At 35.5% G+C, this 72,089-nt stretch overlaps 6 protein-coding genes and 1 long non-coding RNA gene across 10 annotated transcripts in view; 5 read left to right on the forward strand and 2 right to left on the reverse strand.

Annotated features, from left to right (window-relative positions):
- Positions 1-377: 377 nt before the first annotated feature.
- Positions 378-9,464, forward strand: LOC122535226 (transmembrane protease serine 9-like). The gene is given in 13 exon segments (XM_043666582.1): positions 378-409; positions 411-758; positions 833-1,674; positions 1,756-1,909; positions 2,008-2,285; positions 2,393-2,604; positions 2,686-2,798; positions 6,120-6,449; positions 7,157-7,462; positions 7,550-7,818; positions 7,906-8,069; positions 8,204-8,511; positions 8,604-9,464. Coding segments are annotated over 12 exon segments (3,243 nt in total). The 5' UTR covers positions 378-392; the 3' UTR covers positions 8,414-8,511; positions 8,604-9,464.
- LOC122535223 lies at positions 3,044-4,258 on the forward strand. Of its 2 annotated transcripts, none has more exons than XM_043666579.1 (3): positions 3,044-3,245; positions 3,701-3,795; positions 3,880-4,258. In XM_043666579.1, the coding sequence occupies exons 1-3, from the start codon at positions 3,175-3,177 to the stop codon at positions 3,903-3,905; spliced, it is 192 nt and encodes a 63-aa protein (XP_043522514.1). In that variant the 5' UTR covers positions 3,044-3,174; the 3' UTR covers positions 3,906-4,258. The 2 variants fall into 2 exon arrangements, with proteins under 2 accessions (XP_043522514.1, XP_043522513.1); XM_043666578.1 differs by having other exon boundaries at positions 3,059-3,245; positions 3,961-4,258.
- A 1,452-nt stretch (positions 9,465-10,916) lies between the features above and the next one.
- On the forward strand, positions 10,917-14,983 carry LOC122535227 (protein PFF0380w-like). Its single transcript, XM_043666584.1, has 9 exons — positions 10,917-11,516; positions 11,606-11,912; positions 12,009-12,735; positions 12,889-13,116; positions 13,467-13,694; positions 13,816-13,998; positions 14,066-14,283; positions 14,387-14,542; positions 14,615-14,983. The coding sequence occupies exons 1-9, from the start codon at positions 10,936-10,938 to the stop codon at positions 14,813-14,815; spliced, it is 2,829 nt and encodes a 942-aa protein (XP_043522519.1). The 5' UTR covers positions 10,917-10,935; the 3' UTR covers positions 14,816-14,983.
- A 188-nt stretch (positions 14,984-15,171) lies between these two features.
- On the reverse strand, positions 15,172-17,395 carry LOC122535229 (transmembrane protein 230). 3 transcript variants are annotated; one of them, XM_043666587.1, is made up of 5 exons: positions 17,021-17,395; positions 16,686-16,808; positions 16,023-16,135; positions 15,765-15,887; positions 15,172-15,587 (listed from the first exon to the last, which is right to left on the reverse strand). In XM_043666587.1, the coding sequence occupies exons 2-5, from the start codon at positions 16,708-16,710 to the stop codon at positions 15,450-15,452; spliced, it is 399 nt and encodes a 132-aa protein (XP_043522522.1). In that variant the 5' UTR covers positions 16,711-16,808; positions 17,021-17,395; the 3' UTR covers positions 15,172-15,449. The 3 variants fall into 3 exon arrangements, with proteins under 3 accessions (XP_043522522.1, XP_043522521.1, XP_043522523.1); XM_043666586.1 differs by having other exon boundaries at positions 16,686-17,395; XM_043666588.1 differs by lacking the exons at positions 16,686-16,808; positions 17,021-17,395 and adding an exon at positions 16,450-16,566.
- Positions 17,396-18,746: 1,351 nt separating this feature from the next.
- On the reverse strand, positions 18,747-26,893 carry LOC122535230. The gene is made up of 7 exons (XR_006308117.1): positions 26,662-26,893; positions 24,259-25,620; positions 23,951-24,177; positions 23,291-23,827; positions 21,844-22,046; positions 20,874-21,076; positions 18,747-20,161 (listed from the first exon to the last, which is right to left on the reverse strand). It is a non-coding gene; the product is annotated as an uncharacterized LOC122535230 (long non-coding RNA).
- On the forward strand, positions 20,902-31,671 carry LOC122535228. Its single transcript, XM_043666585.1, has 4 exons — positions 20,902-21,013; positions 27,353-27,469; positions 28,654-29,150; positions 29,423-31,671. The coding sequence occupies exons 1-4, from the start codon at positions 20,903-20,905 to the stop codon at positions 29,877-29,879; spliced, it is 1,182 nt and encodes a 393-aa protein (XP_043522520.1). The 5' UTR covers position 20,902; the 3' UTR covers positions 29,880-31,671.
- Positions 31,672-34,577: 2,906 nt separating this feature from the next.
- LOC122535224 (AT-rich interactive domain-containing protein 5B-like) overlaps positions 34,578-72,089 on the forward strand; it is a 63,599-nt gene continuing 26,087 nt past the window's right edge. Inside the window, exon 1 of the mRNA XM_043666580.1 lies at positions 34,578-35,392. Within this exon, the coding sequence (XP_043522515.1) occupies positions 35,378-35,392 (15 nt within the window). The 5' untranslated portion in view covers positions 34,578-35,377. The remainder of the gene's footprint in view (positions 35,393-72,089) is intronic.

The raw sequence follows: 72,089 nt of genomic DNA on the forward strand, positions 1-72,089 counted from the left end.
TTCTTTTTTCTTTTTTTTTTTTTTTTTTTTTTTTTTTGGTCGATGGTTTACCAGGTAAGTGGGTCATTCATTGTACTCGTTACGACGAGTTGCTCTAATATAAATGGACATTGTCGGTGAATTTGTCATAAAGAAGCCTAGCGTAACAAAAGAGCTCTTGATTTAAATATAAAACAAGCCACACCAAAAAGCATGTTAGGAAAACTTGAAAACAGTTTGTTACGATAGCCGACGATGTGTGCAGGAATATTAACGTTTATCTGATTTCATCTTCGAGCTAGTGGATAAACCATGACGTAGCTCTTCATTGTTCAGAAAACTGAGAACTTGATCTATAACAAAACCACCCATTAACCTTGTGCTTTGGATATTCCCGGTATGCCAGGAAACCAATGCATCCTGTATACATAAACGACGCGTCGCGTTAAAAGTTGTTCAATAGAGAACGTGCCGGCAAATAGAAAGCAAGTCATGCTGCGGTTCCTTGCGCTGGTATACTCCATCGCAATCTTCCTGATGATTTCGAAAGTGATATCTTCAGACGAATCGGACGAACAAGTAAGAAGAGTGGATAGATCGTTTCACCGAGTCTCGTCACCTCTGTTCTTCTTTCATCTTCTGAAACTGAAAAAGAAGATCCAAAAGATAGAAAATGTGCCAACCACGCCACCGACTGCTGATTGTATTTGCGTCCCTTATTATTTATGTGACGCTAATCGCACTATAATTACGGATGGTATTGGGGTGATCGATATTCGGTGAGTTTTTCCACAACACTTGGAGGAATATTAGTTCGTTCAGTGTTGACCGTTGGTTTCATATTTCAAAACAGATATCGAAGATGCACTGGAGATTTAGAAGTCTGCTGTCGTCCACGGAACACAACGACGACCACTATGAAACCTACTACTACTACTACTACTACTACGACCATGAAGACAACTACTACTACGAAGGCAACTACTACGAAGGCAACTACTACTACGACCACCTCGACCACGGTTCCACCAGTGATCTTTCCAACTACGGAACCTCAGCCTATCCCAATTTGTATCTGTGTATTGGCCACTCAATGCGATCCAAACGGAATCATCGGCAATTCCGGGGAAGGTGTGATAAATCCTCGTACGCAATATATACAGTGTCCAAGCAACATGGTATGTTGCAGACCAACCAGCGTGATTCAGTATCCTGTTGTAACTAATCCTCCAGTTGTCGTTTCTCCGCAAATTTGTGTATTATGCGGAAATGCGATCCAGTGCAATAACGGGGTTGTAATTCCCGTGAATGTTGGTATCATAAATCCTGTGGTAACTTACAGTCAACAGACGTGTCCTGTACCTACCTCCTGCTGTCAAGCAATAAACCCAGGCTATGGAAACGGAATTCCAGTGGTGATCGGACCTGTCAGGAATCCCGGGACCCCTCAGGCTTGTTATTGTATGAAAAGTTGGTTATGCATACCAGGAAATTCTGTCAGCACGAATGGATTTGGTGCCATCGATCCAAGATTTTCTGTGTGTGGAAGCGCGGATGAAGTTTGCTGCCGAGCGTCTCCTACGATCAATGTAGCAAGAAACGACGATTTAGACAAATCAGACGAGAACGTAGTGAATGGAGAAGTGTCGTTCTTGCAACCTGGATGTGGTATTCAGAATAAAACTTATGCGACGGGTAAGTAGATGATTGTAAATGATTGATAAGTGACTGTTGTATTAATGGAACTGGAGATGTTTTATTTTTTTATTTTTACAGCCCAACCTGTGGACACTGGGAAAACGTATTTTGCAGAATTTCCATGGATGGTGGCTTTGTTAACGGCACAACCAGATGGTAAATATCTATTCCAGTGCGGGGGATCCATGATTACCAACAAGGCTGTTCTCACGGCTGCGCATTGTGTTACCAAGTAAGATTATGCAGATTCTATAATTGAAAATTGGATTATTAAAAACACAGCCTATAATTAAAATTTAGAAGAAAAGTATGAGGAAAAAAGACTGTTAGTTTAGGAAACAACAGACCGATAGCGCGTTTTGGACAATGGGATCTGAAATATCAACCTGGCGACCAACCACTTCCTTTTCTAGATGCGAGCATAAAAGCCATAGTGGCCCATCCTCAGTTTTATAATGCCGGTCTGTTCAACGATATAGCAGTGATCATTTTAAACGAACCAGTGAAATTGAATGTGAACATTGCCCCTATTTGTATACCACAGCAGGGACTACTTTTCCCTGCTGGTACTAAGTGTATTGGCACAGGTTGGGGAAAGAATTCATTCGGTATGATTGTTATACTATTTGTCTTATCTTTTTTTTTTTTTTATATGTCCTCGCAAATATCATTTTACTTATAAAAACTTTTAATTAAATATTTTTGATACATGTAGATGGAACGTATCAAACTGAATTAAGGAAAGTAGAACTGCCTTTAGTGGACAGGTCTGATTGTCAAAATCGACTTCGAACGACAAGATTAGGAGCGTATTTTCAGTTGCACAGCTCTTTTGTTTGTGCAGGGGGAGAGGTAAACAAGGACACATGCCGTGGAGACGGTGGTGGTCCTCTTGTGTGCCCCACAGCTACAGGACAATACTTTCAGGTATCACGTTACTTCAAGCATTGCATTCTACAGATACCAATAAATAAGAAAAAGAAGAAATGACATATTCCTTTTTTCTAGGCTGGTATAGTATCTTGGGGAATCGGTTGCGGATCGTCGAATGTTCCTGCCGTTTACACAAATGTAGCGCAATACACGGAATGGATTAGTCAACAATTGGCAACTTACGGGGCGTACTAAAAAATAATGTATCTTAAAGATTTATTATCTAGTCTTTTTTTATCAAGTTATATTAAAAAATAAATAATGCCAGAAGATAACCGTGTTTGTAAATCCAACGAATGTAACAATTTTAAATTATTTCCTGTAACAATAAGTATTTATACATACACATACATCGTAGTATTTTTATCTTATATCAATTTTTTTTCAATGATATTTGTTCCATATTTTATGCTCGATTAAAAAAATACATACCGATTTTTACTCGAACCGATAAAAAAAACATAACCTACAAATTGCAGTCATTTCCTTTGAATATCGCACAAAAGTATGCCATTGCATAAGTTAGAAAAATATTGATTGCAGTCTTGAGTCACGAGGAGGTGAATGATGGACAGCGTTGTAATATTCTTCCATACTATATTTTCCCATCGATTATCTACGATGTGCATCGTTGGGTACGTATGTGAATATTATATCAGTTATCGCAAAATCTCACGAGTCGGTAATAACAATTAAGCGAGCATTGTTGCGACCTATTTTTCCTAAAGCGCGTCTAAATGATTATGTCGATATCGTCTATCTGTCGTGTCATTGTCGTGACATCTGGTGCAAAGTAAATGAATTAACATGGCCGATCTTTTTCACGATTAGAAAATTCGAAATAACAACAACAATGAAAAAATATTTGCCTCCGAATTTTAAAGTACGATTCAATAATCAAGAGACATATTTTTTCTTGGCATAAGAAAACAATGATAATTCCAAAGATAAATTAAATTCTCAACACGTTTGGAAGCAATAGCCGTGTTGAAATTAAACGGGGATAAGTTTATATCTTACAAGAGAGGTTATTACTTCACGGAACATATACAAAGTAAGTGACCTATTACGACTTCATTTTTATTTTTAGAAATTCCTCTGTCGAAATCATCGTTTCAATTCACGAAGAATGTTTTGACGAAAAACACAAGAGCAAGAGAATTTTTCAGAAAAATTTCAAAGGAGGTGAGAAATCTTGGTTTTTACAAATTCACTTCTTATTGTAAATTTCTTGGAAAAAAAGTATCAATCAGTACATATGTATTTTAGCAAGTAGACGTAAAATTTATGAATAAACACGCGAAGCTAAGGATATCGTTAAAAAAGGGATTCCTACCTGTTCTGGAAAAGGTTCCGGGAAATCTTGCTTCAGTTCTATAGTTGCGCATGGGGAATACCACCTGACTCGAATGAGTAAGATCGCTTCGATATCCAATGGGTTAAGGTTAATAGACAACACATACACGTACGCTGGGATGGAGAATCATGAAATCAAGGATTGGTGGGGATTAGCCTCATAAATACTTGAAGCTTGGCTGCTGTATATGTAATTGTAAACGAAGTCGCGGGTCCGACATTTGACGCACCGCAATCGTTCGTTACTCTTTCAAGAGGAAACTCATCGATTCAGATCAAAGATCAATTTATAGTAAGTGTTCTATTGTTTCACATTAAATGATGTGTGACTGAATGGTGCATTAAAGTGATAGTAATACATAACATACATTTTCGTGTTGTTCAATGAACATAAACATAAATTTTAGGATTATTTTTCTAAAGAAATCAACTATGAATCAGTTGCAAAAAAAAAAAGAAATCTTATGGAACTGTAGTGAAGCTATAATTTGTGTTAGACTGTTTATAAGAAAAGATAAAGATGTTGGCTGAGAGTGAGAAGCTTTCCTGGAAGTCCTTGACAGGCAATACTAACATTTTTTTCTTAACGTGTAATAAATGTCTATTGCAATTCAACATCATTTTTGATGGCTAATTTTATTATTGATTTTCAATTGACGTTCAATTAATATTTATGTTCGATTTATTTTTAGATTCGTTTAACAAATCTGATGTAAAAGAATGAGAGAATATTTAACGTATTGACATACCATAATTGTACTAACCAGACTCTGAAAAAGATCAATGTCAAGAATAGCACACACAGGGATGAATGCTTATATAATTTATGTGCTTCGGAATTTTAGATAGTCTCTGGTATTATCACTTTGTCCATTTTTTTACAATTTGTTTTGATAATCTTTCATTATATTTTTTTTTAAACAATTGTGATAAACCTTGGGAATTCCAAGTTGGAAAATTTTGCTTATTAATCATTCATGAACGTCGCGCAATTATTCGTATAATTAGTAATCTTGGTCAGCCACCCATGACGAGGTTCAGAGATTTATTGTTGATTTACGCTTCAAAATGCAATATTTATTATGTTCTTTCTGGAAATCTCGAAACATTTGCTGCAGTCATGGTTACATCGTGAAATCAATGAATTATTTATTTGTGAACTTTTTCAGACTTTGACATTCTCTTGAAATATTCATTCAACGTTAGATATTAAATACACATTATAAGTTTATATAATGTTTATCAATGTAATTCATCAATGTGTATCATCTTTCTTGTTGATTGATTCAAGTAAGACAACTTATCCTGTTTACAATAACGTTAACTGAACGATGACCGTAGCTATATCTCTTGAAAGCATTAGACGAAATTAGTATGAAAGGAATAAGCAATGGATCACGTTAGCGAATCGAACGCCTCCAGCTCACTTGTAAATTTTTACGAAACGTCCCTCGTATTCCGCTTACTGAACGAAGGGAGGGAGTGGACTCACTGCTTCTCGCCTCGTTGTACCGGTTCCATCTTCGAAAACATGAAGTCATACTTATTTATATGCAAAAAAGGAAAAAGAAAAATAACACTAGCCGGTTGATAATCTCTTACGATATCTTCGTAGATTGCAACGTCCATCTTTTAACATTACTTTTTTGCAATCGTTCATCTTCTTTCTTTGACTAGATTATCTAGTTTTATTTATAAAAATGTTCTATTGCCTTAACAATAAGTTTATAATATCGACAGTAAAATCTATATTGAAATCTATTTGTTCAACAATATTTTCTTGGAGTTTCGTTTAACAGTTGAATTAATCTATTAATATATTAAACATTCTATTAAAACTCGAGTATATTCGTTTATACAAAGCATATTTTTAAACGTATTTCTTTATACTCGTATAAATAATGCAAATGATTAGATTAGATTGACAGTTTCAAATTAATGTAACCAAAACTGTCTCTTACAATTTTTCATTCCAAAAATATTTATTGATCGGTCAAAGTACTTAAGATTTCAAGGCCAGAGGTCTCCATTTCGAAACTTAAAAAAACATCTGACTGACACCATTTGGCCGATGGTTTCCATTTATACAAGAGCTCTTGCACCTCGACCTCTTGAGATTCGTGTAAAGATTCTAACGAATGAATTTATTTCAGGACCTCCAACATGGCAACGTGGTGCATACTGTTGGCATTGACGGTGATCAACTTCCCTTGGGTTGCACCAGCTCCCCAATCTGACGGTGGATTGGATGCTTTGATAGCGAGCGCGTTTAAAACAAGTTCGCAAACTTCGTCCCCCGTTACCAGCTCTTTAGACGATTTAATTTCGGATGTATTTAATAAAAAACAAACCACTACTACACCCACTACTATTTTGGGAACGAATAATACGAAACCACCACCGGGAGACTGCGAATGCGTGCCGTATTATCAATGTCGAAACGGTACCATTTCGGAAAATGGAGAGACACTGATCGATATCAGGTCTGGTTGATATAAATGACACTATAAATATGGAACAGTGAGAGTGAATTCTAAAGATTGGTCTCAAAATGGCAAACATTTAGCACTGTGTTACGGAGACGGTGCACGATTATGAGGTAATGTTGAATTAATCCTATCGATACCAAATACGTATCAGTAATATTCGTCCATGTATTCTCGAATAAGCACAGAATAAAATTCATTCTGTATGGGAGAATGGCAACGATCTAACAAATATGTGGATATCAGGTTTAATTATAGTTTGTTAAATGTGCACGCCGCATGAGACTATCTTTGGATTTACTCCAGATAGATTTTTCACTTTGTATTCTAAGTACGATAATTATATTCCAAAGTAACTTGAACTAACGTCGATCAGGAATACAACTGTGGCGTATATATGTGTGAATATATGTGAACTGCGGATTTTTTATGTAAAATCATATTTTTGAGAAAATAATAAAAGGATAGGATATTGTTGTAGTAAGCATTATGTTGCGGATGCTATATATATATGTATATTCTTTCATACTATTTGCAATTTTTTTGAGCTTTAATATTTTTTACAAATGTATAGAAATTCGCACTCTGGTTTATATAATTACATAATATTAGTTAACATTTTTCAAGCTAGCGCATTTGGAATATAAAGTGAGAAATACTGTTTTAAGGAAATATTATTTATACGATAAATAATTATGATACAGAGCTTTATCAGGTCCGTGCGAGAATTACCTGGCCGTCTGTTGCAAAATACCAGACAGGAAGAATCCTGAAGAAATACGTCCGCCACTCGAGAGAAAAGGCTGTGGACAAAGGCACCCGAATGGTGTTGGTTTCAGAATTACTGGCAACAGTAACAGCGAAGCAGAATTTGGCGAATTCCCGTGGATGGTGGCTATATTGAAGGAAGAACCAATCGGCGAAAACAATCAGAAATTGAACGTTTATCAATGCGGTGGTTCCTTGATTCACAAGTTCGCTGTTTTAACTGCTGCTCATTGCGTGCAAGGGTAAATAGTCTAATATGCTTCTGAATATCATCGATATTATTGACTTGTGCAACAATTTCTAATTAAATACACGTGCTTTTCGCACAGAAAGCAACCATCCGAATTGAGAATTCGCGCTGGAGAATGGGACACGCAAACTAATAATGAGATTTATCCTCATCAAGATCGCACCGTACAGAAAGTGATCGTTCATGAAAAATATTATGCCGGCGCTCTTTTTAACGACTTCGCCATTTTAATCTTGTCCGAGCCGGTGAATTTGACAGACAACGTTGATCTCGTTTGCCTGCCAGAACGAAACGATATATTTGATAACAGTCGATGTTTTGCTAGTGGCTGGGGAAAGGATATCTTTGGTAAGAATCTTTACTATTGATTTGAATCTATTTAGATTGTGACAATTCCTCTCGAGTTCCTATTTGAAACGGTAACTTAACTTATAGGTAAGGAGGGACACTACCAGGTAATCTTGAAGAAGGTAGAATTGCCAATAGTGCCACGTAATACATGTCAAGAACAGCTTCGAAAGACTAGACTAGGAAAATATTTCGTTCTTCACGAAAGTTTTATATGCGCTGGTGGAGAAGTTGGCAAAGACACTTGCAAGGTGAATTAATCATCTATAATCTATTAAATTAATCGTAGGCTTTTAAATCATATAGCATACGTTTATATTCAGATTCTGTGAAAATATTTAAATATCCATTGTGTATACCGAAATGAATGATTTAATTTTTCTAGGGTGACGGAGGAAGTCCTCTTGTATGCCCACTTAAAAATAATCCTAGCACGTACTTGCAAGCGGGTATTGTAGCGTGGGGAATCGGTTGCGCAGAAGGTGGTACTCCAGGTGTTTATGCTAATGTTGCCTTAGCACGTGATTGGATCGACGAACAAATGGCTTTTAATAATTTGGACAATACCGTTTACAAACCTCTATCACAGAATTGATTTTAGCAAATCGTTTCATAAGTTTATGCGTATAAAAATCGATGGCGTTTTTCTGTGGAAAGACTGTATTCATCGTATATTATTTTTGTAATAATAACGTACGTGAGAGGCATTATTGAGTTTTCTTTTTCTTTTTCATAAAAAATATTCCTTTGATATTTGATAATTTTTTTTTTTAAATATTTTTCAGTAGATCTGCCACTGGTTTTTCGTCTACTTCTTCCCTTTTCTTTTGTGCTTTAAAATTATACACGAACATAACACGAAGGTAAACACAGATGCGGCGGATAAAAATCTGTTGCTAAACAATCAAAGTCAACGGTTGAAATTAACTTTTTATGTTAAATAAATGCTGGTCATAAAATTATATTTCGTCGCAGATCGTCTGTGAAACATATTTCACACGTGTTTCGCAAATGAATTTTTTTACGACCACAGCACTCCATTGATTCTTTCCAGACGCGCTATTGAAACGGTTCAATGCATTGTGTTTCGAAACTCCTAACTCTTATTTTAAAGAGGTGTCCTTGCTTTTTAGGAAAAGCAGGAAAAATATCTCTTATTGAGATTGGTCGCACGTGTTAGACACGTCTGCGTTTGCTTTTTTAGTGGAATGCAACTTTCTAATCGGTGATATAATGTTTTGTTTACGCGATTTTGTTAGAATTTTATTTGAAAATTTTATGTATAGATATATATGAAATGTCGTATAAATTTTAAAAATTTCATTATGTATAAGTATGAAATATGCGTTATTCTTTTAAATTTTGGAAATACTATTGCTAAAAGCAACATATATTTTTATATAATTAAAAAACTTCTTTTTAAAAATTTTCTTTTTGATTTAATGTGCCTTATATTTTGTATAAATTATCTTCAACTTATTTATGTTGTTAATTTTTTGTAATGAGTATTTTCTGTTTAATAACAAATATGCTCTATACTTGTACTTCGAGTTTTCAATTCATAAAAAAAGATAAAGGAGGTCTCTTAAAATCCATGTATCAATTATTTGCAGTATAACTTTTAATATAAATAGCTCTTGTTGAAACTAATAGTTTGAATATTTCTTTATTCCTTTATTTCCAATTGAATTCATGATAACACGTATTTTTCATCGATGTGAGGATAATAAATGAATAAATTTATTCCTTCGCATGTTATTGCTTTCTAACTTCGATTTAGATATTTGTCTAGACAAACTTGTCGAGCGAAGGAATAATAATTTTTTACAGAAAATTCCAAAAGAAGTAAACGAAAGCCACAAAAAGAAATTCATTTTTTGAAATTCATTCTTTGCCTGTGTTGAAATTTTAAAATTTGGCGGGAAATCGATATTATCGATAAATCGAACGCTTCTTGTGATTCTCGTTGTTTAGTCATCGCGTTTGAATTGTGATAATAAAGACAAGTGAAGTTTCAAGAATGCACACGTGCAAGTGGATTTAATTGCAGTGGAAGCTCCAGTGGATCACAAAGATGAATCGAGTTTAGCCTATTGTTTTCTTCAACAAAAAAGAATAATAATAGTAAGTAAATATTATACACACTTATACTACAATATTTTTTCGATATTTCGTAAACATGTGCAACATTTCATAGATACGTGCTTACGTTGCTGAAATATTTCTCATGTCATTTTTTAATTTGGAGTTTGAGCTATTGTTTATTTTGATATAGGCGCAATAAGTTAAGTAAATTTATAACGCAGAGCAAAGTAAGAGAAAAAATGGATGTTTTTTATCCAAAAAGAAGCACCAGAGAAAGATCTTATACAAAAGTTAACAAAAGTGTTTCTAAGAATAATATAAATACATTGAAGAAAATGAATAAGGAAAATAAATATAAAGAATTCGTAGATTTAAAGGAAGCATGTGTTGTTCTGCAAGATTGTTTAAGACTTAAAAATATATTGAATGATGTATCAATGGTGCATAATATTCCATTGCAATTTAGACTGGTAAATAAAAAATTGAAAAACACAAGTAATAAGAAGGATATGAAGGTGAAAAAACCAAAATATGTTACAAGAAGCCAAAGTAAATTATTCAACAAAAAATTTCAAATGTCTATAGTAAATGAAAATGATATACAAAAGATGAATAAAAATTTGGAAGTATCAGAAAATTTAAAAGAAAATACAAATAATAGCTTTCTTGAAAAGAAAAGTGTCACGAAAATTGCAGATGAGAATATTTCTTGGGAAAAAGAGCGTAGTAAGTATTATAATTGCTTTTTATGTTACATTTCTTTTTTTATTCATTTTTTAAAAATTTTATTTATATTTCATATAAATCATGTCAGTAGATACAATAATTAAAGCAGGGCAGAATGATAAAAGATTCAAAATTTGTTTAGAAAAGGTCAGTGATAAAAGTTCAAATCAAATTCTTCTGGCCAACGAGAAACAAAATTTTGTATTAGAACAATCAATACAAAATAATATATCTAACAGTTATGATTTTATAAATAATCTGTCAAATTCACAGAAAAAGAATTTGAATTCTGAGAGTTTATTAAAAATGGATTTGCAAAAAAAAGTTAAAAATTCTAATAAAGATATTAATTATGACAGAATAATAGAAGTAGTTGATTTAGAAACTATACAGAATCTAAGCAAAGATAATCTATTTCTCAATGAATGTAGTGAAAATAAAAACATTGTGTTTTTACATACTATTACTTCACCAAAGATCATAGAAGAAAAAGATGATATAACACATACTGCAAAGAAAAATTCATATAAAAATACGGATTTAACAAATAAAAAATGTATAGTTACTGATCAGAATGATGATAATAATAATAACGTAAAAAAAAGAAAATTAAATAGAAATTTTGGAAGTATATCATACAATGAAAATGTGGAAAACACTTCAAAATATCTAAAAGAAGAAAAACATGAAATTAAAACTTGTAGAATCATTAATGAAAAAGTTTGTGATTCTCTCCAGAATGTACAATTATGTGAATCAACTGTGTCAGAAATGAATGGATCATTAATGAAAAATCAATTTCTTGTAGATAAAGAAAATTTGAATAAAGAAGAAGCAGAAGATAGTGATTGTTTATCTTTGTTTGCAGATTCAACTCTCATGCAAGAGTAATGACTTTTGAAATAATAATAATTAATTTGAAAAATATCATTTATGTTATTAATTATTTTATTTTTTAACATGATCTTTTTTCTAGGTACAATACGTATCTAGATGATAATAGTGAAAAATCATTTCAAATGACTGATAATGTAATTGAAAATTATTACAAAAATACTACATCTGATTTTAATAAATTTTATAACAATAATGACGATAATAACAATGAAAATAATGTTACTTCAGATCAAAAATATAATACTGTACTCCAAAAATCTTTACAAAATCCACAAATTGCCACATCGCGCAATATCAATGCATTTAAATCTATTTTTCATGGCTTTTGTTATTACACAATAATGTATAACAAATGTCTTAGAAACGATTGTCGTTTTAGACATGACGTATGTATATAGTTACAATCCTTTAGTTTTTTTATACTTTCTTTCTAATTGTAAGTGTCAGTGTATTTGTATATTTTACTTATTTTCATTTTGCAGTTTATACCAACTATGATTAATTGGTATAGTCATAAAGAAGAATATTTTTTTAAAATACTAGACGAATTAGTATTTAATAATTTTACAGAGTTTGTACGAAACTTCTATTTACAAGCGCTACCTGTTTATTCTCAATATGACATCCAGTGTATATTAAAAATATTGAAAAAATTATATAAGTTAAAAGCTGTTAATGGTGATACAGTTTTCTATACTATTGATTATTTGAAACAAAGATATTCTATCAAAGTAATTACTCATGAAATATCAATCATTGTAAACAATAGCGATTTTGAATTCGTAAATTGTGTTTTAAAACAGTTGTGTTCAAAAGAGTATATTATGTATGGTGAATATTGGAATACATTGAAAAATTTGTTGCTTCGAATAGAAAATTTGGATCCAAAAATTGTAGAAACTATTTTACAAGAATGTATAATTACCCGTACACATATTGAAGAAGTAAATTTCAATATTATGCGTAAATTAACCCATCAAGTTCGTTGTAAAATAAATAACGATGTACTGTTATCCTTTAAAAACTTGATTAAAGAAAAAACTCAAAAGGTAGATAAAAATAAGCAAGTGAAAGATAATGGTATTTCTTCACCAGATTCATGTTGTATGATAAATGAATTAGAGATGGATGAACGTATGAATATACTTAATACGACAGAAACAGTTGAGAGAATAAATGAAAATTCATCTTTTAAACTGCATTTAATAGGTAAATAAAAAATAACATTTCTGTTTACGAAATCACTATTATCGCTATTATAAAATAACATTTCTGTTTACGAAATCGCTATTATCGCTATCAATATAAAATTAGTATAATTTTTTTGGTAGCATATATGTTTATATCCCATGTAATATTTAGATAACTTAGCAAAACCGCAATCTGCCAGAATAAGATTTTGGAAATTCTATATAGATGTTCACAAGCTTCATGAGGGACTTAAACGTAATGATTATGATTATGTTATGAATATTCTTAATTCAGTGAAGGAAGAACAACAAACTTTCTTTACTCGGGCCACTTACCAAATTTTATGCAATGAAATAAGATATTCCCATTATCATTTCAAGAAGCTCATTTTACATTCAGGTATTATTTTATATTTCAACCAGCATAATATGTTTGGCATAATAGAATTATAACGAACATATAAACATTATATTTTATGTAAATGTTTTATATTATTTTAAGTGAATAATTATGTATTATCCATTATTTAAATAAACTAAAAATCATTATATGTGATTTTTTTATCTTTACTATAGATCATTATAATAATTAATTAATTGTTTTTAAGTTATAATATAATAAATATTACTTTAGAAAACTATTTGTATACAAATATTTAAATAAATAAAACGAAGTACGATCAAATGTTAATATTTACTTAGTATTAAAAAATACTTCTAAATGTATTTTATCTTTTTTAAATATTATAGTCAGAACTGGAGTGACTGCTACGTGTTATCAAATATTATTTGATACTGTCAAATATGCTTTGGTTACTTTAGCTGAGAAAAATTTGTGGGTATTAGCAAATATATTACTGGAAGATATTAATATCACACAAATGTATTTCCATAAGATTGATGCTGCAACTATTATGCTCATTGCTGAGATATACTTAGCAAATCATCTAGCTATAAAAGCTTTTTTCTTACTTAAACGTAAGTTAAAAATTAAATTTTATCAATGTATTTTCTAATATGTACAACATAATATATAAACAAATAATTATAAATATATACAAATAATTATGATTATTTTCATGTAACTTATTCTTTTCAGAAACTAATATCATTTACACTGATCCTCATAAGTGGAAGGTACATTATACTGCAAAAGATATATCTATTAGAGTACAAATAATAACCATTTTATTAAATGCACTCTGTGAAACATTTTTAGAATATGCTTTTTACCTTTTTCAATTTTTAGTTGTAGATCAATATAGCAATTTTTACCCAATAGGTAAGATGAACATTAATCATAACTAAGAAACAAATAAAATCTTTTAAATTTATACTATCCTTTTTAGACATTACGAATTTTGTAAATAAAGCAGTGCCAATGCTTCTGTCCGAAAAAAATTATTTTTTAATTATACACATTGCAAAATTAATTATTAATTATAATTTTATACCAAATACTATTACATATCGTGCATTGATTGCTACACTAATTCATATTGATATGGCTTTAACAAAACGCTTATACCAAACTGGAATTGGATTAGGAATATATTCTAGAATACAGGTACCAACAAATAGAGGCATTTTTATATTAAAAAAAATAAAATTATAATTCTTTATTCATAATATTTGTATCAATACATATATTTATCATTCTTTGAGATCAGTTGTGCCCAACAATACATCTCATTATAAATACCGATTGGACAAAAGAAGAAATGTATCTTGCAGTACTCGATTCAATAGAACAACTTTCATTACATATTGGATATGGAATTGATCATATTAAGCAAAACGATTTTTCTATTTATCTTAATTTTGAGGTAAGTTATACTTAATACAAAGTTCATTATGTTAAATCAGTAATTTTATAAATGAACTTCAATTCTTTATAGAATGTTCCTTTACATAAGAAATATACTCATAATAAGAGAATGTATCAACATAAGATTGCCAAAAGTAAAATTTTAATGAAAAATGTATTAAAAAAACAATTTAATCCACCAATTTTAATGGCAAAAAGAAAGACAGATAAAATATGTAAGTTAAATACTTTAAGTGTCTTAAATTACTTGAAGCATAAGGCTAAACAGTGACACTAAACACTAAACATAATTTGATTCTATATTTTTGTTTATATGAAACGCTTTATCAAACGGATATTTAATTTAATCAAAAACAATAAAAACAATATGTTGGATAATTTTAGATTAATATTTTTTAGATTTTTTTCTAAGCTGATTCGATATAGAGGTTAATTATTTTATATATGTTATGTATTTCTAATTTTCATGACAATTGTTTCATGAATAATTTATTACAAATTTTAAAATAGCTTTAGTATTTTTAAGTTGACTACATTTTGAAAGATTATATGATAAATCCACATTAGATCATTAGTAATTATGCAAAAATAAAATATGTACAGATGCAAATTTATGTTTTCCTTTTTGATAATACAAAAATAACATATATTGTAGTTATAATGTTATCAATTTTGATATTTTCAATAGTAGTTATGTGCTTTGCACAATATTAAATCCAATACTTGCATAAAATTAACATATAAGTACAATGCCAAATTATACTGTCATATGAATTATAAATACTTACATGCTTAAAGAAAAAGATATGTACAATTTATATAAAACAGATTCATATAAATTAAATACCTAATATATCAATAATAATGTAGAATCTTCAACTATTTAGTAAAAAAGTTTTGTTTCATTAATCAAACTCTGGTATATCATCAAATGAATAGCCTGGCACCTTTTGATAGGCTAAAATAGCTACTCTCATATGATAAGCACCTGGTATAAACATTAGAATTCCTAAAACAATAACTGGCCACATACGATCTGAATACTGTAAAAGATGAAGTAATTGTTAAATTCATAGTATGTTAAATTATTATGAAATTATTATTATAAATAATGCATTTAGAAAGTAAAATAGAAATAATCTTTTTCTTAATTATTAAATACCTGATAAGATGTAAATATAATAATAATCTAATAAAAAGATGTTTTTAAAATATCTTACCTTTGAATCGATATGTCCACTCACAATTAAACTACCTGTGATGAGCATAATAGTACCTCCAACAAAAAGAAGAGCAGCTAATGTAATTGCTTTCCATGGTATTTTTACAGGTGGATTCACGAACTGTTAAAAATAAATATATTTTATTATCAATATTTGTCTATTTTCAACTTAATTGCATAACATTTTGATTTGACTTTAACAAAATACATTCATGCTGCTATGAAGTGTTGTATGTAAAGCGTAGTAATATCTAACCTGAGAATCAACAAAGCCATTGTCAGTTTCTGTAAGCTGTGTATAATCCACGTTGTTGAATTGTCTGTCACCACCAGGTTTCCTTCTGGACATACTCACTTTGTGAATGTAATCTGTAAAAATGGATAAAATGCATTACATTTTAGGTATAAACTTTCTTTTAATTACACAGTTTCATAATATCCTAATTTTCATTTTTTATGTAAATAAAATGAAATTAATTTCAAAAAATAGGTTTATATCTTGATTATTAGTGTATATTAGTAACCGTACTAAATTAATAAATAAATAACAAATAATTATACTATTATAGTAACCACACTAAATACTCATATACTAGTCAAATGCATCAATTTAACATGGAGTAGTAAATATTTTATTCTCTTTTATAATTTGCACAATTTATCAATAATTTGCGATACTTAACTTTTAATTGACTGATTTCATCAAAAATAATGTAGGAAATAATTTAATTTTCGTTCGTTATATTCGTTAAAGAAAGACTTAGGTTAATATTTGATAACGCGCGTCATGTTTAAGACGCATGCGCGTTTGTTAAAAGAAGGGAATAACCAGATTCCGAGGGAATATTTAAATACCCGATTTAACTATCTCTAGTATTAAAAAACTAAAGAGATATTGTTATCAGAAAATGGGAAGTACCTGCGCCAAACCAGCTTGTCCACATATCAATCAACAATTACACACTTATATTCGCGTTGAAAATATCCAATTCTTTTCCCTTCATCCGCTTTGCTATCGATAAAGACAAGGTTGTACGATCCTCTGGACAAAAATATCATGTTTCAAGTTCACTTTAATGGATCTTTTCAACGACATATTCCTCGACATAAAATGAAACGAACTAATTTCCCCAAAATTCGTGTTACACTTTCTACTGATACAAAATTCAAGAGGTTCTACAGTCTCTTAAAATGCTTGGATAACTATCTAAGATCTAATAATTATGCAAACGAGTAGATGAAGTTGTATACGACCATTATTGCCTGATCTTTGGTCTCACATGTTACAGAGGCTAGATTCTTGCGAAAGAATTTACTGTCTCCTAGTAGGAAATACACACTCGATGAAGAATTTGTCGCACGAAGAACTGAAATATGTTCACGTTCAGATTTCTTTCTAATATTTCACACGCATCACCAGCGTAGGTAACTTTAACCTCGAGATTTTCGATTACGCTTGTCAGTGGGTTGGATCGATCTGCGAAAATGAAGAGGCGGTGGAAGCTGTGCTTTTCTGCGCCACGACGTTCGACGCAGTACCGTACGACAACAAAGGTTCGAATGAGCGCAATAATGTTGTGACATTTTATTAAATGAATGTTGCCTCGTAATTTTTTCATTTACATTCGTTCATTCATCTACATTTGTCATCGCATGTAAATCATATTGTAAACAAGGGCGAGTTTCATGTGTGAGTTTCAAAAATAAATATATGCATATGTTTTTGTTATAAAAATTAATTAACTGTAAATAAAGGAGTAAACACGAATATAATTGACCTTAAATAATTGTTTGTTTCATGAACGGTTTCCTAATTCACAACATCGTGTAACATAGAGCGATTACGTGCCTAAAGAGCATTATCAGAGCGGTAAGCACATTGCATCAGTAACCTCGACTAAAACACAGCGTTCGAAGGGTTACGAGCTTTGTGTAAAAGAGATGAGTCCAACAAAAAAAAAAAAAAAAAAAGATACATTTCTCTAACGACAAGAAATAACTTAACAAACATAGAAATACAATTGCAGAAACATCGATTTCCACGTGTTTCAAATTGCGCCTCACGCGTAGCTCACGTTTTTTTCTTTTTCTTTCAATTGTTCACTCCAAGCATTGCGATAATTATACTAGCAAACAATATTCAATCTGAATAATAACAGCTACCATCTAGTGTTCAATAAATAATTCCATCCTCGTCATCCAATACGAAATACTTCTTTTGTATCTACTGTTGTAATCGTGATTATTAGGTAAATTTTTTTCAAATTAGACTATTTTACACAGATTTAATCAAGGATTCTTCAACTGGACTGAATCAAAGATTACGCAGCGCGGGGGTACTAGAGGGGAACGATACGTCATTGAGCGAAAAGGGCGCCTGCGCAGGCAGCAGCATGACGACGTTCGGTGCAAGGAGGGTAACGGTGACCCAGGGGCGGCAGTGCGGGTTCAGGGGGCGGCGAGGGCGGGTGCCTCCGTTGGAACTACCCCTTGACAACAGCCCGCAGCCATTCTCACCTCCGGCCGATCTTACGTCGCGTAATTTTCCCATTCTATTCGACAATCGAACGTCCGTCGATCGCGGTGATTCTTCCACGGTATCCTGGAACAAGGATCACGCGGCTTATTCAGGTAAATCGTGCACGTAACGTAATAATAAGTGCTTCATTACACAGCCGATACACGATAAACCGGCGTTATTACCAATGACGAATCATCTAGAAACGATCTTTTGGCGGTAGCGTGATCTTTGGCAGCTTATTTGTTGCACCGAATTGTTCGACGATTCCGATCGTACAGTGCTTTCTGTTGTGACATCGCCGTGACACTGGTGAGATTATACCGCAGGAAATACCTATAAGTAGTAGGTATGCAGTTAGTTACTTGTCAATAAAGTAAAAATTCCTCAACGCAGCCTGGAACGTGCCATGTCTCAGAGATACCCTCGTTTTTAATCAAAGGTTAATCAAATTTCCGTGACTGACATGAGAGAACGATACTACTGAGCGAATTGGCGTTCGAACGATACGTGTTTAATTTCACTAGAAAAACAATTGGTGGCTGATTGCATAGGCATGCGGCGAAGAGTATAGAGTTAAATACGGTGATAAATTAGCAAGAGTAAAGATATTCTCTTTTCGATGGAGATAAGAAATAAAGTACGAAGAGCTCAAAATTAGCAAGAGTTTTACTCATCCGGGATTTTATGGGTTACGAGAGACAATCCTATTTGGATTTCGTTGGATTTTTCTTTGCCTACACTTTATTTGACTCTCATCGGCGAGATCATCTTTCAAAACGTTTCATTATCAGTAGTACGGTTTAATTGCGTGATAAATATTATTATATTACTTTCTTCAACGAGAGCGTGTTTTTCAAACATTTCATGAGAGTCGTTAAATTTCACGCTATGAAAAATACAAATTGACACAACGTCGCGGAATTTGACGTTCATAAAATTCTATCGATTTATGAAGGGACAAGAGATCGAGTAAATTGAATTTTACGCCGAGGAAAAAATTGATCGATAACAACGAGTTTGTTTGTATAAGATATAAAGCTCGATAAAAATTCAACGTTTTCGTTCGATTTTCCGATATAGTGCCTTATGTTTATACATGTGGCTAATCGATATTGTCCATATGTGTTTCCGGTTCATCGATTACAGCAATTAATCTTCACCACGATAAAGGCTCGGCCACGCGGTTGGCAATTTTAATAGTTCGTTTTTCATAAATTCAATATACCTTCACATTCCGTGTGAAGTACTTTCACGGTACGATGAATTTATCAGCACTCGTTGACAGAAGTTAAAAAATCGAACGTTCATTCGTTTAACGGTAAAATTTAATGAGTTCGGTAATTTTTCATCGATAAAATAAATCGCTCGCTGAAATTTAAGGAGACAGATAACTTATCTTAATTTCAAACATCGTCATTTTCTTGTTATGTTATTTATCGCAATACCATCCGCTGTGATGTATCACGCTAAGTCGAAGGTCGCTATTCTCGGTTAATAAAAAAAAAAAAAAATGAAAAATATAGAGATTATATTTACGTCGACTTTGTTGGCAAAGCAGGCATAAGCAAAGGTGTACACTGTCGACACTTGAAAAGATAATAAGATTTAGTCTAATCCAATCACTGTAGATATAGACAAAGATTTAAATTACCATATGTTCTATATTCTGTGTGATTCATTATCTGTATATTCTGTATAATTTCAAGGCCTTGAGTGTTGAATATTTTAAACTTTAGCCTGCCCAGCTGGAGAAATATTAAATTCTTTTTGAATTCTTTCTTTAGAAGTTAAATTAAATTCTCCTTAAGTATCTCATGAGAAATTTGTTTGTCCTTGAATTCTTCTGAAATTCTCCTCTCACAAGAATTTGTTTTCTGAAACCCAATGTTCAGAATGTTTGAATAAATCTAAATATTCATTAAACTTGAAAGTTTCTACTATTTTTAAACTTCGGCAAATTCTGTGCTCACCGATAAGGCTTAATTAATGTTCCTATATAATTTTGTAATGAATACGAAGGATTATAAGAATTAATACGAATGATGATAAGCATCTAGATACACTTTGTTTGTCACGGTAAATTAAAAATTAAAAGACATTGATTATGCACTCATGTTGGTTTTAAAATTCAAAAGTAGTTACATAATCGCGTAAAAGGATCTATCGATAAACATATGTAAATGAACATAGAAACGAGAGTCAACCTCTTTAATGCTAATTATAGAACCATTTATCTCTTATTCGTTTGTACGATGTATCAATTATTATTCGTGGAAAACTACAATGTTTGCTCAATTATAAAATTGCGTATAATTGTGTTAGTTAATTCGTGTAATTCATTAGGAATAGATCTTCAACTGATAATGTTTAACTTCCGTTTTTTTTGCTGTTATGACTCGTTTTGCATTAAAGACAATGTCGCAAAATCTCGCGATTTTTTAAACAAATCATTCAATATAAATTAGCTCGAAAGTCACTCGAGGTTATGCGAATATTATCGTTGATCATGTTATGAGTGGGCACATAGAGCCTGACGTTTTATGGGCGGTGAAGACCGACTAGGGTTCGAAAGTTCGTGCCACTTACACAATCATCTCTTGGTAATTAGTTTCAGCATGGAGTGCCCTGAAGCGACGGAACGAGGCCGGAACTTTCGTCTGCTCGCTGAGAAAGAGCTGTTTCAACTCTTGGACTTCCTTACTGGCTACTTGCCCGAATCCTTAAAGGTGCGTGCCATTTCCTTTTAAATTTGCTCGGCTTGTGTTTACACAAAAAAACTTCAGGAAATCCTGGAAAACCACAGGAGTGTAATTTGTTTTGAGCTTGTATTATAAGTTACTGAAATTATAGATTTTTCTATTTTCGTGGTATTTTTTCTTTTTCTTTCGTTAATTTAAAACAGTTAAAAACTACATATATAATTAATTAAATTTCGTCGCAATTAACGATATACTTTTTGCGCAAAATTCAACGAATGAGAAATGACGCCGCATCACGCGGGAAAAATTTCATTTGTTACGTTACATGAGCAAATTAGTTTTCCCCCAGTTTGCAAAATATTCCCCCGTTTCCCTCCAATGCCAATGTTTTCGACTAATAATAATTCCAGCGATCAGTATCGAGCGCGGTTTACGTTTCGAGAAACAAAATAACCGGTTTCGAATAATTTATTCCGGCGTTCGCATAATTACGACGGTTCTCTGCAAATTACCGCATCTTTTGCAGCTTTAATGCGAATACGTGAAAAGGTGGTTAATTTACGATGCTCGCAGGGTGATTTTTACGAACGAAAAATTTAATTAAGTGGGTTCGCGATGTCTTCCGCTCGAAAAACGCGGTTCTAAATCACGCGGTGAGATCAGGCGAGACCTTGGACTTGGTTTGAAATGCAGGTTAGGTGAACACGTAAATCCACGCTGCAGTAAGAAAAGCGACACGTAAATTTACGCGCGGAGAATGCACGCCACGATTAATATCGCAAGGTTAAGGTCCTTGGAATTCACTGCGACGCGATAAAACAACCCAAAAGGAACTTGGTGTGAACGAAGGCCAGTACCTGCACGCATTTGCCATCTTTAAATTATCGTTTGGCAACCTAAAGGCCTTGGAAAATGTCCACGTTAGCTTTCTAAGCTTCCTAAGCTTGGGACACGATCAGTTCGAAGAATGAACGTTGATTTAATTCTTCGTGAGTACACGTATGTATCTTCCATGGACGAGCTGGGTTTCTTTATACACGTACGAAACGTCTTTAGGTTCCTGAAAAGTTCGTAAAAAATTATAAAATATTTGTCTTTGCTGTGTTATAGAAGCAACTGAAATATTTAACATTTTCTCAGGCTCTCGAGTGAAATAATTTGAATTCTCAAGTATCTATTGTGCGACAGATATTGAGATTTCTAAGAGCCAGGTAGTTCTTTACGAAAAATAAAAATTTGCTTAAAAAAAAAAAGGAAAAGAAACTTAGACAATAAAAGAAAATAAAAATATTGAATATTGAAAGAAGGAGCCATATACATATACATAGGAAAAGAGGAAATTTGACGAACGATAGGGGGAGGATATCCGCAGGATTCCTGAGGGAAGAGGCGGCGCGGATCGACAGGATAAGATTACTGGCGTAAAGGAAGAGATCCTTGCATAGTATTTCCGCCGTAACCTGGCATAAATGCTCGGCCGTTGTGCTAGGTTAGTGTCAAGGTCGTAACTGGTACAGGTCGTTTTGTGCAGCGGCGATATTCTCGCTGGGATATTTGCATGCGGCGTCGTAAAACGGCGCGAACAAGGCGATGTGATTTTGTATCTAAACGGTGCATAGAAAGTTTTAGGCACGTATTAATATAATATAATAAGGATCGAGGCTACAATCTCTCATTGTCGACACGTTTCGATAGACCAACCCCGTGTACACTGATTACGGAATTGTAAAATGTGTCATCGTGTTCCTTACTATATATGTATGTATGTATGCATGTATGTACATATATACTCATCGTGTTTAGTCATCTATAAAACTGATATTTCTTATCGCTTCTATTGTCACTCCATCATCGAAAGATCTACTACAGTTTGTTTTTATGCTGTTTCAAGAAATTTCAAGAGACAAAACTTGCAAATGCTGTAAATTATGAATTTCGAATTATAGTCGTCGATTCAATAAAATCGTTAGTATATTAACAGTATAACATAGAAAAAAGAAATATTATTTCTGCAATTTTTCTAAGATTTTTGAACAGATGGTGTAGATAACAACAATCGTTACATGCCAATAACATGATATTTTGTATCGTTGGTTGATATTAACCGATATTCATAATAATCGATCATTATTTATTTAACGTAAAGTATTATCAAAGCACCTTCATGAAATAGACTGTTTTAACATATCAGCATTTCGTGAATAATCTCTTACAAGTCAAAGAGTTTAATTCAATACCTATGTTGTCGATAATTAAAAGAATAAATAGTATAAATATTATTTTTTACAGTACAATATTAATTACCGTTATAAGTTATTTACGATACTATCTCCGCTTGTAAATTGCTTCCTGCGCACGTTGTCGCGGCATTGTAGCGACCTACGAAATCGGCAAGTTATGCGCCGAGGCCTCAGGGCATCGGAAGTCTTGAAGCCGATCTCTACCGAATTCATTCGGCTGACGTCGGTGTGACGTCACAGTAGCGATCGATATACACGACGAATCGGAGAGACCAGCTTCAGTGATATCAGTATCATCTGTATTATCAGTCTTATCAAGTGTAATCGGCATCTCAGCTAATCTTCCTGATTTTGACGTTTCCTTTTCGTTCATTCTTGTTGCATTCCACATTTTGTTCCTTATTGTCAGTATTACTATATATAGTTCGCTTTCATTGTGCCTGATCATATTTTTTCATTTCCCTCTTTCATTTTGGTGTGTTCACATTAAATGCTTCGTTTCAAGTGCTGACTACTATTCCTCGAGGGAACCTAGTTTAATCACTCTCCTTTTCTATTCACGGTACCCTTCAACGCTGGATCACGTGGATTTTTATTATTTCTCTTTGACATACGTATATGAAAATAATTAACGAAAAATATACATGATACTTAGAGTGTGACAATTGATAGAAATAATTTCATTGTGATTTCATTTAAATGTAATAAAATTTTAATTACATACCTTTTATCCATCAATATCATTTTGATGTACAACAAATAATTCTTTCTCTTCTTCCTTTTTTGCAATGTTCCCATTTCGAACTTTTTTCTAAAAGATAATACATAAATCGCGATTTCTCGTTACTGGAGCTTCACATAGATGATATAATTGTATAATAAATATATCCATATGTATTTACGTTGCGGTTTCAGTACTTTCTTCACACACACATTCAAAACACTGGATACCTATGGCAGAAGTAAATGACGATTTTTTATCTGAACATTTGAGTACTAGATCAATAGGAAAAGTAATCAAGTCGGAATTACATGTTACACGTGTGCCCTTTTCGTCGACAGACAATCTCCAAATATTTGAAGGTGAGCAGAAAATGGTGAATTGCAAAGGAACTCTGTCGGCGTTGCGTCGATTCATCTCTTTCTCTTTCGCCTTTCACTCTCGAGCCAGCGAGTTATCGATCTAAAAAGAGCTTTGTTTGTTGCTCGTCGACGGCTGGCGAGACTGCCGGTGTTACGACTACTGGCCACGCCACCTCAATTCCGGTACCGATGTGCAAGGTGCAGCGGAGTCAAGGCCAAGGTTGAGTTCCCATGATCAACGCACGGTGTCGATCTTGCAATCTTATCGCGATATCGACAAAGAGATTCGTTCTTGCGACATTCCGTTGGAATTTCGATGTCGTAAGCGTTCAACGTTATCGGGAGGATCGTCGATTTCTTATCTGCGATCGCGAAGACTCTCTCGTCTGACATAACGTTTGTGAATTCGCAATGTGCGTCGCGTACTCGTCGCTGTACTCGCGCACTCGTTTATCCCAAACAAGGAGATTGAAAGGCAATTTTTATAACATTCTTTCCAACGGATGGATTAACTAATTGGGAACTGTAATTTACAATTAAATTACGTAGATTTAAAATCAATCGCAGAGAATGTATAAAATATAAAATAAGATCAAACGTCTTAAATTTGTGATCTAACATAAATTACTACAGTCATCAACGACCCAACGATACTATTTGATGGTCAAGTTTTATAATAAAAATTTGATCATACCCAGCCTGCTGTTCTAATCTATTATTAGCTCCTTTAATCATTAAAGTTTAGTTTAAAGTTCTCAAAGAATAGTTCTTCGAAATTATCATCCCGTCATCGCATTAACAATTTGCGCAATTCGGAAGTTGCGCGCTATAATGCTTGGCCAGCATGAAACGATGGCGCATACTAGTCGCGTCATTTATCCTCGAATAAAACTGTGCCAACCAACAAAAAGGCAAGGTCAAGGCCGTGTCCAAGCGTGAACACGCGATGCCGTATGACTTTTTCGAATCCGCATTTGAATCGATGCTTCTTGCACGCTTGCAACACGTCACGATCCTCAGTGAGTAACGACAGCTCTGTCTCGAAGTGGCTCGATAACGAGTAGCTTTGACGGACTACTTTTCAAATCCCGTCTTTCTTCTTTTGTCTCTGTGACAAGCGGACGAAGCGAGAGAAACTCCAGGCCCGACATACTTCATCTTCCCTCGTTTACACGCACTCGGTTCGGTTTAAGGAAGATCGTTTGCAACGGTGGCAAGTAGCGATGCGATAAGACAACTATACTTAATTTGTACATAGGTACATACAGCCATTCCTTTTCTTTTCTCTCGCGTATAATACAGGCACGGCCGCTGAAAGACAAGTACAACTGGTTGGACAGAGTAACGAAGAATCTCCGTCGAGATTGCATTCTGCTTTCTATTAAAGCAAAATGTGCGATGCGAAGCGATGGTTGTGAGTTTATTCGTTAAGGGAAAAATACAGTTAGGCTCCCGTTTATCCGCCGTCAGGTTTACGTGCTGTTCTATTATTAACCCCCAAAGCGAGTAAATTAGGTTGCATGACTTCTAACTCGCGAGTAATTTCAAGCCTGCGCCGGTATCATTAAACTGGACTTTTCAGAGTCTTGACAAGCTAAACAAAGTTCTTTCGTTTCACTTTTGCCAGCATGTAATAAAAGATGGAAGTTTAGAAAGGGAATGACAAGGAAGCTTCATCAGTGGAATAATTTTTTAGGCCTGGTTAGATGAAATTAGATGTGAATGGAACAAATTCGTGTTTTCACATTCTACTGAATACCGCAAATTCAACTTCTTCGTTGGAATTAATTCTTTTTACACGACGCGAAGCGTTTTCACTTGAAAGACACCAAACGAATCGAGACAATTCCTACAACTTTCTCATTTGCATCATCTCTCCCGGCTCTTTACGAGATTCGAGCCAGTGATATGTAAATTTACGTTGGTTATACATCACGTGTGGCGCATGTGAAACATTTTATTACGCGACATCCGTGCCCGCGGAACTATATTTCACGTACAAGCAAAGCGCGTATCGTTCCTTTTTTTTTTTCTTCAGAGAAAAGAAGACGCGGGAAATTTGCTTGCCCTTTTTATCCGATTAAGAATGTTAAAATTCTCGTGCGAATTCCCTTGACGAAAAGTGTAAAATGTAATATAACGGATAAAACGTGCATGATAAAATAAAACACGCGTTGTACTATGTGCTGCTGCCGGGTTGTATTAGACTTCAGAATAGAATTCACGTGCGGAATCGCTAGTGTTTTGTTCACCGTAGTGTATGATATTCGTTCGTATGATACTTTATCTCATGCAATGGTAAAATCTGGGACACGCTATAATGTTCTGCAGTATTGTCGATTATTTACTTACTTTCAACCAAGAGGTTCTTATCGAGTTAGTAGCTCACATCATGTACCACGTAAACTGCATTCAACATACGTATATTTTCCAATCGATAAAATTCTTCCAGAATTTTAAGCGGTCGTCTGTTGCGTTTGTTGGTAATTATCGTCCATAGCAGTATCTTTTTTGGTTTCAATGTATGTATCGGTGATGGCAGAAGTGATCGAACAAATGAAACTCACGGAGGACTTCTTTTCCACTGGAAATCATTGTAATACTTGACGAAGAAAGTAGAGAATGCTTTAGGGACGAAAGTATCAAAGATCGCACGTGGTAGTTTTTATTTTAAAAGGCAACGTCTGAAGCGTCGCCCTTGGCTAGATTACTCTTTATCCTGCAGCTTCCTCGTAAATATCCACCTTTTCATCTCAGATGTTGCCTTTAGCCAATGCGCACCGCGAGAAAGAAACCCTTCCTTTAACTACCCCAAGAGCTTGTACTCTCTTAATTCTTCCGCGAGATGAAAAGATTTCCAACTGTTTCTTCGCGGACCCGTAGCTTTGTAACTGGCTACTGGCTGCACAAAAAGATTACTCATTTTATCCCTTTACTTGGCACGGTGGTTATTCAGTTGGGGAACTGTTGGCAATGGAAGAAAGTATAAATCCTTCGCCGATTGTTTTCAGCTTTTAACGTGATCGTTGTCTCTGTTTTACAGTTCCATCAAACTTTGTTGACCTACATACAAGACAGAGTATGGGACTTTAATTTCTATGTAGCTAATAACTGGCCCGACGACGCAATCTGCTTACACTTCCCCGGAATGACGTTATCTGTGAGTATAAAATACATCTGATAAATCTAAAAGTACGTGGAGTATTACCTATACAAGAAATAATGAGACCTTTGTGTGTATTTTAATTTGTGCCATGTTAAAGAAACTATTTTATTAATAATTCATTAAATATCTCAACAGTTATCTTGTCTTCTTATCTATATATGCACAATGTTCTTATCAGAACACCCGTGTAACATGACAACGATCTTTATATTTAACAGTATCCACCGTGTCATATAACTTTTTTGTTTGAAGAGATTTTAGCAATTAAATTGTTCAATTTAATATTACTAGAACATATATGTATTTATACGGGAAAAAATTCAGAATATAATTTATATATTGCAGAGTTTGCAAGAATGATGACTGTGCACAATACTTTTGAACAGCAGTGTAAACATGTATAATTTATTTCCGTCAAATAAACGCGAAAAAAAAAAATATATATACATATATATATATATACATATATATATATCTGAGATACAATTTATCACTCTGTCACGAACATCATTGTATCTCCTATTTTTGCTTGATAATAATTTATCAATTATTTCTATAAAGAGATTATTTGACGGTCTAACTGAATTCTAATAAAAAAAATATATATATACGTATATCTTCGGCAAATTCATCTTGTTTCCAAATGTATCGAGATGGAGAAAGGAGTTGGCCCAGATCCTTGCTTGGCTTTCGGCCAATCTTTTGTTTCACAGCCTTGCCAGTTCATTTCCTGACCTCACTCTTCTAATCTACCTCTTATTTCGCTCGATGCTCTTTACTTAATTAACGTGTCCGCAATCTTGTCCGTTCCATAACGCGTTACCGCTAAATCTCTCTCATCCTCTCTGAAATTTGCCAGCTTTCGTAAATCAAAAACGCGATCCTTGACATTTCTCACCGTGTTTGTTCGATTTTTCGTGTTGAAACGGCGTCTAACTTCCTCCGAGGGGGGGCAACGAAGTTTAAAAAAAAATTTCCGAGTGGAATTGGAAATTTCAAATGGAATTTCGCGTTTACGAAAGTCGGGGCAGAGTAAATCTGAACGTCGGGCGACAAAAACCTGCGCGATAAATAATTCATGCGCCTGAGGGCAGAGCCTTTCACAACTTCTCTCCGCAGTTTTAGCGCCGGCGGAAGACCAATCTTTCCTTTAACGTAATCACTTCATCGACTTTCAGCCACACGGTTTGATGTTCGAGAGTGTGGGCGTCTTTTGTCCTAACGATCGGCTGGAGCTGCTCACGTTATTGAGAAACGAAGACATTTTGATCGACTGGTCGAAGCCACTGTACATCAACTTCATACATCACGACATTGCGGAAGAGTTAATGCGCCTTTACGAAGGAACTGGGACTATAGAGAGGGTAGTCGGAGATGTCTTCATGTGTGAGAATCCTCAAAATGCAGACAGTGCCGAGGAACCGAACGAAGACCCTGATATACAAGTTCGGCCATTGAAGGCAGAACACGCCGAAGGAATTTATGAACTGTACCCTGCTAACGATATGGAGTGTCACGAGGTCTTTTTGCGGCTGATCAGCACCCTCCCAGCGGCAGGAGTGTTCGCGAAAGAAAGCCTGGCAGCGTGGATGGTTCAATCTTATTACGGGGCGATGTTCTCCATGCAGACGAAACCAGAATACAGAAGAAAGGGCTACGGTACAAAATTGGCAAGGTAGGGAAATTTCATTTTCTATCGAGATCATGTTATATTTAGTTGGGCTGCTTGATAACAGTTTAACACTTTCTCTGCTACTAACACGTATTTAGGTAATACTATTGTCGCGATTAAAATAATATACTAAAGGATAAATAATTAGTGATATTTTCGATAGAAAAAGAGGAATGCAAATTCAAACAAATTTAGTAGCAGCGAACGTAAAACAGATAGCTTCGAAGAAGTCTTTTACCAACGATACTTTTCCATTCATAATAGCAAAATCGTAGGTATTTGACGCAGAGAGTCGCCGAAAGAGGATATCAACCTTTTGTCGTCATACGTCCCGAAAATGAAGCCAGCCAGAGTTTATACAAAAAGTTGGGCTTCAGGAAGCTGTACCAAACCGTGCGAATGACATTCATGCCGTCAACGTGGCAAGACGAAGAAACAAAGATGAGCCAAGTTTTACGAGAGAACTTGGAGAACGCTGTTAGACAGCTGACCATCGAGCAGAAGATCGTGGACGCGTTCAGAAACGAGGAGACGATCACCATTACTGATGAACCTGAGAAACGATCCGAAGAGGACGAAAATCCGTCGGAGGAGCAGATTGAAGAAAGAATAGAAATGACCGAACTTCGAAACGAAGAAAATACCGAAGAACAATCTGCCGATAATGCTGAAGAAACGGCGAACGATAGCAATCAAGATGACGGGGGTACGGACGCTGAGTACGCGGAATAATTAAGAACTTACATGTTCGATTATTCGATAAAAGGTCCATGATTTACGTCGACTTGTTCACTCGAGGATACGCTCTTCCTTTCAAGATTAACAGAAGAAGATGGAGATTGATTGATTCTAGAGAAATTAGCAAATGTTGCCAGCTGAAAATTTCACTTTGTACTTACAAAAAGCTGACTTAAAAACGCACCATAAATAAGCCACGGTTTTTTAAAAAATTTCTCAAAGCTTTTGCAAACAGACTGAATCAAAGCGACAACAACTGAAAGTATTAGTTGCGATAGGTATGATTTTAGATTATTCGTTGATGATATACCCTAAAATGGTAGTTCTTTGTAAGGGAGAGCTCTCGAGCGACGCGAACGACACTAGAAAAGAAGAGAGAAGAAATTATTTTAAGAAATTTAACAAATTTTACGGCACCGCGTTCGTGCGAGGCTTCAATTCGCGTACGAAAGTACGTAGATACAAGATCTACGTACGGGTTCCTCATATCAGACTGCTTGAAGTATGTCGTGAAGATCTCAGGAAACAGTTAGATGTATTCTTTGAATCGCCAAGTTTAGATTCTTTCAAAGTCTATCTGTACCTGTTGTATTTGGTGGATTCGTTGTTTCCAATGGTTAACATTAAATTTGTAAGGATCGTGTATCTACGTGAAATATATATTTGGAAAATAACCTGAAAAAATTAATCTCTCGTTTGATCGTGTTTTCAGACTGATCGTTGTAACCGATAATACATATTTGTATCCTTGATGGAATAGTACTTACGTGTTCTTATCGGGCATCGGGTAGCGTGCAAGTTCGATGATTGCTTGTTGAATTAAATATTTGACGAGTATAAAGTTGAGAGCGACTGACGAGCAAAAAAAAAAAACACAAAGAACCTAATATCCTTTAGCGACCAAAAACCATGATAGACTTTGAATTACAAAGCCCACGTGTCTAAACGATGAATCCTACAAATGAAAAAAAAAAAAAATAGAAAAAAAGACGAAGAAACAGAGTGATGAATCGTAAAACGCGCGTCCGCTTAGAAATTTACGCGCTGAATCAATCTGTGATTATAATTTCCCTATATAAAGTAGCGTTTCGAACAAAAATTCAGAAGCCTCGTGCGACCTCGACACGCTTTCCTTGATACAAGTAGAAGCCAATTACTGTGCCGGTGCGCTCGACCGTAGTAAATTTCAAGCACATTGAATTACGGAGTAACAACTTTGGCTCGACAAGATTGAAACAAGGTATTGAAAGAAATTTTGTTCGAAAATTTATCTACAATATAAGCTTCTAAATGCACCGTGCATGCGACACTATGGCCCCATTTACGAAACTGTATTTAATTAATCCATCTAACCTAGCAGCTCTGGTTTACGGCCTCGAGAAACTATTGTATTCTGATGTTTGTTTATTCGCGACAGAATAAATTCTATCAATACAAAAGTGGTCGATGTAAATCATGAACGTAACGTGCCGGCACAGCGATCGGTCTAGCGTGCGAGCCAATGATAATAATAATAATAATAAAAATAAAAATAATAATAATAATAATAATAATAATAAATAGTTAATAGCGATCATACAATTAATATTACTATTAGTTACAGAATATACATGATGATATAATATGAATATACGCGCAAAAAAGGAAGCCCGATCAGCCCGGACTCGCTTACTGAGAAAATCCTTTTTCGAGAGTCTAGATGGTCACTATTTGTATCATTTTTTCTATATTTTACAAGTACGTTTTATTAAACGATATTCGACGTAGCAAACACGTTTGTGAGAGAGAGAGAGAGAGAAAAAAAGGAACAGATTTTAAGAAAGTCGGTGCTGGGACGACCGGGCAGTTCCTCAAAAGCCCTCAATGTCCCTCCCTTAATTTGGATTTTCGACGTTTCCGGGGGCCAGCTGTGATATTTTCCTCACTCCAGTTACGCTCTGGTTACAGTACCGACAAATTTAGATTTAGACAATTGATCGTTGCTAATGGAACATGCTGGAACTCCTTCAATTCCATTGATATTTTGTCACCGACGTGCTTAAAATAGCGAATAAATTTGTTATTTCGCATTGTTTCAATTATTGACTCTTGGAGGACCAACGAAACTATCGTACATTGGCAGCAATGACGCGGTACAAAACGTACATTGAAAATTGCATATATAGTTACTTTAAATTCATCGAAGAAAAATTATTATAACGTGATGGAAAAATTAGTGTCCTCTGAGTGTAGAACACTTTATAATAAAAATATGTCACGTACGTTACACTTTGACCGCGTTGAAAAAGAAATAATATCACTCGAAATATACAAATTGTATCGCGATTCCAGTTTAGATAATTACGAGTTCAAAATTGAATGCAAAATTGAAAGATGAAATTGGTCGTCTAAACGTACGCGACACAGTATTTATATGTTCAGTGTCTGAAAAGAACTCTACGTACCTTCTCGTGATGCTTCGAAAAACAGTCTGTCAAGTTCGTTTTGTCACATTCAGTTACAACAATAGCCATAACCTAAGTCACAATCGGTAATTTCGTATACTTTCTTATATAATACCATGCACAACAAGCTCGATTAAAATTCGTCGATACGATTAAAAAACGGTTATTACGAGAGATGTGAACTTTCGAATCGAACAACACAGAACGAAAAGGGCACTGAATCTTAAAGATCTCGATTAATCCAAAGTAAATCTAGATTTCGAATAACTACATGTGTATGTGATTCTGGGCACAAGAGAAAAAAGTCATTGTAGTTCCTATATCTAGTGCTAGATAGCGGAGGTGACTGGTGGCGCTGTCATCGGAACGAATTTCCCTCCAATTTTAAGTTTAATGCGCAGTGCAATTTTCGGTTCGATTCGCGCCGTGTCAATTACAATTCCGAGTGTGATAAAAATGTTATTTTTTCCGTCATATAATCACCAATTAGTGCTAGAACATCGGTAAGATTCTGTTCTTGTTCAAATTTACATATTAAAGAATCGAGATAATGTATAAATATTGAATATTGACGTATAATCATAAAATTTTTACAGACGCCGATGCGAAATCGAAGAGTGAACTTTGAATTAGCGGACCTATTTCTTAGCTTCATCGTATTACTGTTTGTTCAGCCATATCAACTCTTTACAAATTAAGGTAAAACTTAAATCTATATTCGTAATATAGTTTTGATAGTTGATCGTTCTGGTGCTAAAACATTTTCGGCGATTAGTGACGTGTAAAAAATTCGCACAAACTGATTTCTCGTAATGGCCGTACGCCATGTTTTTCCGTTGCATAAGTTCCAACCAATCAAATTCAATTCAAACATTTCAAATTCTTGTTAAGAGAAATAAGAAGAGATGACGACAAATAAATTTTGGAAAACAATTTTTAAAATAATAAAAGATGCATTTGCATTTAAATTTTTCATCTTTCTTTATCTAATCGAGAAATTTAATCTCGTAACGTTTTTAATAGCGCCTCAGTTTCGAACAAAATTTTTTCCGATTATTTTCTTTGCTGTCATATTTACAAAAATAATTTTCATTCAATCGTTTTGTTTTAAAGTGATATTTTGCTTTTATAAAATTATTGCAACGGAAGGACATGAAGGATATCCGAGTGGAAAAATAAAAAAAAAAAGAAGAACAACGAAATAATCACCATATAATTAAATTTATACGAGCCTGTATCTATAGTTTGCTAACCGTAGCACTATGCAAATCAATGTGTCGCGAAATAGGCCTAAAATCCGTCTTTCGACATCTAAACAACTTTCTTCTACACTTATTGTAAATATTATATTATATATAGGAATACATATGATATATACATATATATACATGTTATATATATCTATATGTATGTATATGTGTGTATGTGTATATATTCCTATATACTTCCTCGTGCACGTTGCCTTCCGCTACAACAAAATCTTTATCTGGAGCAACTACTTAAATCTCTGTCATATAACATATGAAAGTTATAAAAAAATTGTTGAATAAATAAAAAAAAAAAGAATTATATCGCGAATGCAAAATTATCGGAAGTCTATTCATTGTACGGAATAAAAAAAGCGAAGTTAACCTATAAAGCGCAGTGATTGGGAAATGTAACACGTCTACTATAAAGGTAGACATTGATTTTTGTAATTCGTGTGTTCGATAAAGGCAAGTATTTTCAATGCATGAGATATTTTATGAGAACTGGACGTTGGAAATGAGCTTTGGGTAATAAATAGAACAAATAAATATGATTTATCAACAGTGGTGTAATTTATTATGCACTTTTATCGACACACTTCTCCGTCTATATCGACCGTGTTCGTCAAGTTCGGAATAGATAGCTATTTGATCAACTTACGAGACAGTAAATTCTTATAATACTTTATTTGTTGTCCGGTTTTAATCTCTCGAATCGTTAAAGTTCATTTTTATTGTTTCTTTCTTTTTTCACACTTTTATGGTTTTTTCCTAAAATGCTTTCAATTTTTTTTTAACGTCAATTTTTAGTTATTCTTTTAATTTGAACACTCGCTTTTTACAAGAAACAATTAAACGTAACAGCACTTACGTTAGATACGATTAAAAGAATTTATAAATCACAATCGTTTATTAATGCTTTAATAATCGAAATCGTGTCTTTCACGTTATTTTAATGCAATGATTAAATAATTATGCAAGTTGCATTTTTTAAGAAAGGACACTCTTATCACACTATCAGCTATTCCACAATAAAATCCGTAAATGTACATTACAAGATAAATGTCGAACATTGAATTATTCCTAGGAAAAGTTTCTCATTTTGAAACCGAATCGATTGCAGGACATTAACGTTTGACGTAGATACACAAACATAAAAGTTTCTTTGAGTTTCATAACTTGAACATGATGAAGGTGTAAAGTATTACCAGGAGCACAAATTCATAACGTCGAGTTAAGGTTAGAGCACAAAAATCGACCGTGTAGCTTTATCCGCACATCGTTTACGTCTGTTAAAGGGCGATGATATCCGAATTGGTGGTAGAATAAAATCGCCATGATAGAAAAATACGTGGCAACGAGTTCTGGAGCTCGAACTGCGAAAGAGGCACACGGCGTATAAAATTGCTAACGTTTCACGATGTACTGCACTAAGCGATCTACAAGAAGGAGAAGAGACGACAGGTGACTGGTGGCTGCGCCATGCGCGTTGCTCACTCGACCTCGGCGTCGCTCGAGCACGCTCGTCATAGCTCGGGCGCCTCCGGCGGCGAGTGGTGGGGCGAGCAGTGTATCCGTGACGTCACATAATTAGAGTAAATACAAAGTAGTCTTGATGGGACAGCGGCGTGCGCCGCACCGTGAGTCGCTGGTCCGCGCGCGTCAAACCTATATCGTTTCGATACACGCACATCGCGTTTGTGTAGCTCGTGATATATCGCACTATGTGCCGTCAGTGTGTGTGTGCCAAGGGAACCTAGATGACTGTGGGAATAGTAAGTGACAGTCGTGCAACAAAGAAATGGAAAAGATAGAGGTGAGCAGTAATAACTTGAGAAAAATTTATAATTAAAAAAAAAAAAATGATTGGTCTTCCCTGGCTAGTACGGATTCCGCGCGCCTGCGATCTTTTTCTTCCCTCCGTTCGTTGTGTCGAATTCACTCGATGTGCTCTCGCTCGTCCGTAATGCAGAAGTGACAGCGTGGTGATGAGTGGGGGTAGGGGTAGTCAATGGAGGGGAGACGATCGTGTACTTAGACATCTGGCAACGAATGCAATTGTGTGTATCTTCAATGTGCCACACTATTAGAAGGACTGATTAACTCTTTCCCTCCTCCGCCGTTATCACTGTGGCGTCTTTCTCTGTTTCATTTTCATTTCTCTGTGTCAACTTTGTGATTCTGCTTTCATCTCTCTCGCACGTTTCTTAGCCTCCCTCCTCTTCCTTCTCCTACCTTTCTATCCCTCCTCCACCCTTATTCCATCCCCACTCTCCTTGTTCTTTCTCTCGCTTATTCGTACACTTGCTTACTATTTCTCTCTGTTCTTCTCCGTTTACATATCTCACTCGCTCCCCCTTTCTCTCTCTTTGTCCCTTGTATTCTTTCTTTCTCTCTTTCTCACGCTTCTACCAATACACTCTGTGCTTCTTTCTCTCTCGCTCTTTTTTTCATGTCTCTCACTCACAGTTAGTGAGGTATTTATAGATGTGCCTTAACCCGATTTAACACAGCCACCTCGACTCGCATTGTCCTAACAACGATTTAATGAGAAATTACATATTTCTCTGAATTGTTTAGCTCTCGTCTTTTTTCCGTCGCTTTCTTTCGTTTTTTTTTCTTTCTTTTCGAAAAAAAAACGTTTTCTAAATTAAATGAAAACGCTTGAAAGAAAAGGATCGTAAGAGAAAAGACAACAACATTATTCGTGCACACATCCGAGAATCGAATCGATAAGTATGTCCGTTATTATTAGGATGAAATATTATGGTATAACCGATAGATAAATAGAGCGTCGTCTGTTTAAAGGAAATTTTAAGATCGTATATTTGGCTGCCGTGAGAAAAATATATTTAGAAATGTTTCGTGGAAAGGATGTACAGTCCAATAAGAAGTTCTACAATTTTTATTATCCATGGAAATTTCTTCTCTCCTCTCTCTCTCTCTCTCTCTCGTTCTATATTTCATTTAAAATAATGAAAATTGATTTTATTCATCGCTTGAAATATAGCAACGATTGATCCGTTATTATTGATTTGTTGGCAATAGATTTTGTTATTTTTAACGTATCTCGCGTATCTTTTTTTCAGTTTTCTTTTTTTTTTTGTCATCCCCCACCTTTCATTCTCGTGTTCCCCCTCCATCTCACACACTGACTGACTCGCTCGCTGTCTTTATTGCTAGTGGACGAATTGAAAGTATATATTTGAGAATTAAATCGATAATGTGAGGTCGCGAGTCACGGTTGGTAATTATTATATCAGGGCTCACGAGCGATGAGCGTTTTTGTTATCGTAACTCAACTGAGTACATAATACACGTAAAGCGGTCTCTATTGTCTTTTTCTCGCAATAAGGAGACAACAAACTTTTGCAGTTTTTCGTCGCCTTTGTTCACTGTATAACGACTTAAAATATTCTCTCTGGTCTTTCGAATAAAGTGCGTTTTCCTGGCGAGCTATTTAACGTTCATAGAAATTTCTGTTTCTTTCTTCCCTTCTTTTCTTTTTCGTCTCGTTGTTGCTGAAATGAGAAATATAAATTGTAAAAAATGCCACTGGCAGACATAATAATAATCAGTGCGTCGACGAAAATTCCCATCCCCCTGCGACCTATACTCGAGCGTCTATGACGTAATAAAATTATATATTTATACGACGCGAAGCTATTTGGAGTATGATAAGTGAGGCACGGTGAAATGATGTTATTATGCAACATTGAATACTTATCGTGTAAACTAAGTAATGTTTTGAGATAATGTTAATGTTTCACAGAGCTTATATAAATAAGTGAATATTAATGCAGTAATATTAATAATAAATTTTTGTTTCATTTTAATCTCGGCGCTCGTTTAATCCCGTCTATAAATCGTGTTTAAATAGCGTAACGGATAATTAAATATTCAAATTTGGTAATTCAGTTTAAATAAACAATCGATGGAAAACAATTTAATAATTCAATTAAATTTAATAGAAAGCATATACAAATTTCAAGTTGAATTTAATAATTGTTAAAAGCAAGCTGCATAAATAAATGTATCGCCGGTTCTATTTATTAATTCCGCGCGTTGGTTTAAATAATACGTGAATCGCGATTAAAATAATACTCCGTCCTTGTGGCAAACAAATACACGTACATATATGTACGTGTATCCCTGGTTTTTCTGCGCGTAATTCAACAGTCGTAAAAAAATAACAAAACATTTATTTTAACGTTGGCTGTAATTTCTACGAGATACGTTTTATATCGAACGTCGCTCAATTCGGGCATCAAATATAAACATGTTATCTTTCTACAATTTTTCGCTCGGCAAGCACAACCACGTATGTATGTATGAGTTTTTCCCGGTGTTATATTAAAATTGTTTCGGACGGAATGGTCTATTTTTGCAACGTGAAAATTGCGTCACCTCTTGACATTGCACTGTTTACGTTTAAGGATTTCAAATATTACACATGTATACGACATTTCCAAAAAAAGATTAAATTCAGAATTTAGCGCGGCGGCTATAATTCACGTCGTCGATAACTTAAATAGCCTTTGGTACGGGCCTGTTGCAAAAACCGTTTCTCATGGCAATCATTTTCTCTCGGGATTTATGTAATATAATATTCGTTTCTCGTTGTTCTTGATTCTCTATTCGTGAACGTGTTATGAGTCTACCGCAAATATAGCAGCGACAAAAATACTGGCCGTGCTTGTAAAATAATTATCTCGTGATTCACCGATTCTCTTATTCTTTCGTCTTCTTTTTTTTTTTTTCTTTTTCAGTTTTTCGTTACAGATCGTATAATAAATTTTACAGTCGGGGGTTACGAAGCCATTTTATTTTTTTGCATCCTTTTCTCTCTCATTCATTTTTATTCCTCCTCTTTACACGAGGAAATTCATCATGCGCGTTGCGCTCTTCGTAGTTCGTTCTATAATTTTATCTCGCACGGAAAATTGTGAATTCCGTGTTTTACATTTGTAATTATAATTTGTTTCGCGGTTGTTACACGGACTGGCGCACGTAAACCCGGGATCTGATGTGCAATAATATCGAGGGAGATATTCCCGAATTCCGGGCACGTATCATTTCTTATCTTATTATTTCCACGTACGTATTATGATTTTATAGAGATCTTTTCCTATCATTAATTCACTCTGTAATCGTGCATACATGTGGTCGCATACTCGCGCTGTTTACATGATTCTCTTTCTCCTCCGATTCGTGTATCTTCGTGCGGGATCGTATTGGTACGCGTGACACGATGCGCGCGCACGTACACACGTACAGCACGAGCCAAATTCAACGAACCGAGCGGGACAGGTGCTTCACTAACAATAGTGGTGCACGCCTTTGAAAATGTACTTCAAATAATGATCGCGACGCTAAGCGCACTTTCAGTTATCCCGTAAAGCTACCGCGCGCAACGCATACCCACAAAAACCAGACGCCAGATAAATTTTATGATCTTTCAACGGCAAAATGAAATTAGCCGATAATTCATCGGCGTTGGTGCGCGAGCGCGCCGATCAGAGAATGCACAATTCTTGTTCTCCCTAGAATTCAATTGGCGATTCATGATTAAAATTTGCGTACACGCGACCGGGCATATTTATTCGTGCTCGCACGCGCCCGTGCCGTGTGCGTGTATCGATCCCCGGCGCGTTTAGCCGAACCAAATATTCATAATCCGTGAAAAATGAATATAGGTTGGGGATCGTATAATTTTGATGTAATAGGAGCGTTATCAATCAGCAAATTCATCAATCATTCGAGCTTATCTTTCTTCAGATAGATTAAAGTTCTTTCCAAGGTGAATACTTCGTTTTTTTTTTCTTTCTTTCTTTCTCTAGTAGGAGATATTTTTATCGTCGTAGAGGGAATACGTAAAATATTCGTCGTAAGCGTTGTTCGTTGATTCAGTGCGATTCGTTTCTGCCCCTACCCTCATACGGCCCTTCAGAATCTCCCCCACCATCGCTCGTTCCCGCTCTTTCCTGCTAACGACATTAAAGAAAAGTACCCCGTTGCTGCTTTAATGGAATTTACTTTTGTAGCTTCGCAGAGCTCACCATATTTTACAGAGTAAATTGCACCGCGAGGGCGGATCTCGAAAAACAAGTGTCTCGATTTCACACGAACAATAGAACAATTTTTGCAACGTTATTTCTTTGGGCAGAAAATTGAATATATGTATATACATCTGTGTGTGTATGTGTGTATATATATATATATATATATACGTTTTTAAAAAAGATCAAATCTCAGTGGAAGGCTACTGAAACCCGAAAGATATGAAATTGTTCGAAAAATTCTCTTAACTTTCCAGAAACTAATCGTTCAATCCCCCCCTCCCATTACGGTAAAAGTAAATTGTAAAATTGGCTGGCTCGTTTAAGTTTGTTTGATCGCGTGCAACGATCGCGTACTCACCGAAATGAGATCCGATAAAAGACTCTTGTCAAGATAACGCGTAAAGAATCGTTGAATGCAACGATAAAGCGTGTTGGTTTATTTAGAAAAATGCCCACCAGCGATGATAAAAAAATATTCTTATCTATCGTGGAAAGTTGTCGAAGTCGAAATGAAGTTTGTCCGTTTTCGTTGTTTACACGCTCGCTTTATGGCTGTCGTGGAAACGTCATACTTCAGGAGAAAGTCGTTTCCGATGCTTCGTTTACATGTGTTCAACGCGCGGCTTGAACTGATAATAATTACAAAATAAAATCATCGTGCGCTCCGATTGTCAGGCGAAAGAATGCGCGCGAGGGGAAAAGCAGCGAGGTTTTTACCACGGAGTGTACATCATGCTAAAATTCTAATCGGCAAAATTAGTCAGGAGGGGGTACAGTCGCGCCAGAAAGTCTGGCTGACCGCGTTTCCAAGTAGAAAAGTTATGAAATCAATTCAATGTTGGATTGAACTTGGTGTAGTATGTATATTGTTGGCGTCTGTGTTATTTCTTTTATCTTTCTTTCTTTCTTTCGTTTATTCTTTTTCTTCCTAAGCACAATTTATCGCGCTCGTCACACACACGCAAATGTCTCAATGAAAGATCTACGTTTTCTTTCGCTCTTGTTATACTCTTTCATCAATTTCTTTGATTAAGTTCTCTAGATTAATTCCGTAGGTTGTTACGGAGGAGAAGATCGATAATTTATATTATGAAAGTTTCGAGCTGTCGTAAATAGGAGAGGAGTCGAATCAAATCGAACGACCTCGTTCTCCCCCAGTGTTAATCAATACAATACGAACACGTAATTACATTTACGTAATTAATAATGGTAATCGTATGCTACGTTTTGAAGAGGCAATAAGTCTCCTTTCCTCGGGTTAAAGCCTTTAGCAGTTAAAAACCAAGTACGTGCTGACACTGTATGATATATGTTTGCTCGGCTGTAAATGTTGGGACAATCGTGCACGATAAACCGTTATCAATATAATACTAATGTTCCGTTATCGTGCATAAGTAATAGATGTATGTAGTTGCCGTTTATTTTATCTCGAAAATAAAAGAAATGAAGAAGAAAACACGGGACAATCTTTTTAATATTTACTTACAACGAGGTTTTTATCTTCGAACATAGTCGTTCGATTGTATTTTTCTAATTGTGTAACCTTGTTTTTATTTTTATTACTTTCCATCCGAAACTTATTTTTCATCCAAAGTGAGACGAGGAGAGTTTGTAATCATCGCGACGAAATGAAGAGGAAAAAAAAAAAAAGAAATTGTCGGAATATTTGACCTCGTTTAAAAGTTGCCTCATTCAATTGGGGTCGTGATATTGATTTTGAAGGATACGCAAAAGTAAATAGAAGAGCGATATAGAGATATACCGATAAAATATTTATCTGTGTGTGTGTGTGTGTGTGTGTATATTCTTTCTCGGAACGCGCGCGCATACATATTTTCGCGCGAATATAAATTAAATTAAGATTCGAGTGGAATAACATTCTTTCGAAATGACCCTCCATTTTCCATATTGCTTTTCATTAACGAAAGTTTGAAGAAGAATAGTCGCTCCACTTTGATATCGCTTATTAATTTTTCCACCGGTCGTCTATCTTTTATTTTCTCCCGTGTGTGTATTTTAATGGACTTTCGACGTGCATTTAGCATGGCGGATGTAGCACGTAATGCCAACATTTGTGAGAGCAGTTATCACAGCTACGGTTAGGAGCATAACAGAGAGCATTACGAATTTCCCTGTAACAGTATTACGACAATGAAGCGTGCAGATAACTTTGTTTGCAACTCGCCTAACGATTTTACAAGAAAATTTACTCTGTTTAAAATCAATCTATCTCTAAATGTTTTGACTTCGTAACGTTATTTCGATATACTTGCGTCCTTTTACATTTTCTCCCGAATCGAATTACACATAAAAGGAAACGAGGATCATAAAATAATCAGTGTTCCCTTGGTTTATCGTATGCAACTTTAATAATCCATGCGCACAGTCGCAACGCTCTTAAGTCGTAGCATCTTATTAAATCCTTTTGCGTTTCCATTTCAACATTCTGCTCCCTCTTTTTACCATAGTAGCAATGATTCGATGGCCACATATAGTATATATTAACGATAACGTTAGACAGCCATTTATTTTGCGAACACATCGAATATTCATCGATGTATCGAATGAATAATTTATCCGTGCATTCGAACATTAATATTAAATAGCTCGTAATTAAAAATAAAGAACATAGTAGCAAAGCATAACATATAGTAATACGATCACGTGCTCGACACACTACCGCGAACACATACAGCTTGGGTCAGCAGAATTCTGGAAACTCGATGTAAATACGAGCGGCTTACGAAAGTATTTGGATATTGTAGAAACATTTATGCAAAACATTTTGAAACTTTATTAGCGCTATAGCGGGGCACGAAATATATATATATTCGAAATGTATTTGATAAAATTCCATACCGATCCAACGATATGATACGAACGATGGACATTTGAATATTTATAGAAACGTTTGCATGAAACATTTTGAAACTTCATTAGCCGTGACGAGATAATTGTACTGATAAAATTTGAAACCAGTTTGGGAATAATCTGCATACAAGGTATTTCGATTAATACGATTCACGTTTGAATGCAATTTTTCACTATATTATGTATTAATGATACTTGGGAAGATTTTTTTAGCGTAATTACGTGTTTCGTGTTACGTGTTGATTTTTTACCAACATATAGCTGTGCTAAATGACTCATAATTTCTATATTCATTATCAAAATGTTATTCGCTTTCAAATGTTATCAGTATCACAACATACTCGCATTATTATTAACACAAAAATGTTTTGTACAACATACGTGAGTCCGTAACGTTAATTTATTTATAACGATTAATTGCTCGAAAGTGGGCAAATTCAATTTGAAAATTAAAACAGCCCCTTTCCAAATTTCCAAAACTCTTTCTCTGCAACATGATTGGAGAAACAGTTCTTTCGAATAAAATTCAAACGACGTAAAATATTCGCGATATTTGAAATGTATTTACTTCGACATTTATGTAAATTATTTCAGTGCTTTCGCGAATGCTCACGTTTATATTAAACGACGAATTATATTCACTTCGTTCACGTTCCATGTATTCGTGAAAATTTTCTACAAACATTCGAGCACTTTCATGAGTCACCGCTAACACAACATGACGCATATTATTCAATTGTACAGCAATTTACAGTCTTCGAACATCGATAGACGTTCTGTTCATTCTTTAGCGATTCGTTATCAACTCGTTCTTCTTCCATTTAATCGGAACTTAGGAGGTTAAAACGTGGCAATGAGCTAACGTACACACACGTGTGTATAACGCGGAATCGACGCGTCGGTGTGTAACTCGTGTTTTGTTATAACGAATGCTCGTTAAGTCAGCGGCAACTTAATCGAATTCCGCAATTTAAATGCGATTCGGCGCTCACTTCCCGCGCCGACTGTACATAACACACACACACACACACACGTACGTACGTAGCATACACGTAGCACACACGAATTGTACATATAGACGCGTTCACGCGATTAAGTACATTGCTTCTTTCATTTGCTGGCTGAAAACGAAAAAGTTGAAAAACGAAAGTCTCGCCGCGGAGAGAGAACCAGATGTATATCTATACCTATGTACGAGGTACGTACGTGTACGTGTGCGCGCGATATACGCGCCTAAAAAAAAGCAAGCAACTTTTAACTTGATTCCGCTTTATCTGTGTGAGTTATAACCGAGCATCCGTTTATCCGTGACTCTTTTTAAATTCATTATTGAGTGAACAACAAATAACTCTGCAGAATCTAACTCGCTCGTGTGCGTGCGCGTGTTTGCGTGTGTTTGCGTACTTGCATCTCTGATTTTAATCTCTACGAAAACTTGTTCGTGGAAAATGCTGTTGCCGGGAAATGAATAATAATATACATGGAAGAAGGATAATACACATGAATTTCTGTGTGCATGTGTGTGTGTCTTCTTTTATTGAAAGGGGAAATTCTGTTGAAATTACTTTTAATTAATTTTAATTTAATCGTAATTTACTTTAATTTCAAATAAGATGCACGTGAGAATCAATTTTGTTGGAATATCTATCAGTATAGTATTCCCAGTCTGGAATATATTTACGAGATAATTTTAATTTTGAACACGGTGTATATATCAGTTTGTTGAAACATCTGTCGATAGTTTGGAGGGTCTAATTATTTATAAGATTATTTTAATTTTAAATGAGAAAAAATATATATATATATATTTTTATTGAAATATTCGTCGATATATTCGGAGATTCCAATTTGGGACATATTTGCAATTTACGCGAATATTTATTTTCATTATTTCCATGTCGAGCAAACGCGAGCTGCATAAATTGATTTCGCTGAAATATTCATGATATTTGGAGGTTCTAATTTGGAATATATTTGTTCAAATATATAGAATAACAATGTAACAATATTTGTACAGTGAAAATAGTAATACGTTTCCATGATGATAAATTGATAATAACAATCGCGAGCGCTATTATATTAATCACGCGCTAAAAACAACACGCAAACTCGTTCTCCCGGCGATAAATTTACTTCATACATAATTGTGTAATTTAAACAACTTCGTTGGCAAGTTATCAAGTTGCATGAATGCACAGCATTCGAAGCGAAACTCTAAATCACGATTTTAAAAATATAGTTTGCGATCTTTCTTTCTTTTTTTTTTCTTTTTTTTTCTCTTTTTGTGCTAAGATCGGATGAAAATTCGATCTCGCAGTAATTAATCATTTCTTCTAGTTTTGCAACGCTATAGTTGCATTCGTTACTTTTGTCGGTTTTTTAATTACAAAGAAATATAACACGCATCTACTGCGTATAAAATACTCTACTTTAATTCGTAGAGGAACGCAGTAGAACGTTACACTGCGATAAGATATAAACAATTAATTGTTTCATTCGAGGCATGATTGTACGGAAAACCTCGTTCTTAGAAGCCATTCTGAAGATATTATCGTTTAAACTCGTTAATATTTTTTAATTTAATAATTGGAGTTTATGTTTAATTTACATTGATTTCACAAATAGAAGCGAAACTGCAAACGTAATGAAAAAATGAAAGGATAGCACGATTTTTCAAATAACGATAAGGATTAATTAATAATTACATAGAAACACAGCGACTGTCAATAGCTCGACGCTAATTCTTCTTATTAACAGTACTTTCTTGTTTTCGTTTTACCGCGTGAATGTAATATTCCCTTCACTTTACGTAATGTTTTCTCTCTTTCTTTTCATGTAGGTATGTATCACTTCTCTGTCTGGTAGAACAGAAAGTTGTTAATAAATGGGATAGAAAATAAAAAGGGGATCATGAGGGAACACGCGTTTAACAGAATTCTACTTAATTGAACGAAATTTTAATCAAATGATCTCTTGTTTATCGAATTCAATTTATTTGAACACGAACAAATCAGCGGACTCTGATTTACACAAATTATTTCTCATCCAACCAGTTTCTACAAACGGAGTTTTTACTGTACTTTCTTGAACCGGTATAGATATGTGCGTTTTCCTCTGCGATAGACAGATAAATCCTCCTTTAGTTCTACCATTCAGTCAGTGCGTCGATTGAAATTTTTCGAAATCGTTGTACGCTTTTATTTTCAAACTCGTAGAAATCAAATGGCACGAAACTTCGCCGCAATCCCTGACACGAATTGTTCGCCCGCGATGAAAGGAAGTATTCAGGCTTGCACCTGAGGATCGTTTGAAACGATCGGACGATTACCCGCCCATCCCTTATAAATATTCCGCTCACAGATCTTTCATTATTTCGTGTAATTCGTCCTCAGCGTCGAGTGCACTTGCGACCAAAGTTTATCCATCCTTGACACAAATTGTCGAAGCGTAATCAAACGTACGCTACGAAATAACGACCAGAAAACCTTAATTGCCTTCTTCGTTCGTTCTATCATTGTAAATCTTCTGGTTGTTACAAGTTGGAGTTATGAAAAAATAAAAAACCGGTGTCACGAGCAAATGACAATTAAAAAAAAAGAAAAAAAAAGAAAAAAGAAAAAAGAGAAAGAAAAGAGAGAGAATAGGATGGAGCACAAATGGCATTGAGATTTAATAAATGATACAAATGGTAATTATACGGGTGAACAGTCCATTAATAACAATGGCGCATTTTGTTGCGCCGATGAATAATCGACAGGCGAGATTTGTTAAATTACGAGTTTTGTTCTCACGGAATAATGTATGTATGTGTGTATGTATATGTGTGCGTGTGCATCGCGAAACGAATCCATCGCCGATGAATAATGGCACCGAAGTTTCGGATCGATGGGAATTTACGCGTGGCTTAAATAAATAAATAGAAATTTCCGCGCGCGCGCAAACAGTCGAACGCAATTTGTAGACGATCGTGAAATTCAATCCATTTTCTTAGTTTAATTGAAACCTTGCGCCTCTCTGGTATATCCAGAGTTGGCTCTGATATTAATCCATTAAGAACTAATTTTAACGTTGAAACAACATTTCGTTTGCACAAATACATACGTACACGTGTATGTTGTATTATCTTTGTTCACATTTCAGATTGACTTTTCGTTTTCATCGTGTATCATTTGAAATAGTTCAGTCTTCCTTATCTCATTTTCGTCCTTCAATTTACACCGTTCTATTTAACGTTAGGACTTCTCTGACGTGAGAGAGTTTCAAGGATTCAAGTTTAATGCCTCCTTTATCTAGACTTTATAAAGTACAACGATAAATCTCCTACTTGATCTTTGACGCCTTAAATTTTTCACAGTCATCAGACCTCGCGCGAAAATTTGAAAAATTCCAAAAGATTAATTTACGTGATGTATGAATATATATTAAGTGTACATATCAATTGTTGTTTGTGGAAAGATTACATCAAAGTTCCTGAATGATCTTTGCATGCTCGTTAAAATTATCGACTGGTTCAACCAAATTCTGCCAATATTTTCGAAATAACCCGGGGACGTGTTACGTAAGCTACACGCAGAGATGCCACGGAGAGCGGTAGGTTTAACGAGAGTTCACGCACACGAGCATATCGTCGAATCGGTAACGCGAGCGATAAATCCATCAGCATCGATTACGATTCACCGATATAACACGATATGTTAATCACACGAAGATTCCACGATTCCCCCATTGGTAATGTGCCAAGATACTGAATACCTTCTAGCGGCTCGAATGTAGAGTGAGTTGTGAAAGCGTTCGAATGTTTGCAATTAAGATCCCCGTGATCGTTCTGTTTGGTTCGTTCGTTGGGTTCTTTCATTCATCCGGCGAAAGAAGGCCACGACCTGGACCTCGCTCAAACTTTACGGCTCGATCAATGGTAGATGAAACATTCCGTGAACACGCGAAAATATTCGAACGCATGGTAATACATTATTGCGCGAACATTTCGAAATTTGGCACTGGCAGTGAGATACAACCGTCGTTATTGTAATATTGATTTATATGTAAAGTACATGTATATATTTTCAAATTAGAATTTTTAGATTTTATGATTAAATGCAAACGGTGGAGTTTTATATAAAATTATATAAAATTTTTACAGAGTAATTAAAATTCAGTAGAAAATTGCGTTACGTATCAGAACGTACTATGTACATATATGCAATTATGTTGTATCGTAAATTATTGCAAATCGTATATTTTATGTACTTTTTTTTTTTCGTACTTGATATCGTACTGAAAAAAATGTGTCAAATGGACACATGAAGGAACCGGACGAGTTTTAATCTGCGGAATATGCATGCCCGAGTGACGAGTTATCAAAGAAATATTATAACTGTGCCGGATATCAAGATCGTACCGGACGAGTCTTGAAAAGAATCTGATAACGTGCGCGGTATTTATAATAGTTTTAACGTGAATACACCGTCTCGCGAAAACATACAAATGAGCCCCGAGTTAATGATGCGAACGGTTGACCAGCATGTTAAACGTAAATGTCGACAATGCCTGGTTCTTTAATTGAGAGAAAATCATCGCTCGTCGATAGTGAGTCCCGAACGAATCAGGAAAGTAATTGAGAAATTAAGAAAGAAATTGTGTAATTGAATGTAATTGAAAGTAATGAGTTTTAATTAGATGTTATATATTGCTAGCTAAATTGGACGATCACTGTAGCGTTCGAATATTTGTAGAATATTATTGCATATGTATTACACGATATTTTACTAGCTAGTAGATTTAATCGGGTAGAAAATAAATATTCAAAATAAGTACGGTGATTTTTTTATAATATTAATGTAATAATATAATAATTAATTATTAATAATTAATAATATAATATAATAATAATATAATAATTAATTATTAATAATTAATAATATAATATAATAATGATATAATAATTAATTATTAATAATTAATAATAATAATATTATATTAATAATATAATATAATAATTAAATAAACACCTAACAAACTAATTTTTTTCAATTGTATTCTATGAAATACGAGTTTACATGAGAATCTACAGTACAGTGATAAATACCGGAAACACTTTGCAGCGTTTCATTTTCAGATATATAATGTTAATTAGTATATTAATTAGTAAAAATGAATTGGGTGTAGCTCGAACTTTGTAAATTTTCTTCGATACATTACATCGATCGTGGTTGAGACGAGAACGAAAATGCTTGTAAAATGCTCGTAAAATATCGTTCATCAAGTTTTCAATATCTAACATCTATCAAGACCTTCAACAATTTCGTTCAACTTCCAAGATTTCCAAGACTTTCGACATTCGAAGCTAATCAATAGTTGCAAGTAAACTCGGGGAACTAATCAAAAATTTTCAAGGGATTTTTAACAGATCGAATCATATTTGCCCTTTTTGTTTTCTGTTGCCTTCGCGCGATACGAGCTCCTCTTTACTTCATTTCATTTTACTTTTCCCTTTTTTTTTTTTTTTTTTTTTTTTGCATAAAAATGAAAGAAGAAGACATTCCTCCGCACGTCCAATAGAAATATCTTAAACAAGCAAACAGTATTGGTATTTAACCGACAAGAAAGGGAATGAATCATCGACGAAAGCGATGAATCATGAGAAACGCAAGTCATTTCTTAAATCGGCCCGCGAGAGTTGATCGATCAAAATTGATTGCGCGAGGAAGAAGTTCGGGCGGGAAGTGCGAGTGAATAACGGGGTGAATAACGTATTCGAACGTAATAGACGTGATTGGAGTTGGAAAAAAAAAAAAAAAAAAGGAGAGCTGTACACTGTTTTTCATTGTGTCGGGACGGTCTCGATTATATAAGCAATCGATGGAAGAGCGGGTGCCCATTGTCGATTGCACTTTATTGGCACTGTATCATCGGCCTCGTTCCGGTGATCACGGGTTATTAGAATTTTTATCCTTTCCATTAAAACGGAAATCTCGACAGAGAGAGACAGAGAGAGAGAGATAGAGAGAGCGGTGACAGCAGTTAGATCCGAATGTTTGAACGTTTGGTTACGGATGAGGGAAGATAAGATAGCCGGGCACGTGTGGACGCGAAGTCAGTATACTCCCTCGAAAGTAAATGTTTATCTTTTTATTCTGTTCTACAGGGGTACGATGATATATTGATACGTGTAAATATACCGATCTCTTTTGTCGAGTGTCAAAGCAAAAGAATTTCCACGTATACCGGCTGTATATGGTTCGATAATACGTCTTACGTTGCAATCGGATGTCTAACGCAAAGATCGAACGAGAAGAAGCCGAAGAAGCGAGAATTTTTTTCGCGAGTTCGAGTTTCCTTTCTCTCCGCCGCTTCAAGTTTGAAGTTAATCTGATTACCGTACAGTCCTTTTCATCGCCGATAAAAATCAAAGGTTTTCGCCGTTTCTGCCGTAATTTCGTTTCAAGACATTTTTCGAGCTAAATTACATTTCCCTCCGGAATTACGTTCCCCTCTTACTTGGAAATATACCGAGCGAGAGCGAATCTCGAAATTACTTTACTGCCAATAACGATCGCGAAGCTACTATTTGAACGTGTTTATGAACTTCTCCGCGTTACGGGCAAACGCATTTTGCACGTTATTCTTTCCTTTTTCCAATCTTGAATTTCCAACGGGTAATGAAAGCGTCGCTGACAAACGTGAATCGAAACAGAAGAAAGATGCGATTAAATAGGTCTCGAGTTGCGCAAGATTAACGCGAAAGGGCCAGACAGCCCGTGGAGGAAAGTAAAAGCACGTGACATGAGAAAACTTAATCGGGAAAACAATGGGAGCCTCTGGCGGGGGCCGAGGCAACACACACGCGTGTACACGTTGCTCTTGCTAGTTTCATTCAGCAAACCCGAGACGAAACAATGTATGTACGTATCTAGAGCCGGGAGAGAGACACCGGGATAATCGAATTTCCCCCGATATATTTCGTTGAACGACAGTGAATCTCGGCGCGAGTTGGCAAATTTATCGAGCTAAGAAAGCAGTTGGATAGCGGTCGCGTGACCGTATAGAGGTTTGCTCGATGATCCAGGAAGTTTTCGAGAGAAGGGAGAGACTGAATCTCTCCCTGTTGTCCGCTAACAAACGAAACTTATTGTCAGTCACTTATTTTCTGCTTGACCCGGTTAGAAAGTAACTTGGAATTACGCTTGACGCGTTCGTGACGTGCTTCTGCTTTTCGACAAATGCGCGCAACGATTATTTCGAACAGGCTAATTCTCTCCGAGTACGTGTTCCAGTCCGTGGAACATCCCAAAATTTTCCGGCAAATTTTGCTTGACATACAAAGTCAAAAATAATAATAATAATAATCGGAACGATCCAGCTTGCAGGAAATTGGAAATTATTTGCACGAACAAAGTAGAATGGAAAAAATTGTTCGATTCGAATGAATTAAATAGTAGAGATAATTTTAAGGAAAAGTCACTTGCTTGTGTAATGGGAAATTGTTTCGAGGTAACATAGAGTCGAGCAAGATCCTGTGTTATTTAAACAATCATTTTTCAAATAGTGCCCAGAGTCAGCTCGTAAACTCTGTACATTTTTCCCCCGTGTTTGATTTATTATCGCTAAATGAGAACGAATTAAAACGATCGTAATTAATTAGATGTAATTGGATAAGTATCTTCCTGCCGTGACTATCTTTCTATCTGATAAACAAAGTTGCAAGGGCTCTACGTACGCTCGTTTCGATTTTTATACGCTCGTTCTACTTTATTTCGTTTTATCAAGGCAATTTCAATTTCCACGAAGAGATTACTTCGCGGTACGTTGTACATTATTCATCATTGATATATATATATATATATATATATCATTGTGATGTATCGTTGTCTTGAGCTGTTGATGCACAACGGTCATTTACAGAAATGAGCAAATGAATTTGAATGTCCAATTATTTGTCGGGAGAAACTAACTACGATGTAATTCCTCACGGAATCATTATTTTTAATTGTCGTTGGAAATTATAATTGCAATTATCTCTTCGTGTTTGTCGTTTCGCGGAACGATTGTTCCGCGTTTTTTCAAAACTGAACGAAAATCATTGGACGAATGAAAAGTGCAAATGCTGAGACTGTGAGAGGACTCGTAGGGAACGTGGAGTTTAAAGTTTCAACCAAGGTAACCGCTGTTTTCAAAAATGTAGTCGGACGTTGAGCGATATACTTTTTTGCTTTTATTGTCAGGGCGATACAGTTTTTGTCTCGCGCTGACGGTTAGTGACCCGACAAACACGTTAGGTTCTAATTCAACGTGTGTTCGCTTACAGTTCGGCCTTCCTGACAACATGATTCGGTCATTCACTCGACACACACACACATTCAACACGCTACATTATTTTTAAATATTTCTCTTGGAATTTATTGATTATTAATTCGAGAAATCAAAGACCAGCTGAAGGGATTCGTTAACTGAAACGCGAGCAATTTATTCAAGAAATAAATGCCGCGTGAAAATGAAGTGTGCCTAGTATTTCTCATGGAATAAATTCACGCTTCGCGTTTCGTTTTTCTAATTACACGTACAATATACGGAATATTACGTGGGTAAAATTTGCATAAATATCCGCAGCCTAGTTAATACTTTAGCGATTAAATAAGTTACAATATCTTTTCAGAGGTTTTCTCTCCGCGTTTCCTTTTTTTTTCTTTCTTTCTTTCTAATTACGTAAATAGAAGTTTCTACGTACGTAGAACGTTCAGAAATGTTCGCAAATATTTTAACGATTAAATTAGCCACAGTATTTCCTCGTGCGTTTCCCGCGCGAGAATAAAATGTGGCGTCCTTTGTGAAATAAATTTCTCTCCGCGTTTTCATTTTTCTAATCGCGATAGGATGGAAATATCAATTTGCATGGAAATGTCCGCCGTCCATCTGATACGATTCAGCGAATGAAATTAGCTACGATATTTCTCGCTCGGCGATTTGTCGATGCTTCAAATAAACTTCGAATGCTTCCCGAATCGGAGTATAATGTAATATTCGAAATCCTGTTCCGTGGGATTCGCAGCAGTGGTTTGTTGAAGAAAGAAAGATGCAACTTCCGATGCCAAAGCTCGTTACTTTCCAACCGGTTTTCTTCATTTTTCCCTTCCCCCGGCAACTTTTAACCCGAAGCGCCGGGGAAATTAGACAAACTTGGCTTTTATGTTTTAACTGGTCGCACCCGCTGATAAATAAATAAAGGCTCGTATTCATCGCGGCGTGTAAATCCATCGGAAACGGTCGAGCCAGATGCGTGAAGGATTTTAACTATTCTTTTCGCTCGCTCGCTCGCCGTTCTCAGCGGAAACTTTTTTCACGAAAGTTTTCTTGCAACTTTTTCGGTGGAAAAAAAGTTCACGTTCCGCGAATTCCGCCGCTACTTCAGCCGCTGCGCCTTTAATTTTCCCGAAAATGCGAGGTAAACAATATGAGAAACGGAGATAGCTGAGCGAAATTGAAAACTTTCAGCTTGTAGAACGTTTTGCTTCCCCCTTTCTTAATTAGTGTGAATTCCCTTGACGTGTAATTTCTACACAGATTGAGATCAACATTCAATAAAATTATTGAGACTGAAATAAATTTTACGATATATGTATTCACGCGTACATTAAGTACATATGGATAATCCCATTCAAAAATCTTGGACTCTGCTAGTTATGTTTGTTTCGATGATACTTTAAACAAGAAAGAATTTGCAAAGTGTCGGTATAATGATAAAAAAATTCCCTCCCTGATTTTTTGACCGAAAGAGTACGCGTGTATAACTTGACAATTGTCAGAAACCTCGATCTCGATTTAACCAGTTGCGCTGGCAATCGATTGCGAACCATAACGAGCGACCGAACCGTATACAATAATTCGTCGCTTTCTTATCGAACTGGTCGGTACGATGATCACTATAGAAAGAAATGATTGAGAAGTAATAAATTTATCATCTGTTTTGCCTATTTTGTTTTACTTGAAACTGTGAAAGTATTGCAATTTTGGAACAAAAAAATTCCAGCGCAAGAGGTTAAGATGCGCATCAGTGTACCGATTGAGATACCGATATATGAATCTAACGTCTCTGTCACGATGATATTCGGCGATCCCCGATAAAATAAACGATACGTCATCAATCGTTTTTCACGAATTCATCCTCTCACTTTTTCACTTTTCCTTTTCGTTAATTGTCGGATTACGTTGCATTGTAGTCGGATATTTCATATTCAAGTCAAACGCGCTCACGTCTCCTTGCTTTCTCCGCTGATTAAATAAAAGCGAAACATGAATTTATAACGCGATGTCACGTTTGGTTGGGAATTTTGCTTTCCGTTTAAACAGTTGTCTTTGTACATCACGTTCACAAAAGAATCCCTGTTACGTTCGCGTGTCGTAAATCCGAGGAAAGACGAGAGGATAACGATCGGCTACTGCGTTATATATTAATCAAAAGCTGTTGAATTTTTCGGGAAATTTAATTCCCCGAAGACTCTAAAAGATAAGCGCGTCTAGCCTTATTCTTGTTATGCCGTCAGCAATCAAATGTCAAACCGTGGAATTTAAATTTAATGTTCTGTCATGTTTGAGATATCTAAGAGTTAGTGTTTGACCTCGTTTCTTTTCTTTTTTTTTTTTTTTTTTTATTGCGTTTCTTGCAGCCCATGAATCGAGCTGCTTGAACTCTCGTATAAAATCATTTTCTTCATACTTTATTCAGCTACACGAACGTTTCTAATAGCTTCTTGTATATATTTAGTGCCGCCCCCTCTCTTACCTTTTTTCTTTTATTTCTCAAATATATGGAATAATTTTAACCCACGGGGCCGATTCAATAATTTCACCTCACTGGATGTAACTGGGAATCGCAATTGAAAAACCAATTTGTATTGTAATTCCGTCGCAGCGGCAGCTGTTGCGCGGGAGATCGTTTCGGACAATCATAATTCCGTGCATGAACTAAAACATCATAAATTTAAATTAAAACACGCGACGTTTTGTTCTCGTTTCAGTCTCTCGTTTGGCATCGACGATCTTTCATTTTTCTTTTTCCTCCTTTTTTTTTTTTTTTGGACCATGTTTCTCCCTGGATCTCGCGGAGAGCCTCTCACGTGAGCGTATATTTTATCATATCGTTCCTAATTGTCAGCGGATTGTAACAATTTATGTTACGGTCGAACGGACGATTATCGGAATTCAAGTTTTATCGTTCCCCTTGTTCGAAATTGATCGATGGAAATTCTGAAATTGTTCCCTTCTCCCCAGATCTCGTATGAGGTTAAAAATTGACACTAAACACAGACACGCAACGAATCCAAACGCGAGGTGCCAATCGGGCACGCGACAAATCGGCAACCGTGCAGAACGAAAGATTACGGCCCCGTTCGAGTGAATCGAACGGTTTTTCTCCTTTTTTCTCTCTCTCTTTCTCTCTCTCTCTCTTTTTCTCTTTTTTTTCTTCCTTTTTTCATCACGGTCGGCCCCTGGAGCCCATTATCGATCCCCCCAACGAAGGGTTTACAACTATGAGTGGTAGTGGATCCTTTTTTTATCACGAGTCTCGATTCCCTCCGGATCAAATCCAGCGTATACTCATCTATACGAATCAATTTAATGCTCTACTATTATTCCTCGAAATCTGGATGCATTTGTAATGATCGTTGCACGTGCAGTTCTCAGAATGATGACATGTTTTCATTTCGACACATTGTTAGATTTGTTTAGATTAATGTTTCTTTTAAATTTTGTCGTATGTTTGTATATAATTTTTTTGATCAAGGTTTAGAAATGGATTTGATTTAAAGTTTCTTTAGTCCGTGTTGTTTTTGTTTTTTGTCTTTTTGACATGTCATTTCAACGATTAATTATTCGATAATTTCAGTTGACGGACTGTGAGTATTTTTATACATCTATAATATAAGAAATTTAAAGACAGAGAAATGAAATTTTCCGAGTGAAATAGATTCTATCTCCTTAGTAGAAACTTATGAAATTTAAAAGTGAACATTGAAATTACTCCTAATCTTATCTGTGAAACAACGCGTGCATGTCACGTGAACAAATTTATCGAAAATGTGTACAGAGCATTCATATTCATAAAAAGAAAAAAAAAAAAACACGATTGCTAAACACTGACAATCTGCTAACAACAATTGCATGCAGAATTAAAGAAAAGAAAAGGAAAAGCTATAGATAGCACAAAACTCCAGATAGCATATTTTACAATAATTTTTGAAAACACGGTTGAAATTATTCTTAACCTTATCTGCAAAGTGAAGTGCCAGGTTACGTGGACACATTTGTCGAAAGTGTGTACAGTGGTAATTTTTGCTCGAATGTAGCGTGTGGGTGGGCGGCAGGGTGGGGGGTGCTGTACTGGCAAACACTCGCGGTGGTGGGGGAAAGTGGATGAAGTGGTGGGGATTTCAAACCCGATAGAGAGGTCCGACGTAATTACTGCTGGGAATTGGACAAATGGAAAATGCATTCTATTATTGTGGCAACTTCCTGCAAAAGGGGAACAGTTGCCTAGTAGACGTGTGTGCGTGTGTCCGTGCGCGTGTATGTAACAGCATGCAATATTTTTTTTTACGTTGCTGGCCTGCTCGTGCTTTCGCCGCGTTTCGAATATCAACCAACTTCAATTGAGGGAATATAAATTTTTTTCATTTATACGGGGGATCGTGTGTTCCGAAGGACAGCTTGTTTTTCATTAAACGTTCAAGATCCTCGATCGTCGAGCACACGGCTACTGGCAATTTATTGAAGTCAATTCCAAGATGATGAATAGAAAAATTGTTGTAGACTCATTTATTCAATATCGTGTTCATCGGCTGTATCGATTCAATAAATTCATCCTCGCGAGTGTAAAGTGTCATTCATTGATTAATTATTGCTAATTGCCTTGCATTCGTCATTTTATATGTTCGCGTAAATTCGTAATTTTTTTGATTACAATTGGAAATTATCTTCCTCGTAAATTGGAGAAAAAGATCAGAGCGAAATGTTACTTTGAATACTTTGGAATACTTGGCGGGTTCTATCAATTTTCACGTCTTGAAATTTTTCATAAATCATCCGCAGTCGAATTATTGTGTTTCTCTGTTAATTTCCTATTTATTCCGTGGGTCGTTTTATCCTTTGAAAAAGTAATTATAATTGTTTCCTCTCGTCCGTTCCGGGAGTCTATAAAGTGAATCATTGGTAAATTGAACGGACGTCCTCGTAGAAATCGATGAAAATTTTGTTGCCGGGAATTAATATTAATGAGTTGTTAATGATCATTGTTGCCTATTGCCTATTGATGTTCTTTTTTCTTTTTTCTTTTTTTTTCCTTTTTTCCTTTTTCCTTTGCCCATTCGTTTGTAACGTGCTTACTTTCTATCGGGCTTGACTATTGCGAGCAAGAATTTCTTCAGCGACGAGAAAGTTTTTAATTAACCCGCATTCTATATAATTGTGATTTCTTGCCTTTTTTAATATTTTTTTCGCGTTGTTTCCTTCCCAAGCTTTCGTAATTACGCGCAGCTATTTATCAGGGCAAATTGAATCGTAACGCGTTCCCTATTTTCGTACGAATTAAACTTAATTAAATTGATATTCTAATACGTAATACAATAATATACGTGTGTGCGCGCGTGTGTATTAGAAATTTCGATATTTCGACTCGTTGCTATTAAATCAGTCGACCTATTTCTAGAAATAGAAATTAATTAATTAAGCTCGATGTCTTGTCTAATTGAAAGTTTGTAGAAAGATTTGTAACGTGAAAAAATATATTTAATACTAACTAAAAAAAGAAAAAAAAGAAAAAGAAGAAGAAAGAAAGAACTCGATGCATATTACACATTTATTATATTAAAAACTAACACGCGCAAAATAGAAAGACAAGAAACTTAATGTCACTTAGCTAATTGAAAACAAGTTTACAGGAATTTACAAGCTCAGTAATCTGGGAAAACACGTCGTTCGATCGCTGGAAATATCTAACGGGTAACTGAAAATGTAAGAAAATGACAAAGAAATGTACAGCAAATGTTCTCCGGTCGCTGAAGCGTTCATTCTCATCGTCGAACTGCCTGGGGAATTTCTAATTAATCGAACAAACAAGACTTCCCGAAGAAAACGTCTGAATAGATAGCGTAATAACCATTATTGAAATTTTCTTTTCGGTTGTAGAAACCTCTCAGTGCTAGAAACCGGTTTCTCTACGGCCCTAACGTACACCAACGATCCCCCAGGTGTCTCGCGATTATGCTAGAGGTCGAGACACCCGCTCTATCCAGATATATACAGGCTCTTTAAATAATGCTCTCTTCCCTGTAGTCGATCGCGATTGCTGCGGTTGGCAAGCCGGGCAGGTGGATCGTTCTCCATCGGTTCTAATAGCCGATGATCTAACGCGAAGAAAACTCGTGGCCAACCAATCTCGTTAAATCCCGCCGCCGGGATTGTTTGTGTAGGTGAACGTTTGTTATTAACAAAGTCCATACATACTCGAAACTCTCGCGGATATCGGTAGATAAAACGGACGGTCGGGAAACGGTAATTGAATGAGATAATTTGCGATCGTGCGGCTTTCAAGTTGAAATTGAACGTGGGTCGTTCAATGAAAATTGAATACTTTAGATTGGAAATATTTGGCGATATATTTGGAAGCTTGTTTAAGAGCTCCGGGCTTGATTGATCTGAGGTTCAAAGAAATTACGAAAATTTGAAAATAACTCGAACGCGCCAAGTTTGAAAGCTCGAGAATTTGGGGAGTTTGAAAATCTTTGATCAAGCTTTGTCGAAATTTGAAGGCTATTGGCAAATGTGATAGTCGATCGTCGAAACGTCGAAAAGTAACGAAATTCATTTGCCTATATTGTTGGGTTATTAAAAGTGAATAACTTTGAGAACTTTGTGGTAATTAAATTGTCGACGAGAAACGAAATTAAAAATTAATTTGGCATCGCGCAAATTTCGTGCCCGTTGAATCTATAATACCGCATTTCGACGTTGTTTTGCCGCCGTTCTCGTTTCTATAATGTCACAATTATTTTCACTACCGCCGACGCGCGGTGTATTTCGATTCATTTGGCTTAAAAGTTTGTTAATTTCCGCGGATCTCTTCCAGCGAAACAAAAGTCGCGCTATTATTTAAGAACGTAATTTTATTTGCCCCGTAAATTCTATTTCCACGAGCCGCCGCGGAGTTCACTTTAGTTCACTGAAATTTTTAGCGTACTAGCGAAATAACCCATAACTTTTAGATTTAGGTCATCCGTGTCTGGCCGTGTATTCTTGAAAGTTTTCAAACAAAATGAAAACGAGCACGTCCAAATATTACTTGCGTCGAACTTTTAATTACATTTTACAGACCATCGATAATTTATCTTAAGCTGTAACTTCTGGCTTCCGGGAACTCCGTCAAATCCAATAAGTTGTATAAGTATAATTTTAACACCCGGATCGATAATGTTGCCTGCAACTTGCTTTCCAATTGCTAAACTTTTCGACAACCTCGTCCTAAAAACTGTTCGTGGCATCAAATTCGTTCGTGAAATCTCAGACTCAGGAAGTTTGGCAATTGGCGAGATTCTAAAAAAAAAAAAAAAAAAAAAAAAAAATTTTTTTCTGTTGAAAAACGAAGACATCCTTCTGAAGGAATCTTGACTTTTTGTATTGTCGCGAATGTACGTGTGTGCACGAAATTGCGCAACGTGCAGAAGAAACAGTTGGGCACAAGCACGAAGAACCATGGAACGATAAACCTTCTTTCGCAATGAAAATCATCCACCTGTGACATTTAAAGATTCTTCGAGCTAAAAAACACACTGACAATCGTGTTTATGTTCGTTGTGTGCGCATATTAATTGAACACACGCGCAAAGAATGTTGAATTCTCGCTTAACGCGAGTGCAGCATTATGCTTCGTTGAGTCGAGAAAACACTCTTTTCACCAGACGTGTAATAAAAATGTACCAAAAGTGTAAAAGGAGCGTGTTTACGCGCCTCCTTACGGATCTCTGAAAGAGCCACCTCCTCGTAAAAATGATTTTTCTTTTCCTTTATTAATTAATGATCGCTGTTCCGGTCCACGGTGCGACCAGTTCTATTCACAGAAATCGATATATCGTTCCAATTTCGAACGAGTTTCGACTCGGCTCGGCTAAGTCGCTGGCGCGTGAAGCAAAACACGTAGAGTTTGCTTGGCAGGTTCTCGTGTATCTTCGATCAATCTATCCGTCGCGTGGTTTTTCATTCCGGCCGAAAACGCTTCATTGGCATTCATTTCGAACGATAACGATGATTTACATTCCGCGGGGCCGTCGAATTAATTACCGCATCGCGGCAGGGGGAGGTGTGCCTGCTCGAAACAATCATGCACGACGACTATCGCGTTGCACACCCACGACTTTCCAGTTCGCACGGTCATTCGAATGTACGTATATGTACAGGGCTCGACACACGAAATGCTACTCATTCCTCTCTCTTTCTCTCTCTCGCCACCCTCTCGTTTCAGTTTTCATTATTTACTTTGCGCGCCGGATCAACTGCTGACACGAGTTATTAGGGACAATCCTGTTCGTTAGGTTAGCCAAGTTAGCATAAATTGTATACTTTGATAGAATCTAACAGGAGAGAAAGTTTAGCTCTCTGTTCGGGCGTATTGTCTCCGGCGTTGTAAAGATTATTCATCGCGGCGAGATCAAGTTTAACACGTTCGCTCTACGTACCACGCGGATTCCAGCCTTTTAGGTTACGTGCGCTCGTACTTTGTACAGGGCGATTCATTTCAGCTGTAGTCCGCGCGGCTCTTTCAATTTTGTTTCGTTTTTTTTTTTTTTTTTTTTTTTAAACAAGTTCGATCGTATCGATCGCATTTTCTTCGACGCGACGACAAATTTTTGTCTTTTATGGAGACTCTTCTTTTCCCGCAAGTTGACGACGTGGTCGAAAAATGTCAACTTTGTGCGAAACAAGAGTGCAACGAGTTTCCCCTCCTTATCTCTCCTTATCTACGACAAATTCTATACGAAAATTGAAGCAGTTGAAGTATTCTCTAAATTCATCAACGACAACGACACAGCGGATGTGCACTTTGTAAATTTACTGTTGTTATCATCTTCTTGGAACAAATAAACTCGTGAAAGTAATTTGGTATTCGAGAATCGAGGAAATTGCAAAATCAATAAAAGATGGTTTATCATATTCCGCGTACTGTGTGAAAATTATTTATCAGCGTATTCACGATGAGCTTTACATAATTGAAACGCGTTTTCTTAATCAGTTTTTGTCGAATTGTATTTTCTAAACGCTCTAGCATCGCTCTCATTTCAACTTCAAATGCTCCGATTAAAACACGTCGTATAATGAGCGTAGAAGAAAAAATATATATAAAAAGAAATATAAAATATAAAGAAATAAAAAATATAAAATATAAAAAAACGAAATTACATACTCGTGTATTCGTTAAACGATTAATTATCCATCAATTATTCATCGATAGTTGGAAATGACTGAGAAAAATATCGAAGACAGAGAGAAAGAAAGAGAGAGGGAGAGAGAGAGAGAGAGAGAGAGAGAGAGAGAGAGAGAGAGAGAGAGAGAGAGAGAGAATCATAATTTCTGGCCGTAATCATCGTTAAAGATGGAATTCGTTTGTGTGTGAATAGGTACGAGTGAATCGAGTTACCAGCGATAACTTATCTTCGCCATATGCTTATGACAGATGTGATTACCTTCGTGCATGTCCACGCTGACACGTATTAAAAGTAATTGCCTTTTTCCGACCGGTGAAATATCGAAATTTATATTGACCGGTTGAAATAAGAGGGTAAGGGGGGGAGGAAGCCGCGAGGAAAAAGGAAAACACGCGAGACGCGATCTTTCGTCTCTGCCTAGCGCGTTCCATCGATTATGCAGCTCGCGCCGCGCGAGAGCAAGAAATATAATGCATCGACCGGTGTATAGGCGAGTGCATTTACAAATGCACTTACCTAATCGTTGCTTTACCCGTACGTTTCTCAATACGTACGTCTATTTGACGAGGCGCTGGTAAATCGAAGACGAGCGAGATTATCGGAACAGAGTTCTTACATCCTGACGATTGCGTTTCCACCATTGTTCGTTGATTCGCTACACGCAGTCTCGAGTTTTTGAACGCTGTTCAAATCGATATTCAGTGATCGTTCGAACTGAACGAGAGTCGAATTAAACGAGAGTAATTGATTGTAGATAGAAGAGTAATACTTGAAGGGTTTTTTCGACAAAATGAAAGTAACTATGTCATTTGTAGTCAATTTTTTTTTCCTTTTTTTTTGGCTTTGAGAGAAAGAAACGTGTCGATACATTTTGAGAATGAACGTTCAACCTTTTGAACAGTATCGTCATGTGGGTCAGGTTATTAAAATCTTACTTTGCTTGATAGAAGTTAATTGAAAAACAGGAAAATCGAAATTTAGGCGGAAGGCTGACAAATTTATTTATTACTCTTTCTTCTCTTCGATTTAAAGTCTGTTTTGAAATCTCAATTAATTCTTAAATCTTTTTTTTTTTCTAATTTTTTGATCAATTTTTGAGCAATTTTGAACAATTTAAGAAAGGAAAACGTGTCAACGCGATTGATACGATAAGTACGGGTCAGTAAATCCAAGAAATTTGTTTACTTCGTTTATTTTAAAAATAAAGAAATCGTTCTATCGGCAAAAAAAAAAAAAAAAAAAAAGAAGAAAAGAAGAGGACAGAAATGACGAAAGTACATTGATCACGTTGTTTCTTCGATTCTGGAGAAAATTAGGTGTGGAACGCGCGGCGACTCTGTGCTTTATCGACACTCTCGCCTCCATGAATAAAAGATATCACGTTATCGGAGGAATTAATAATGCTTTATGAAAGATACCGGCTATTTGTTGGCTTTATAGTTTGCTGTCAGGACTATCTACCGAGCGCTCTATTATATTATTTATACGATGCTTCGTTCTCGTTTTACGTTCCTCTTCGCTTCTTACCGAAATTGTCATCTCCCATTTTCTTTTTCTCTTTTTTTTTTTGGTTTTCGATTCTACGAAACTTTTCTTACTCGTGATAGATTTACACACAATGCTTTTTCTTCCTTTCTTCCCTTCGCAAAAGTAGAAACACCGACAGTTATTTATATTTATATAAATATATTCGTAAATTGGCTCCCCCCCCCCGCGAGATGTAATTTACGATCCGGTTAATTGGAAAACAATTTTTTTTCTCGCGAATTCGTTGAACTCCTTGCACCGTGGAATTGAAAGAGAAACGAGAAGGGTAGCTGGGAATCGATGTCGTCGACAAGCCATAATTTAGTTTTTACCACCGTTCGAATATTTCCTCCCGTTGTGCGAGAACTTAATCCGCATAAATTCCTCGAACGTCAAATTACAGATAACTTTTCTGACGAGTACGCCAACGCATAAACAACGGTTGTAGCGTAACGTGGATAAAGTATTAACGGGACAGCCGGAAATGCCATGGGAGAAAATATCTAAAGTATTGGCTAGCAGTATATAAAAATTGTTCGAAAAATGAGACGCGAATTACGAGAATTCAAAAAAAAAAAGAGAGAGAAAACAAAAATAGAAACGAGGAACGCCAATGAAACGGGAGAATTTTTGGAAAAAAAAAATGAAGAAAGAAAACATTGATTTTGTCTCGATCAATTTGAGATTCGTCGACAGGTACGTGTGATCTCTAGTTTACGTGCACGTGTGCCCGTGGTAAGAGAAATGTACATTATACATTTCTGCCGCAAGAATTTGAAACGTGAAATTCCGCGTTTCTTCTCGAGAAAATCTAAAAATCGAACTCAAAGATGCATTGTTGATCGTTTTCGACAATGGATGCAAACGATGCTGATTTCGCCTGACGCGTATAGAAAAACAGGAATTTTCGTCAAATCGACGAAATAGGTCTAATAGAAATCACTAGAAATCGTACATTTAACATTCGGAAATTCTCTGTACCAGAAAATGGCACATTTATTTATTAAGAACTATTATTATATTATATATATATATATTATATTTATTATATATTATTACAAATATATTATTTATTATATATTTATATATATTTATATTATTATTATTATATTTATTATATTATTATTAGAAAGATGAACATAATATATAAAAAGGACGTGTAATACCAAAGACGTGTACAAGCGCACGTGCGTTCCATTTGCACGTTTGGAATTGTGATCTCTAGTATGTGGACGTAGAGTCGCGATTAATTTCTTGAAACCGCGGGTCTAAAGTTATTACAAAAGCGCTCGGAGGGATTTGTGATTTCACGCGACTCCCTTCGAACTGTCAGCCGCCCACTTTTTGAGTGTCAGCTTATTTAACAGGCCGTCCCAAGTGTGTACACACGCACGCGTGCACACACAGTCCCTTTTTGTCTCTCTGTATGTCTCTGTTTCATCTATTGCCGCTCGACACACACACACACACACACATTCTCCCTCACTTCTCACCCTCCCTTTTATTTTTCTTCTTCCTTTTTCATCCACTGTTTTCTTGTTCCCGAGACAGCTTGCTTTTGATGTTTTCGGAGCTGTTGGAAAAATCTTTGCCCGATGCTCTGCCGTACATGCTGCGTATACATACGTATACATTGTGTACACTTGCATTTGAACTGTTCAACTGTAAACTTCGCTGAATACTCGTAATTCGATTGCATTTCGTAGAGTGCAGTAATAAATAACAGATGTTCCCTTCCTTCCTGGATGGACACATAATTTTAATGCAACGACACGATTGTAATTGCATTTAATATTAACTGTAACCCGGGAAAGAATTCCTTTATTCGTTAATTGAAATAATTAAAATAACGTTGACTTTTATTAATTATAAATTATCAGTTGACTATTAAAAACAAAGGTATAAGGTATAAGTAAAAGTTAACTAGATAGTTAACTAGCTAAATTCAGTCCTCCGATTTTTACGTTTATTTCGAATTAAATCTCCCCGTGTTATTTAACAAGACAGGATTTTCAATATAATTTAAATGGTATGTAAATCGTCGATGATATTCCGGGACGCATGAAGTTTTTTTTATTTAAAAGGGAGTAGCGTGGGTACGTGCATATCCGGCTTCAAAGATAGCCGAACGTAAAAAAAAAAAAAAAAAAAATTCCGATCAATCCTGTGCATGCGAGGAAAGTCCAGTTACGTACTTTCACTTATATAAAGCAGTCTCTCAAATCTGTTTCAACGACCGTGAATCAGCTTGTATTTCGAAAATAAATCGAAAACTTATTGGATAGTAAGCTTATTCATTTGCCGAAACGGATTGATTCCACGAAACCAAACGGTAAGGAAAAATTGTGATAAAGCAATACGCGTTCGCTGTTTAAAAAATTCCCTTTCGGATTCAAACTCGGTTAAACGACGTACAACGTACACAAACGCACGAAACAATGCACCCTTGGACCAATCACGTCCGAGATCAATTATTTATTACTCCGCGTTCAAATTATTTAAAAATCGTCGAGCCTAATAATTATTCAAAAAGGTTATTTCAAATACAAGAAGTCGAGCATCGAATCAAGTGCTTTGGAATTAAAATTAATTAAAAAAAGGAAAAAGAAATTCGAAAATCGAAGTTAATTAATTTTGTGTCTGTGGACTGTTTGATCTGGTCGAAAATTGGGATAATTTCACGATAAATCGGACGAATTATTCGATTGAGAAGTTTAATTCATCGAACATAAGGCTATGAGAGAAGATATATTATAAAATACACAGCCCGATTAATAATCGGATGCTCGTTTATTTAAAGTGTACAAAGAAGTGAATATAATTGTTTCGCTAGCCTGGAGCGCGATTTCAGCCGAGTAACGAAGTATAAATGTAATTTTGAGCGAGAATCGCGTGCGCGCGCGTGTGGGAAAATTACTTTGCCATTACGGTTCGACGATTCGTCCGGGCAAAAAGAACAGGGTAGAACGTGTACATTGTGTGAGTTCGTATGAAACTCGAATGAAAATTGAATGGATATGGTCTCTACAAAAATACCGTGGAAATTGGTGTGACGATAATGAAGATAATATTGTTCGAATAATAAGTATCTTTTAATGGAAGTTCGTTCTGCCTTTCTCCTTTTTCCTCTTTTTTTTCCCCCTTCTTTTTTCTTTTTTCTCATTAAATCTTTTCAGGATCGAATTTTTTTTCCAGTCTGGGAGGAAAATTGTTTTCTTCTCTCTTGTTGGTTGTTAATCGTCGATGTACTCGAGTTCGAGAGCGATTTTAATTGTAATAAATAGCCCGCGGATTTTTATGGATACTTACACTAGATAAACTTGTTTCATCTGTTAAATATTGCAAGACAATTTTATGTATTTTTCACACGTTATAAAGATCGTGTAGATTCGTGGCAAATTTAAATTTTAAATCCGCTACGTCTAGTAATGAATTGTTAATTTATCAAACTTACGTTGAACGATAATAATATGTACATACATCACATACATTACGAGAGACTCGAAAAATCCAATCGCGTTATTCGCGAGAATACGATTAGGATATACCATTCGCGAACCTTGGGAGAAATATTTTCACGATACCCTGAAATACTCCCCCGGGGTATCAGGAAAAAAAAAAATTCTAAAACCAGAACGCTATATAAAGCGTCTGGTTAACCCTTGAATAGAGACGCGTGAGGTCGCCATTTGTTATTTATAAAATGCATACATTTATATATATATACTATATATATATATATATTTCTTTTTTACTCGCTGAATATTTTCGGATTAAAGTTGTTAGAGACAACGGCGCAACAGTTTGAATCCTATTTTTAACGCAACGCTCGTAACCAAACGGAACGATAGATTGGACGCACGATGAGAAATTTTACACGACCATAATAAAAATATTCCACAGTTACTAGGCAGAGATTATCTATCTCATTTTTCCAAAAAAAAACCCGTCACCTTTTTCTCTCCTTCTTTTTTCCCTTTTTTTTTAAATTAATTAACGCTTGCAAAAGTACTCGAACATTTACAAGAATCATTTACGATCGTGTCTCTTTTTCTCTCGTTGTATAAAACATTTCGACGTTTCATTAACATCGCAGTCCGCTCCGATCCGTCATAATTGTATTGATTAAATCTAGAAGTGCGTTATACAAATTACACACGAGATACGCGACGCCGTCGCTGAAAAAAAGTAATCGATTGCTCGTGCGAGCCATTTGCGAATATATTACGCGTGTTACATAAAACATTCGACAAACGATGCACACCTGCGTGCTCGCGCGTTTAGAAGGAACACTGTAGAAAATAATGACGGGGCAGAGTTTCGAAAGGGAAACGAATTGGATGCGCGATACGTGGGTGGATGAAAGAGGCGGGAAGAAAAAGATGGCAGGAATCGGAGAGACGAGATTAATCTGTGCGACGACGAGAGGAGGAAAAAAGAGAAGTAAAAGAAAAAAGAAATAACGAATGATTATATAAATTAAACTCGACAATGGACGAAGGGATTGTAATGGTCGAATGAAATCATCGTTGATTGTGAAATAATAGGCGAGCGGTTTTGCCTGCAGGAAGCTGAATTCATGCGATTCGAACAATCTCGCGGGACAGTTCTCGGTGTAATTCGAATACAAAGTAATACCGTATGCCGTGAGTAACGCACACTGATAGTCGAGTGAATCCGTGACTCTGTCGTTTCGAGGTATTTAATAAATAGCTCTGATTCGCGTGTGAGAGATGAGCATGCTAGAAACAAAACGACGGAACTTCCTTCAAGGCGAAAAGAAGATATATGTATGCGTCTCGATGATATAGCGTGCGCGCGACTTTTCGAAGTCCTGAATTTGTTGTTCGACGATCCTTTTCATCTTCAGCTGTTACAAACGCGCACGTTCAATCCTTCCTCTCTCCCCCCCCCCCTCTCCGGGAGGAATTAATCATCGAAATAATATTATTGTAAATTTCTGTATAATCAGTCGATAGAAAATTGAGTCGGGCCGGTACGCAATCCCGATTGCATTTATAAATTATTCCGTGTTCCAATAATATTCCTATGTTATTATATTCGTCTACAGTCGTTCGTTAAATACTCACGTATTTATGTACTATGTTTATATTCATGGCTTGACCTGTAATAACAATATATACACGTGTAATATATAACAGTATATAACAATATAAATTTTATATTATTATATTCGCTCCTTGCATTTATATATTATGTTCATGCATATTCATATATTCATGTATTCACGGGTTATGTTCCAACAATATTCGTACCTTATTTATCTACTGTATTCTCAATTTTAAACAATTACAATCTCTCGTCTTTTATCCCAACTATTTCACTGTTTTACCCAGCACCGCTTGACTGCTTTTATAATGCTAATGGCGTTTCAAAGAGTTTCGTGCAATACACGTGATACACAGTTCATAAACAATCTCCACGTTAACATATTCAAATATGTACATATATTATTAATTGACAAACTAATAAGACGAACAGTTAAATGTTTTTCCTGTTGATTCTAATTAGTTTGAAAGAGGAAAGCAACGAGCGTTGAGCATTTGCATTTTATTCCCCTCGCGGTGGTTTCTCCTTTCGGCGCGGCGAAAGGAAATAAAATACATAATCAGATGTTTGATCACGCGCCGCGGGCTCGAAAAATCGGCGAAAATGCCGAAAATACACGAATAATAAATAAACGAGACGGCATTAAAGTTGCACGTCACGGAATAACCTAGATTCTTTCGTGCGTTCACTCGCTTCGCTCTCCGTATATTTCTTTCGCTCGTGATTTAATAATAACTAAATAGAAATAGAGAGACAGAAGCGGAGAGAGAGAGAGAGAGAGAGAGAGAGAAAGAGAGCGAGACGATCAGAATTTCAATTTGCCAGTTGAAACTCTGGCCTACGCGAGCCTATAGAGAGTCGACAACATTATTAAAAACCAGGAAATATGCAACAATGTCGCAACGTGAGAGAAAAAAGATCGAGAATTGCGTGTAATGTCGCGACACAGCGTTACGCTTTATTACAAAATGCTTGTTACATTGTACCACATACACAGGCATTTATTCCTTACAGAATTATATACTCGACCTCGTATAATTTCTCGTTTATTATTTCTCTCTTTATTTTTTTTTTCTTTTTCCTCGTGATATTTTCGAAGATGGAACACGTGAAAGCAACGCGGGAACGTAGGCGGGCAAAGAATTCCGATAATCAAGTCTACACAGTGCTGTAATTAAACGAGTTTAATGACTCGAGTTCTTTCCTTGATCGCAGTCTCTAAATTAACTTTCCGCTTTTGTTGTTTCACTTTGTCACTTTATACGAAATCGATCGTAAAAATAGAGACGAGAGAGAGAGAGAGAGAGAGAGAGAGAGAAAATATTGAAGTTATGAGTTTTAAAACCGTAGGCACAAGACTAGATTTTTCATGCTGTTCGAGTAATATTGGTATAACTGTCTTCAGTTTACTGCGTATTACTCGCGCTAATTGGCGAGCCCGTGTTGCTGCAGAGCTCGCTGGTTTCAATTTTAGAAGAAACGGCGCGCGAATATAAAACGCGAAAGGGGCAATTTCGAATTACGATCGGTTCGTTTATCGAAGGTTGATCGCCGATCAAACGCAACGAGAGACAGAACGCGCTCGTCTTCCACCAGAGTTTCATTTACTACCGAAACAACAGATAACTTTGTTTACGAATAAACAAGATAACTTTGTTTGCGAATCGATAAAAAAGTATGAAGAAAATTACCGACGAGCCATTTGCAATATCACGTGTCAGAATAATTAAACGACGCGGAGCATGATCCCGAGCGTTCCTCTATCTCGTTGTCGTTTAGCGCTAAATCGTAAAGCATATAATAATTAGAAGAACGATCGTTAACAAAGCGGAGGGGGGAAAAAAAAGAAGACGGAAAACGGAAATATATATCGCTGATAAGCGAAGTGAACGAATTAAAATCGTTCGTTACGAAATAACCTGGATTCTTTCGAGCGTTCAGCAATATATTTCTTGCGCCAGGATTTAATAATAATATGATATCGGATCTATAAACGTGAATACACAGTGTCTGTCGGTGTGTGTGTGTGTGTGTGTGTGTGTGGGGGGTGCGCATGCGCCGTTGCCTTGCTCGCTTCCTCTCCCTCCACCGCTCCGCAGCAAAACCACCGATTGCGCGCGATTGAGAAACAGAAACTTGCGTGTTGCGTTATCTATGCGAAATTGCAAGTATACAGAAACAATTTTCGAGACGCCTCGGACACAAGAGTTGATCTATTATAAAAAAAAAAAAAAAAAAAAAAAAAAAAAATTAAAAAGTAGAGAAATCGATAAAAAAAGGAACGCAATGCGGATTTCGAGCAGAATGAAATACAGAATATAAAATAGAATAGATAATACGTCATAGTACATGGAGTATGAATTATAATGTAAATTCCTTTTTTTGAAGTTTGTTTTGAAAAAACTCGAATAAATATTGCGGACCTATATATTATAATATATTTTTAAAACGATCGTATTAGCTTTCGAGATAAATTTATTTATCACTTTATGGCAAAGAAAAAAAATTTCGTCACTTGGGTGATATTGAGAGCTAATTATTAGAGATTTCATTTAAACATAAAATTTTCGGCCGGAAAATTTAGAAAAATAGTCAAGTCATTTCAGTATTGAATAATTTTAAATAAATATAATATAGTGAATATTAGACAATGTCATTAAATGCAATACTAGATGATATCTGTAATAATAATAATTAATTGTAATTCAAATATATTATAATTATATTATAATTAAAATATAATTAATTAGTCAAAATATATTATAATTATATTATAATTAAAATATAATTAATCAGTCAAAATATATTATAATTATATTATAATTAAAATATAAGTAATATTAAACACGGTAATAGAAGACAGTAAATAATAAATGAATAATTTTAAATCCCCCACATAAAGTGTTTCAGTTTCGAATCGAGATCGAATTCTCAGGAACGCTTATCGTTTCTTTCCTCCGCGATTCAATAGTTTTATCGACGAATATATTGTGGCGTAGTCTATTATTACCATTATATCCATACAATGGTTAAACGTAATTATTGTTTCATGTTCGTATTTGTAATGCATTACGTTGCACAGCATGAGTGTTTCCACGGCGCATTATTACTCATACAATTGCATCATTAAGATACTATTTAGCCGGGTTCGCCGGTGGAAACTTTCATTTAGAAGAGAGGAGAGAGATAGAGAGAGAGAAAAAAAAAGTGGAACTCGTTCTCGACATTCTTCTCTATCGGCTCTCCGAGCGATTCGAGTGGTATTGTGCTCTTTCGTTCGTTCACCTGAATAATTCATTTTCGGCTGCTTGTAATAACGATAGCCGTTATGATTAATTGCAAAACACAGTGTTTCACACAGTGTTTCTAATCTGGCCGATACGATCTCGTTCGACAGATATATAATCCTTTTATCAGGCTAGTGGTGCCGGAATGTTATCGAGCTCGCTCGCTTTTAAAAATAAAACAGATCTTCTTCGCCAGTGATAAGCGTAATAGTACGTATATACATACAGTGACTCACAAAAGTATTCCCATATTTTTAATATATTATTATTTATGTGATATAAAATATTTCCTTATTAACATTGTAATGAGCGCCGATTAGGACGGAACTAATCCAAGAATGTACGTCCATAGAAAGAAATGTAGAAATTATAAGGCACAATCGATAGAAATACGTATCATAAATAAATGTGAAATCAAACGTATATTACATGTAATTTTTATAAATGCAAATATAATAATTTAACATGAATGTAAACGACATTTTAAACTTGCCCGGTGTAATCGTGATAGTTGAATTTCGCATGTTTGAGTGAATTTTTAAAATGCTTTATATTTAACACATGCAATGAATTAAATGTTTTTACACGTCCGAATATTTTCAGTGAGCAACTGTGTTATTGCCTTTTTTTTTTTTATTCCACGATATTTTCACGTCCACTCCAAATATCATTTAAATTACATTCCCCCCTTCTCGCTAAGTATTTCGATAAATTAGGTTCGGATAGAAAAACAAATCGAAGCAGCAGAAGATTAAGGCTCGGACCTGAAAGAATTTTCTGTCGCGTCGCCTGTAATCGAAATGCCGTTTTTCATTTGTTCGTTTGCCAGTTCCACTTACGTTCGTTTCCCACCTCTATGTTTATCGAATATCGCGACCCTTGCTTTTTTTTCCACGCACGTTGTCCCGCGCGTTTTCCCAAATTCACCGAATTTTCCACGCTTTCGTTGTTCCGATCGTTTTTTGCCCGGTCCAAGTCCGTTCGTCATTTTTCAATTGCCCAATTCTGATTCCCGCAACTTTATCACGTCTATCACCGACGTAATCGATCGAACGATAGGAAATTTAAAATACTTCCTCGTCATACTTTTATTTCGTTCTTTTTGCTTTTTATTGTACCTCTCAACTTATTATTTTCATTTTTGTTCTATTACAATATACGATACATACGTTACATTCCGGTTTGAAATCGAAATTCAATATTCCCATTTTTCGATTTTCATCTGTTCT

This window comes from Frieseomelitta varia, unplaced genomic scaffold (assembly GCF_011392965.1).
Source record: "Frieseomelitta varia isolate USP_RPSP 00005682 unplaced genomic scaffold, Fvar_1.2 scaffold_683, whole genome shotgun sequence".
Taxonomy (NCBI): domain Eukaryota; kingdom Metazoa; phylum Arthropoda; class Insecta; order Hymenoptera; family Apidae; genus Frieseomelitta; species Frieseomelitta varia.

What these genes read in the sequence shown, in the direction of transcription:
- LOC122535223 (XM_043666578.1), top strand. Translation starts at nt 3,175, where the DNA reads ATGATGGACAGCGTTGTAATATTCTTCCATACTATATTTTCCCATCGA. An exon ending in TCTACGATGTGCATCGTTGG is followed by an intron (nt 3,246 to 3,700) that starts GTACGTATGTGA and finishes TTTTATTTTTAG; the next exon opens with AAATTCCTCTGTCGAAATCA. An exon ending in TCAGAAAAATTTCAAAGGAG is followed by an intron (nt 3,796 to 3,960) that starts GTGAGAAATCTT and finishes GTTCTGGAAAAG; the next exon opens with GTTCCGGGAAATCTTGCTTC.
- LOC122535229 (XM_043666587.1), bottom strand. Translation starts at nt 16,710, where the DNA reads ATGTGGACAAGCTGGTTTGGCGCAG. An exon ending in ATGGCTTTGTTGATTCTCAG is followed by an intron (nt 15,888 to 16,022) that starts GTTAGATATTAC and finishes TATTTTTAACAG; the next exon opens with TTCGTGAATCCACCTGTAAA. An exon ending in GTGGACATATCGATTCAAAG is followed by an intron (nt 15,588 to 15,764) that starts GTAAGATATTTT and finishes CATCTTTTACAG; the next exon opens with TATTCAGATCGTATGTGGCC.
- LOC122535227 (XM_043666584.1), top strand. Translation starts at nt 10,936, where the DNA reads ATGGATTTGCAAAAAAAAGTTAAAAATTCTAATAAAGATATTAATTAT. An exon ending in GATTCAACTCTCATGCAAGA is followed by an intron (nt 11,517 to 11,605) that starts GTAATGACTTTT and finishes TCTTTTTTCTAG; the next exon opens with GTACAATACGTATCTAGATG. An exon ending in GAATATATTCTAGAATACAG is followed by an intron (nt 14,284 to 14,386) that starts GTACCAACAAAT and finishes CTTTGAGATCAG; the next exon opens with TTGTGCCCAACAATACATCT.
- LOC122535228 (XM_043666585.1), top strand. Translation starts at nt 20,903, where the DNA reads ATGGAGTGCCCTGAAGCGACGGAACGAGGCCGGAACTTTCGTCTGCTC. An exon ending in TCCCCGGAATGACGTTATCT is followed by an intron (nt 27,470 to 28,653) that starts GTGAGTATAAAA and finishes ATCGACTTTCAG; the next exon opens with CCACACGGTTTGATGTTCGA. An exon ending in TACGGTACAAAATTGGCAAG is followed by an intron (nt 29,151 to 29,422) that starts GTAGGGAAATTT and finishes GCAAAATCGTAG; the next exon opens with GTATTTGACGCAGAGAGTCG.